Source organism: Melozone crissalis, unplaced genomic scaffold (genome assembly GCF_028551555.1).
Source record: "Melozone crissalis strain CALT ecotype California unplaced genomic scaffold, PUWL_Pcris_2 ptg000063l_1, whole genome shotgun sequence".
In the NCBI taxonomy this organism is placed as follows: Eukaryota; Metazoa; Chordata; class Aves; order Passeriformes; family Passerellidae; genus Melozone; species Melozone crissalis.
This window is the reverse complement of record NW_026535841.1, coordinates 15410570-15482301: the sequence shown is the minus strand read 5'-3', so window position 1 is coordinate 15482301 and position 71732 is coordinate 15410570. Positions and strand designations below refer to the sequence as shown.

At 46.8% G+C, this 71732-nt stretch overlaps 1 protein-coding gene across 3 annotated transcripts; it reads right to left on the bottom strand.

Moving 5' to 3' along the window:
- Positions 1–15169: 15169 nt before the first annotated feature.
- On the bottom strand, positions 15170–66049 carry MMP17 (matrix metallopeptidase 17). 3 transcript variants are annotated; one of them, XM_054288572.1, is made up of 11 exons: positions 65689–66049; positions 39005–39112; positions 36130–36262; positions 34390–34516; positions 28430–28713; positions 25424–25600; positions 25192–25291; positions 23536–23618; positions 19877–20029; positions 17464–17721; positions 15171–16260 (listed from the first exon to the last, which is right to left on the bottom strand). In XM_054288572.1, the coding sequence occupies exons 1-11, from the start codon at positions 65815–65817 to the stop codon at positions 15932–15934; spliced, it is 1881 nt and encodes a 626-aa protein (XP_054144547.1). In that variant the 5' UTR covers positions 65818–66049; the 3' UTR covers positions 15171–15931. The 3 variants fall into 3 exon arrangements, with proteins under 3 accessions (XP_054144549.1, XP_054144547.1, XP_054144548.1); XM_054288574.1 differs by lacking the exon at positions 25424–25600 and having other exon boundaries at positions 15170–16260; XM_054288573.1 differs by lacking the exon at positions 39005–39112.
- Positions 66050–71732: the final 5683 nt, after the last annotated feature.

Genomic DNA, 71732 nt, shown 5'->3' with positions numbered 1-71732 from the left:
GCTTCGGCCGAACTCGGAGCCGCTCTCCGTGCGCTCGGCGCGGCTCGGCTTTATTCGGCCGAACTCGGAGCCGCTCTCCGTGCGCTCGGCGCGGCTCGGCTCGCTTCGGCCGAACTCGGAGCCGCTCTGTGCGCTCGGCGCGGCTCGGCTCGCTTCGGCCGAACTCGGAGCCGTTGTGTGCGCTCGGCGCGGCTCGGCTTTATTCGGCCGAACTCGGAGCCGCTCTCCGTGCGCTCGGCGCGGCTCGGCTCGCTTCGGCCGAACTCGGAGCCGCTCCGTGCGCTCGGCGCGGCTCGGCTCGCTTCGGCCGAACTCGGAGCCGCTCAGTGCGCTCGGCGCGGCTCGGATTTATTCGGCCGAACTCGGAGCCGCTCCGTGCGCTCGGCGCGGCTCGGCTTCATTCGGCCGAACTCGGAGCCTCTCTGTGAGCTCGGCGCGGCTCGGCTCGCTTCGGCCGAACTCGGAGCCGCTCCGTGCGCTCGGCGCGGCTCGGCTTCATTCGGCCGAACTCGGAGCCGCTCTCCGTGCGCTCGGCGCGGCTCGGCTTTATTCGGCCGAACTCGGAGCCGCTCTGTGCGCTCGGCGCGGCTCGGCTCGCTTCGGCCGAACTCGGAGCCGCTCTCCGTGCGCTCGGCGCGGCTCGGCTTTATTCGGCCGAACTCGGAGCCGCTCCGTGCGCTCGGCGCGGCTCGGCTCGCTTCGGCCGAACTCGGAGCCGCTCTCCGTGCGCTCGGCGCGGCTCGGCTTCATTCGGCCGAACTCGGAGCCGCTCCGTGCGCTCGGCGCGGCTCGGCTCGCTTCGGCCGAACTCGGAGCCGCTCTCCGTGCGCTCGGCGCGGCTCGGCTTCATTCGGCCGAACTCGGAGCCGCTCCGTGCGCTCGGCGCGGCTCGGCTCGCTTCGGCCGAACTCGGAGCCTCTCCGTGCGCTCGGCGCGGCTCGGCTCGCTTCGGCCGAACTCGGAGCCGCTCTCCGTGCGCTCGGCGCGGCTCGGCTTTATTCGGCCGAACTCGGAGCCGCTCAGTGCGCTTGTGAGCCTTAAACACAATGCACAGAGCTCCAGTATTAAGCCTAGAACTTCCTAATATCTTGTTAGATAAACTTTCTGTAGCTTAGGGAGTTATTCTAGGCAAGTGTTAATACACAGACCATTGTTGTATCTGTCCTTGCTTTTCCGCAGTTTAAATAGTTTTTCTGCTGACCAATCTCATGGCTGCTGCTCAGCTCTGATCACAGTTCTGCTGTCTCTGAGGCCTGCCTTTTGCAGCTTTCCCAAACCCCTCTGATTTTACACATTCCCACAGTACTCAGTGCTGGATGAACCCTAGTGCAGAAACAGAGGAAGCAGGATTTAGAGTGAGTCTACTCACACAAAGTACTGGGAAAGAAACTCCCTATCAGATGAGTTCTGCAGATCACAGACAGGAGGAAATGCAGTTACAATGGGTTACGCCTGGGAACTGTGCTCACATGCAGTTTCCCTGGGGGTTTTTGGCCCTGCTAGCAAACGTCACCCTTGGAAGCACATGACCAGAAACAGATGGGTCCCCCAGCGAGCACCTTGCTAAGATAACCCTCACAAAAAAACCATTCCATCCCCTGTGGTAAATTATAACTGCTGAACTGCCAGCTGATGGCATTGCTGCCCCAGGGCTCTGTGTTTGTAACTCTGCACACGTTGGGAGCGAGAGCAGCTGAGCTGACACCTTTCTATGGGGAAGAGCCTTCAGTTTGCACATCCTTTTCAACCATTTCAAGCAAAGACACCGGCCCAGGGTTACAAGGAATAACAGCTGTGGAACTTCTCCTGGAAAATGCTACAGCTGAAATAAAGCTGCCAAGGTGTGCTGATATGGGCCATTCTTGTTTCTCACACAGAACCTGTCACAAAACTAAATGCTGCAACAGGAGCAGACAGCATGCCAAGCAGGCACTGCTGATCTGAAATGCATCCAAAATAACTAAACCTCCTGAGCCTGGAAATCCTGGCTTGAAATTCCATTACAATAAACTTTCCAGCACTGGCACTCTGGGATTTGGAAAGTAGAGTCTGTTCTCTTGGTCTTGTTAATTCCTTGATTTATCCTCACTTTTGTGTTCAGCCCCAAATAAGTCAGATTCTACTCAATTACAGTCTGAACTGGACAATATTTCCCTACTCAGCTGAGTGGTGTTCCATCACAGTGAAATAAAAAAAAAGGCTACAAAGATGCAGCACAGGTGTCTTCTTTCCTTAGCTTGCTATGCCTACTTTTTTATTACTACTCCATTTTCCTAGAAACCTACTTAGACTGGGAGAATACTACCAGTTACCTGCCTATCTGTGAAAGTTATCACAAAAACCAGAAGAAATAATCCAGATTAGGACCAAAAACAGCCCCCTCAAAAATTGCCACATCTGCAGAAGAGAATTCCACCAATAAGCCTGTTCTGGTGCAGATATCGCAGGCAGAATTTTTTTTTCCAAGCAAAATACAGCTGGACCTTGACTAATCCTTCACATTGAAATGAAGTTGTATTTTTGTACCTGGGAAAACTCTAATAAGTATAGTCAAAGAAACTATTCTGATAGAGAAGGGAAATACCTCCTGTATTCACATGTTAAAAAGTCTTGGATTGGTTCCTCAACATTTTGGAATTCACTTCCAGTTTTCTTGCCCAGCACAGCAATCACTGCCAGTCTCAGTCACAGGTGCATTGACAGAATCCTAAAAGATGCTGAGGACCAGTCCTAAATTCATTTATGAGTTCAGTTCTGTTATCAGAAGGATAGCATCAGTTTTCTTTGTCCCTATCTAGTTTTCTTCCTCAATTTTCAATTTCCCAGAAGGGAAGCCCCAGACTCCCACATTTGTCCTTTCCTTACTGGAAGCCTCCTCAGGGAAGATGAGGCATTATCAGATGTCATTTCTTCCCTTGTCCTGGGGACCCTCAAACACCACCACAGTCTGATTACTTGTTTAGAGACAAAACCATTTCAGTTAGTGCTAGGAACCTTGTCCCACCTCTATTGGATCTCTATTTCCGCTTCTCTTGTATTTTTATTTCACCAGACTGCAACTTGTTCAGATTTGTTTGTCAGCAAACCTGGCATGTCAAAAAATTGTTCAACTGAGAAGCTCCATCGCAAAGTGCTTAGGCTATCAGATAACCCAGGCAATGTTTTACTCACACCCTGATAGTTAAAATTATTAAACTTGCATCCCACCTAGCATGTTGACACAGCATTACCAGGAAACAAAGTTCATTTTGTCTACACATGCAAAAATCATGAGGTGAAAGACGTGGCAGAGCATTTTGACTGATACAGCAAAGTTCTTACGACATAAAGTAGTGTGTGTGGTTTTCCTGGTTGGGTTTTTTTTTTTGGTTGCTGTGTCTTTATTTTTTTTAATAATACACAAAGTTCAGTCATTTGAGAAAATCATCAAAGAGTAATTGCCACACCAGCGCTATTTAGCATGCTCCTTTCTCCTTTTTTCCCTGACTGAAACCCACATCAAGTAATTACATGCAATTAAACATATTTTTTCCAATGCTTTTGCCTTGTTTTCTTTTTTCATTTCACTACAATTACTGTGAATTCTCTTTTACTCATCAACTTGCACTTTTCAAGCAAATTTTCATGCATTTTATGCATCAAAAGGGCCAATACCTCAAAGAGGAGGATCTTTGTAGCCTGCCCTGATGGAGGGCCATTTCATCCAAATCTCATCATTTTCATCCAAATCTGTTCTGCGTCTCATCAAGGCTCTGATAATGGGCTCTACACAGCAGAAATAGTCAAATTGCAGTTTGAACCAGAGAAATTTTTTTTATTTGCTGCAAAGTAGCAATTACAATCTTCAGCTACAAAAGGGAACCTCTCAAACAACAGTGCTGTAAATCAAGCAGTTTGTTCACTTGAGATAGGAACCTAATAAGAGAAAAATATTCTCCAAAAGAATTCATCCCATCATTGAATTTTTAGGCTGTTTGAGATACAGACTGTGTCTCAAAGGGGATGCCTAAGGGGGTCTTAAGAGCTACACAGGCAGTGGTATGGTGCAAATAACAAACACATGTGAGTCAGCACTGACAGACAGGGCAGGATCCCTGTCCTTTATCAAATCACTATGGATAGGATCTTCCTTGTCTCAAATATTTTAGGAGCACAAACACTCTTCAGCCTCCATTAAATAACATGGTATTGACTCCTCTCTATGCCAAGGATTGAAGAAACATGCTACAGCCTCACCTAGAGGAGTTATAACAACTCCCAGTCCTATGCACAGGTGACCTGTCCAATTACTAACTAAAACAGATTAATAACAGAAATATAGTCAGAGACCAACAGAACTAATAAACCTTCTTCTACAGAACATCATACTTGTTTCTCATCCTCTCCATGAACCAGTCGCCACCAAAAACATATTGGGAAACCAGAGAGCCTGAAGGAAACCATTCCTCCATGCACTCCATGTTCTTAGCACTCAAAGCTCCAGGGAATTTTCCTTGAGCAGGTAAGGATATGGTGACAATGCACTTTGAGACTATTACTGCATGATGCTCCCAGGCAATCCATTCAAACAGACTGGTTCACCTCAGCCCAGCTGAGCACACCACAGGAGCAGAATAACTCTGCTAGAGCTGGTTTCTGTATGGAACAGGCTGATGAGCTCCAGCCACTGTGCTGTGCCCAGTGATTCCAGCTCAGCTCTCTGAATTTCTGCTGAAATGGGAGGGCAGATTGCCAACACAGGCTGGGATTAGACAGAAGGCAGCACTGGAATCAGCTGGGGGCTCAGGACTCGGGAGCTCCCCACCTGAGAGCTCACATGTGTTTTGTTCTGCTGAAAATCCAATTTTGTCACTGGTCTGGAAAGAGGAGTGTTCTTGAATCATTTTCATCTGAGAAGCAGTTGAAAATATGTATAGAAATATATAGTATACATAGAAATATATGTTATATAGAATATATACTTTATATATAATACTGTCTCTATTATTATATATAATTATATATTTTATATATTATAGATTATTAATATATATTATATCTAATTCGCTATATCTAGAGCTATATCTAGAGCTATGTGTTAAACCCTCCATTTTTGCCTGAACATCAGTTCCCTGTCTGAAGTTAAAATCATGAACAGTGAACATGTTATGGACAGTGGAAGCTGAAAGCCAAACTAATTTACAGATGGATCCTGAAAACTCAGCAGAGTTAGACTACTGAAGTCAAAAGGCTCCAATATTTTATTTTCTATTTTAACCTAAAAAGGATAGTCTGGTGACATTTCAGGTTCAAATTGAGGTTGGGATAACAATTAAAATTGTAGAAGTAAAATGCCACAAGTTCTGTACATGACTGGAATCAACTTAGTCCACACAGCTAAGAAGGGGGTGATACCAGCAGTAATCAATTCCTAATGTTGTTTCCTGTGAGTACAATGAATTGTATAAACATAAATGCTCAAGAGTTAAGTTTATGTTTGGATTCTTCAAAACACAAACTTTTAGGGAATATAAAAACGCCTGGCTTTTCCTTCTTCCTCAGAGAATTCTCACGTGGTATTTTGCTTTGACAATTTATGCTTCTATTCTGAATCTGAAAATAATCATCAGTAACTCAAACGGGCATAGGAAAATACATTATTTTTTCCCAGTCAACCCATGATACCACTGCACAGTTTTGTGAGGGAAAGTTTCATTTGCCTTCCAGCCATCAGGCACTGGCCAGCATTCAAGCAAGCACATCCATTCAGATGAAGGACCGGCTTGCTGCATGACTGAGCAGCCAAATTCAATTCATCCTTGGAGTGAAACCAATTAATATTTGCAAATAGAATAAATACTTTATATATAGTATTACATATATTATATAGAACAATATATTGTATGTATTATATATTATGAATATATATTATACATATTCTATATAACATAGAACCATACCTAGAACCGTATCCAGAACCATACTAAAAACGTATCGGGAACATATACAGAACGTACCTAGACCTATATCTGGAACTTATCTAGAACATTCTGACACGTACTTTAGAACTGTATCAAGAACATACCTAGAACCCGATTTAGAACATATCTAGAACCTGATCTAGTACGCACCTAGAACCAAAGGTAGAACATATCTAGATCAAATCTAGAATGTACCTAGAACCCTATCTAGACGAGATCTAGAACGTACCTAGAACCTGATCTAGAACGTACCTGGAGCCTGATCTAGAACGCCCCTAGGACCTGATCTAGAACGTACCTAGGACCTGATCTAGAACGGGACTAGAACACGATCTAGAACGGGACTAGAGCATGATCGAGAACCTTTTATGACAGTCGCGCTTTACGGCCGGTTTTACGACAGTCGCGCTTTACGGCACCTTTTACGACAGTCGCGCTTTACGGCCGGCTTTACGACAGTCGCGCTTTACGGCACGTTTTACGACAGTCGCGCTTTACGGCACGTTTTACGACAGTCGCGCTTTACGGCACCTTTTACGACAGTCGCGATTTATGACACCTTTTACGACAATCGCGCTTTACGACACCTTTTACGACAGTCGCGCTTTACGGCACCTTTTACGACAGTCGCGCTTTACGGCACGGTTTACGACAGTCGCGCTTTACGGCACCTTTTACGACAGTCGCGCTTTACGGCACGTTTTACGACAGTCGCGCTTTACGGCACCTTTTACGACAGTCGCGATTTAAGACACCTTTTACGACAGTCGCGCTTTACGACACCTTTTACGACAGTCGCGCTTTACGGCCGGTTTTACGACAGTCGCGATTTACGGCCGGTTTTACGACAGTCGCGATTTACGGCCGGTTTTACGACAGTCGCGCTTTACGACACCTTTTACGACAGTCGCGCTTTACGGCCGGTTTTACGACAGTCGCGCTTTACGGCACCTTTTACGACAGTCGCGCTTTACGGCCGGCTTTACGACAGTCGCGCTTTACGGCCGGTTTTACGACAGTCGCGCTTTACGGCCGGTTTTACGACAGTCGCGCTTTACGGCACCTTTTACGACAGTCGCGCTTTACGGCCGGATTTACGACAGTCGCGCTTTACGGCCGGTTTTACGACAGTCGCGCTTTACGACACCTTTTACGACAGTCGCGCTTTACGACACCTTTTACGACAGTCGCTCTTTACGGCACCTTTTACGACAGTCGCGCTTTACGACACCTTTTACGACAGTCGCGCTTTACGACACCTTTTACGACAGTCGCGCTTTACGACACCTTTTACGACAGTCGAGCTTTACGGCCGGTTTTACGACAGTCGCGCTTTACGGCACCTTTTACGACAGTCGCGCTTTACGGCCGGCTTTACGACAGTCGCGCTTTACGGCCGGATTTACGACAGTCGCGCTTTACGGCACCTTTTACGACAGTCGCGCTTTACGACACCTTTTACGACAGTCGCGCTTTACGGCACCTTTTACGACAGTCGCGCTTTACGACACCTTTTACGACAGTCGCGCTTTACGACACCTTTTACGACAGCCGCGCTTTACGGCACGTTTTACGACAGTCGCGATTTACGGCACCTTTTACGACAGTCGCGCTTTACGGCCGGTTTTACGACAGTCGCGATTTACGGCCGGTTTTACGACAGTCGCGCTTTACGGCACCTTTTACGACAGTCGCGCTTTACGACACCTTTTACGACAGTCGCGCTTTACGACACCTTTTACGACAGTCGCGCTTTACGGCCGGTTTTACGACAGTCGCGCTTTACGGCCGGTTTTACGACAGTCGCGATTTACGGCACCTTTTACGACAGTCGCGCTTTACGGCCGGTTTTATGACATGTTTTTCTTGCCCGTCTTGAGGGTTTTTTTCCTGGATTTTTTTCTGGGTGTTTTTTCTTGCCCATCTTGGTTTTTTCTTTTTCATGGGTTTTCTTGCCCATATTGGGGTTTTTTTCTTTGTTTTGTTTGGGTTTTTCTTGCCCATCTTGGGGTTTTTTAGCTATTTTTCCTGGGTTTGCTCTAGCTCCTCTTGAGGTTTTTTTTCCCTGGAATTGTTCTGGGTTCTTCCTTGATTTTTTCTTGCCCATCTTGAAGTTTTTTTCCTGGGTTTTTGTGGGGTTTTTTTGTTGCCCATCTTGGGGTTTTTCCTGCATTTTTTCTGGGTTTTTCTTGCTCATCTTGGGGTTTTTTACTGGGTTTTTTTGGGTCTTTTCTAGCTTATCTTGGGGTATTTTTCTGGGTTTTTACTAGGCCGGGACCAAAAAAAAAAAAAAAAACAAAACAGCCAGGGGGAATGCGGCTGGGGATTTTTTATTCTCAATTTAACAATGAGTTGCAAAACCTGAAAAGCAAAAGTCATATACACAAGGTTAAATCCAGTCAGCCTGCACTCACACACACAGAGATGAGCAGACAGACACAGCCACGTGCTCTCACACACACTCACACACTCTTTCCACTTACATGCTCGCTGTGGCCCTTACCTGAGATGCTGAAGAAGGTGCTTTGACACATCTTCTGGCTGCCGCTCCTTGAGGTAAATGGCAGATCCTGGGGAAATCAGCAGCCTCGGGGACCTGTGAGACGACAGGAAGGGTCAACAAGTAGCTATCTGAAAGCTAGGACTTGTCCCCACTCTGGACTGATAAATTTTCTACCCAAAATCCCACAAAACACAGATGAACAGTAAAGTTGTTATAACTGTTCTACCTAACTGTGACTACAGGCCAGGGCAGGGCAGCTCCGATCATAAGTGGTACAGTGTAAGTACACACAATATAAGCTGATGCATCCAGTGCAAGTGTACATAGAGTGTAAGTACACACAATATAAGGCGACATGCTTACATACACGTAAGTACAGACAATATAAGGCAATGTACTTACATACAGTATAAGCCAGCATAGGTACATGCAATGTAAGTACATACAGTATAAGCCAACATAGGAACATACAATATAAACCACAACTTAAGATAACTCTCTGGAAGATTACTTATTGAGCCCTATACCCTTGGAGAAGATGGAACCTATAGAACTACTGCAGTCACATGAGGAGGGTGTAAGATGCTCCCTCTAGAAGTCCAAGAAAATGGAAAAAAAGGCACTACCAAAGCTGGTAGTGAGAAGGAAAATGGATGAGAACATCTTGTCCCTGTGAGACATTCCGGTCTCCACGAGCAAAAATGTAAAGATGCTGGAATAAGGGATATCTGGAAAGGAATGTGAGTAGAACACGGCCTATATGGCACAGAAGAGTGCCGATAAAGCATCGAGATGTAACAAAGGCCTGTGACGTGGAAGACAATGGACACAGACTACGTAACACAGACACCATAACATAGACACAGATGACATAACACAGAGACAAGTTGCAACTGCTTGGCACTTTCCCCTTAGGGACCCGAGAGTCCTAGTGCAAGACAAGCCAGAGGCCAATGAGGCCAAGGGAAAGGAAGCCCTATGATGACAGCACGTGATGATGAAATGTAACTCATTAAAGGAAGTTAGGGCCAAAGCAGTTAAGAGGATGCCCTAGAGGCTCGGCAAGCCTAGAGAAGGAAGCGGACTGCCGGGTGACTGCGGCTATAGCTCTGGACCTGAAGGCAAGCGCCTCGGGGGAAAGAGCCGTGACGATGCCGAGTCGAGGAAGGCTGACGACGCAAAGTTCATGACACTGTGGAGATGGGTCGGAACTGCCCTGCCCAGCAAAGGCTCTGGTGAGGCTGAGGAGAAACCCTCTTCCTTTACTTCCAGGGAGCCCGTCCCACTACAGACCTCTCTGCTAAGCTGACATCAGATTGCCTCCTGTGACAGTAAAGGCTTTGCCCCTTCTCCCAACCACTGGCCCCGACACTTAGCTTTTGGAAGACGAGCGGACAAAAGCCATCGTCGGTCAGACAGGGACGTTGAGATGTTCTCCATGTGTGTGCTTCGGTGCTGCCGCTTCCAAGCTGTGGCTACAAGCCTCCCCAGGGTACCTAAGGCAAAACAGAAAACGTGATTATTGCCCTCAAAAACAGTAATCCCCGGGACTCCTCCGCACCCCTCCCCCAGCTCACCTCAAGTCTTGATTTGACTCTGGAGGCTGCCCAGAGGGTACCTGCAAAAAGAAAACGGACACGCTCAGCATGCTGCTGCATAACGCTCGCCTATGAGTCAGCCTGCCTAAACCCCGACTCACCTGCCCTCCTCTGTTCCTTGGCATGCCTAGGGCAGCGACAGCACCTGCAAAGAAACAAAGCAGAAAAGCATGCTGAGATACTGGGAAAACACAACCTCCCAACCCTGACAAGTATGCCACACCAATACCTTAAGCTTGCACCCACCTGGCATGGGCATGCTGGGCTAGGATAGCTGGCAAGCAGAAAATCTAAAATAAAAAGAAGAAGAATACATACTTAGAGCAGCACCAAAAACTGAGACCTCAGAAATAACAACAGCTTCGGTACCCTACTCAATGCTCACCTTGCCCACTCAGCCTTGACAGCTGCTCTCTGCCTTGACTTCCTAAAAATAAAGACAAAGAGCAGAGCTGAAACAGCCACCATTTATGCTTCCTCTGCAGAGACAGTGACTGACCTGCACGGGGGAACCCCCTCACCCGGGATGGGTGGCTCTGCCCTGGATTTTATCCTTCTGCAACTAAAAGAAAGTTAGGATGAAAGTCAAAGGGCTGCAGGATACCTTATGGGCTCCAGATATCCTGTGTCCATCTACAAATCCCATCTAGAGTCCACCTGCACCCCACATTACAAATTTCAACTCCCCAGGCCTGTCCCATTGCAGCAGGCCATGCGGCAGGGCAGAACGGCTCCGGCACAAACGTGTGCAGACACCCGTGACACAGAACGTGACAAACAGGGGGACATGAAACACGACACATTATGCTTGTGGTGAGGGCCTCGAGGGAAGAAGGCAAAAGGGACCCCAAAGACACACTAGGTAACACGGCACACTGGACAACACGACACAGACCCGAGCTGTTCTGCACTGCCCGCCTGAAAGCTGCCATCAAAAGTAGAGCCTCTCCCTTTAGCCATCCTAAGAGGCCCTTGAAGAAGATTGCTTTTCCCTCTGCTAATCTTTAAATCTGCCCCAAGAACTCCCAATCCACTACTCTCCCATCATCTCATCTCCAGGCCGTGGCCCCCGACTTATCTTTTGGATGATCAGTGATGTGAATCCACGTTGCACCTGAAATGAGTCTGCCTCGGAGGGCCTCGTGATCGCCTGTGAGCCTCTTGGTCAGCTACAATGAAGGAAACCAAAACCTATGTGTGAGTCCAGAGTTATGTGGGCCAAATCCCAGCAAGGCAGCTACTTGCCCTCTCCTGAGTGTGCCTGGCTCCTTCAGGCTCCAGCTTCATCCTGACTCCAAGGCTTTTTTATTAGGAGTGGCACCTGGGTTAGAGACAGGCAAAGTTAAATGGCATTCCAGTGAGTGCAGTGGATGACCTTGTGTGCTGTAAGATATGGAAATGGCTCTGCTATGCTTCTGAGAAGCCTTGTATCTCAAATAGACATGATTTCTCTGCCTCAAATAGACACGATTCGCTGCCCTCACCGCCCCTCCCCAATAACTCCTAACTGGATACCTGCTCACCCTCCCCTCCTAGTCACAATCCTCAATTCATCTGAATCCTCAATCTCAAGCATCATCCTTGACACTGGGTAGATCCCCTTTGTGACATGACAAATCTGCTGAAAGTAGTGTTATGCTTGACACAAGCTGGAATTTTAGGGAGTTGCACTCCTCAAAAAAACAACAAAAACAACCCCCCCCCCCAAACAAACCCAAAAAAAAAAAAACCCAAAACAAACCCCCCTCAAAACAACCGCCCGCCAAAACAAACCTAAAAAAATCCCCACCAAAAAAACCCAAAAAAACAACCAAAAAACAAACCAAAGAAACAGATCACCCCAAAAAAAGCAAGGAAAAAAAACCCCAAGAACAACACCAGAAATTGCAAATGAGCTTTACCACCCCTAAACACAACACCCAAAACCATGAACTCAAATACTCCCTGTATTCCATGCTGTTTTCTTCACAGTATCCTCAAAGCCTCTGTTGCTTTAGATGCCCAGAAACACCTGCTGGAAACAAGCTCAGAAAAGCTGAAAGAGCCTCTTCACTGAAATGAGAGGAGAGCTCTTACCCCAGCACATCCCAGAGAGGGAATGAAGGCCCTCAGCCAAGGCTGGGGTTAATATACCCCTGATGGTGCCCCGCCTCTCGTTCCCATGATGCCCGGGAAAAGGGAGGGGGGGAGGCAAATCCCACCGGGTATAAAAGCCCTCAGAGCAGCTGCAGCTGTTTAGCTTCTCTGACTCAAATTCAAGGGGAGTAAAGGGCTTGTTGCAGGGGAAAAATATTCAGGGAAATAACAGCACTTTTTTTTCTGCTACAACTTCTTGGAGCAAAAGGGCAAAAAACTGCTAAAAAATAAAAGTTTCTGTTTAGGCAGCATAACTAGATAAATTGGGTAATTTGATGCTAACTTAGATAATTGTTCCTTAGTGGCTACTGAGTAGTACTTCATGTGTGACTAAGCCGAGTGGAGAAGAATACTAATGATATGAATAGTCTAAGTCTCCTTGGGACCTCTAATTTAGGCTATCTCCATGACAAGTAAAAATAAGGGAAATAAAAGCCTCCCAGGCAGTGTAAGGGCTAGGTGCATGCCAGGTTCACCCTTCTCTGAGATATTTGGTCCTACGGTACAGAAAGAAGTGCCCTGAAATGTAGTTTTAAACCCTTAAAATGCTGAAAAAGGCAGTGAACCCCTTAAAAAGAGGAAATGGGGCAGTTACCTCTACTGAAACTCATACAATGGCAAATAAATAGCTTCTACCCTTTAATTTACTCTCCTTAAGTATTGGGAAAAGAGGGGTTTTCCTCACTTTAAATGTCTCCAGTGATGAAAAAAGAGGGATTTTTCCTTCAGTTCAAGTCCTTAGGACGGAAGGATAGCTGGCCTTCTCCCTCAATTTAGGCTTCAGGTCAACAAAAAGGGGGTGGCTACCCTTAATTCAAACCCATAAGAAACACTGTCAAGGTTTTTCCCTTCTATTTAAACTGGAAAATAATAGAAAATGGGATCTCTCCATCAATTAACACCCCTAACAGCATAGAAAAGGCAGGGATTCTTTCAATTGAGACCATTAAAATTCCAGGGGAAGCAGAGTCCCTCCCAGTTTGAACACAAAAAGTAATGGAAAATGAAGCTTTTTCCCTTTTTTCTAAACCCTTTTTCTCCTAATAATCCCTCTCCTTTCTGGGAGTGCTCTGGAGGGTCTGGGGGCTTTGGAGAGGGACTGACACAGGTTGCTGTCTGGTCTCGCTGTTAGGGTTGCTGTGCTGTGCTGCTGTTGGGGGAAAAGGCTGTTTTTAGGGGGGCTGGTCAGGCTGAGGTTAGGGCTGGGGTGAGGGGTGGTACAGCTGTACCCTGTACCCCTGATCTCCACTGGACTGTCCAGCCCTCAAGCCCTCTCCCTTTACCCCTCAACCCATCCCTCTGCCCCCCAGCCCTCAGCTCCTGTGTGTCACCCTTAACCCCCCTGAGAGTTGGTTTGGTACCTTGAAATTGGGTTTCCTATTATTTTGAAACTAGGTTGTTCTGGTATTTTGAAATGCAGTTTTTTATAGGCTGGTTTGTTTGGTATTTTTGTAGGCCAAGTTTTTAGTATTTTTTTTTGGCTGGGAGTTTGGTATTTTTGTAGGCTGGGCTTTTAACATTGTTGTAAACTGTGGGTTTGTTATTTGAAAACCTGTGATTGGCAGGGGTTTGGTGCACCCAAGTTCAGTCTCCTGGTTTCATTTAGCTTCTTCCACTACAAGTAACCTAGCAGGGGATCTATTAAATTGCAGGATATACTATGTGACGCTTCCTGAAATAGATTCAAATTCCAGCTGCAGCAAAGCCCACCACCACATTTAGAAACCCTTCAGCAAAATCGTTGGAAAAGCAAAGCTGATGTCTAGTGACCTGGAGCTCCAGAGGATTGAGGGAAGCATGGGGAATGAGCAGACAGTGAACAGTTTCCACTGCTTTTCCTTCCAACTGCTACTGCAAGTGTAGCTTCCCTGCAATTTCATGTCCAGCATGTCTCTTCCAAGCTCAACAGATGAACAATCGAGTACTGCAGGACTGGAGAGAGGGTGTCATCTGCTACTTGGCTACAGCTCCAGGAGGAATCTGTAACATACTGATGTTTAGAGTAAAGGCCTAAAATCTGTGTCTTCATGACTGAAGAGAAAGAAATGCAATGGGAATCAATCAAACGAACTTCACATCTCCCACAGCCCCAGCAACCTCTGCTTCGCTTGACTGGCAGAGGTGGGATGGGGAGCTGCTCTGAACAATAGAGGCAGCTTCACTCAGCAGAGGGAGCTGTATGCCTGAGATTTTTTGCTTGTATGTTTTTAAAGGCTATTTAGTGGTTTACTGGGATGTTTCATTGAGTCATGACCCATAAAATCATGTTATAGCACACCTGTGAGTGCTTGGGACTATTCAAAAATGCAAATAGCAGAGGGAAACTCAAGATGATCCCCTCTTTCTGTCAGGATGCAATTGTGCACTGTTCCTGCCTTTCCTGCTGTGCCACAGAGGGCTTTGAGTTACACCTAGCACCAGGGCCACTGGAGCAGCTTTGGGTCCTGCAGCGACACTGTCTGCTCCATGTCTCCTTGAGAAACTGGCCTCGGCAGGGCAGCAAAAGACATTTGTGCGGGAGCTTTGCAGAAGCAGGGCAGAGAAGACTGTGTCCTAGTGGTCTCCACCCATGACAACAGCACTTTGACAACAGCAGACTTGAGGACCCTGGCTTCTTTGACATCTCAACCAAGTTTTCACTCACTATTTTCAAGGACTCTCAAATGCCCAGATCATACCACAGAAAATTGATAAACAGTGAGGAATAAATACAAACAGGTGCATCCTAAGGCAGCACTTGACCCTGGCTTCTGCCATTCCAAACTCCTGTCAGGGGCATCAAAAGGAATTTGAGCTGACCGCACAGCATCTTCCCTGCTCCGGCCCATCGTGTGCAGCACGGCCAGGTATGGCAGAGTCACAAACAAATGCAATCTTGATTCCTCCCAAAACATAAGGCCAACCCGACACAGGATTTATGTGAGACCAGGAATTTGTGTGCACAGATTAGTCTGGGGCAGTGGTTGTAACTGCATCTCATTTGGCTGCACTGCCCTCATCCAGAGGGAAGGCTGCTATGAGCCTCAGCCGACAGTACCTTGCTGCAGGTATCAGGCTTGATCTGGCACAGGACTGGGAGATCTCCATGTAGGCGGCCAAGGTTTATTAGAGAAATTGTTAAATTACAATGACTTGTATACAAAGATAAGCTGCAGCACCTTCTGAAAGGCAAAGGTGTTTCTGACGCATAGAAACTGATACAGGTTACCCAGACACCAGTGACTACAGCAGGCTTGACAGTAAATAATGATCACCTTGCAGTTAATCTTAGTGGAGTCACGGTTTCTTCTAGTGTACATCCAATGGGATGTGTACATCGTCTCAGCACACAACTACTACCTCCTGCCAGCTGCCTTTCTGTCGCCATCTATCTCAGCAGCATCTCTTCTGTCCCCACTCCATCCCGGGAGCTCTCCCCTCCCTTATTTGCTGTGTTTAAACATCCAGAGCAACACATCTCTAAGAAGCATTTCTAAATTCAATATAAGGCTGCTCTTATCTTTAACTGGATGGGGGAATAAGAAGATGCAGAACTCAACTCTGTTATTAGACCTTTAAACTCAAATTAAGAAGAAAGAAAATCCCAAAACAAAATCACTGTTCATTTCTCATGGAGAATTCAAACCCTTCACTAGCATGTTCTTAGGAATGTTTTTTTTCTGCTTGCAACAGTTATCAATCACGGAGCTGTATCCCGGAGCACCATGGTGTTGTCCTGCTGGTGAGATGAGCCATCAGAGGGCCACACAGACCAGTGCTGCTGTCCACACAGCCAGCACGAAGCTGGCAGTCAGTCTCTCAGGTATGGGGTGAGGGCGCAGGGATGGGGTGCCTGAGGTGCAGGAGCAGACCTCGTAACGGTTCTTCGAGCGGCTCTCGTCGTGCTGTCCCGGCCTGGAGCGTGCCCCAGTCCTGCTGCTCCCGGCTGCCTCGGGGGCGTCAGCCTGCATGTCACTGCACACCAGCCAGTCCCTGGCGATGGACTGTGGGTACCCGGGTTGCACCTCCAGATCACTGTCCAGCACCTTCCAGTACTCCTTGCCCTTGAAGAAGTAACTTGCACCTGCAAAGAGACCAAAACCCAAACACGAGGTGAGTGGCGGTGGATGGCGTCCCAGAGAAAGGTCAAAGGAGCACTTGGAGCAGCAGAGGAGCGTTCCCACCCCAGCTGAGGCCCGGGGAGCAGAGGCGCATGAGATATCACTGCTTGTTGTCAATATCCCCTCTCGCTGCAGGAGGGATGCTCCAGAAGGGAAGGTAACTCTGTGCCTGCGCAGGATCTCTCACCTCAGCCAGGAGCCACCAGCAGTTGGAGGTGGATGGTGAGCTGTTGCCTCTTCTGCGGTGAGTCCTGGAGCAGCTATGCCTCCCAGTACTAGTGGGTGTGTAGGTCGAGGCCCTGTGAACCCACAGCTGGACACATCATGCACTACTCTCCTTCTCGTAATCGGGCATGGTAAAGCTGGAGACCCCACTATTCATTAATGACTTGAGGTGTGTGCTGCTGACCCTGGGCTCAGAAAAATAACCGGAGCTTGACAGAGCCCTGGGAACCTTCTGCTTTCAGGTGCACGTTTTCCACTCTGAACTGGGAGGCTGTGAATTCTCTAAGCAGGCCCCATGCTCAGGAGGACTCCTACCTATGGGAATGTCACTCTCAATAGCTTTGGAAATTCAGCTTGAAAAGTCTCTGGAAGTAGCCTTCCTCTCTGCCTGCTTTAATGATTGCTACTACACTGTTAGGTCACCAGTAAATAAACCCTGGAAGTACCACCTTGTTGTGAGCCAATAGCTGATTGTGACAAAATTTTTGTGGTCTTTTCAGGGGAAAGAAACCATTGAGAAATCTCATCAGAAAATAAGTTGTAACTCTGGGAAAACATCTCTAAAAGTATTTTCTGTCTGCATCCTCATATATGCACCTAAAAATCCAATGACAACAAGACCAGCAAGGACCAAATCAGCCCATAATAGGATAAAAATCACCACAAAACAGTGACATCACATATCAACTGTGTTCTTTTAACGAAGTGCAATAAATATCCCCCCACCTTATTTTTGGTGCCTGTTTAAAATTACAAAGTCCTTTGGTGAGCAGTATGGGGAGCTCTGGCTGGAATCACACCTCTCTCTTCAGCTTCCAGTCACCAGGAATATCCCATCAGGGGCTCAGCGTTTGTGTTGGCAAGCAGGGTAGAAGGGAGTACAGCTCAATAGAGCACTGATTTTCTTTGCTGTGCTTTTTTAAACTGCCATATGGACTCACCATCTGACCACCTCATGGCATCATCTAAAGGGTTGGGTATTCCCTTCCACGGGACGGCCTCTGAAGGATAGCCGGGATCCATCCTCCGCTCATGGTCATCGTAGCACCAGTAGAGATTGTCCTTAAAGAAATAAGTCTTGTCATTGTGAGCCCAGGAGAAAGCAGCGTCGATTCCTCCCGGGGGCAGGCCAAAGTCCGAAATGGGGCGTGGGTACCCTTCTTCCACATTGTTATCTTTGAAGACCCAGTATCTGTCTCCTGTGGAAAGGAAACAAGCACAGAATAAAATCACATTCATTGCACAGCCTAAACCAGTATTTCCCCACAGATGAGCTGAGCTAATGTTCTGTTATCTACTGTGCTGACAAAGTCTCGGGGCTGAGCTCTGGGCATTTAAGGATGGGAATAGGAAGGGGTCAGCCCATGGGGGAACGTCTGGCTTTGAACAGCTGCTTCTTTGTGTCAGGCTGTCCATGCACATAGCCCCTCTTTGCTGCTGAAAGCATGACTGTCCCAGGATATGAACACACTGACAGCATCAATAGAGCTGTCACTTTTATGTATTTGATGGAGGCATTTGGTTTTCTGCCCCTTGGATTTCTGCCTGATATCCAAAGAAACAAAGCAGCTTTTGTGGGCAAACTGGGCATTTTCTGCAGACTATTTGGCTCCTGAGAAGCCAAGTGTGGTCCACTTTGGAGGAGAAATCACCACTTTCTAAGGCCAGATGGGCCAAGAGACCTGTGCATTATGAGGATGCACAGGGACTGGATACATCCCATACAAGCAGCTCAGTGCTCTTCAAAGGTCTTACACAGCTGCCCCCTTGGCCTGACCTTGGGAAGGATGGAACAAGCAAATTAACCCAAATGTCTCAATTTCTTCATAGCTCTCTAACCACTGGAATAGTCTTCTTTTACAACACCTATTTAGGAACCTGCAGTGCCCTTTTGGGTATTGCACAGCCTATTTTAAGGATCAGAGTTTTTCCTCCCTTGGTTTTCTAGAATATCTGAAGGGGCCCTTAAATGCATGCCCATGTATCAGCAGCAGGACCTTAGAGGTCAAGGTAATTTCTGTTCTTTGATTTCAGTCCAGGGATCAATGAAATAGAGCTGGAGGGAGAGAATGAGTCGTATTTTATAGCTGGAAAGAAAATTCTGAGTTTGTGTTGGGAACTAGGCAGGACTAACACACAGAGAGAATGCATGTCTTGGAACAAGTTGCCAGCCGTGGCACATCTGGAATTTCAGCCTCCTTGGGAGCTGAGAGGAGCCCCTGGACCTGTGCTCTTGGTTGGTTGTCTGTTCATCCCCAGCAGAGAGAGAAGGAAGTGACTGAGGACCGCTGTGGTCTGCAGACCTGACTGGGAGGGTCTAGAGCCAGGCATAAGGGGTGGCACACCCCTTAAGCTGGCCCCATTTCCTCTGGGAAAGCAGAGCAGAGCAGGCTGCCTGAGGCAGCTGGACACACATGGCAGAGCCTTCCATATGCTGTTCCATTAAGAGATGTGGGGCTCAGCATGGCTCTGCTCTCAGCTGCAGCAGTCCAGGAGGGTGTCAGCTGCACTTGGAAAGGCCTTCTGCAAGCCTAGGGGCTTGTGTGGGACATGAGCCATCTCTCTGGCCTAGCTGGGGGAACTGAAAGCAAATTATTGCTTCCAGAAGTGCTTGGTTCAGCACTTCTCAAACCGATAATTGCGCCATGTTTCAAGCAGAACGGTCGGGAGACAAAAAGTAGTTTCCAAACAGGAAGAATGGAGGGCTGGGATGTGTTTAGCACTTCAAGTGCACAACCTTGGTGAAACAAGAGTCTTGCCAGGGTCTTGGGTGCCATTGAGTGCATGGGTGGTGTCTAACCAGCACAAGTAGATGGTCTGTGGGGGACTCAGACATTTGTATAGAAACCAAGAGGTAAACTGTTCCTCCAGCTCTTCTGAAATAAAAGCTTGCAAGTTTTTTTAAATTAAAAGAGAGAATTATACTACTAATTTTAAGAAAAAAACACAGTAACAGAAATATAATTATTAAAACCAAAGGTCTTCAGTTTCATTTTTATTTCCTCTCTGACTATTTCTTTTCTCAGCAACACATACTGAAAAGAGAAAAGGTCAAAGGAGGAACACACCACCTTTGAGCATGTGTAGGGGTGGTTTTTGCTTGTGTTTCATTCTTGAAAAGCTCTTGAAAAGATTTCTGCTACATTTGGCTGAACTTTATCTAATATGACATTTCCCTCAGTTTCTGGGGAACGTGACCATTAACTTTTGCTTGCCCTCCCTGCCAGCTCATTTCTTCTGGCCTTGCTCATGGACAACAGGATTCAGACTGGCAGTTGAGATGCTTAACATGTGGCACTGGTGTCTCCTGCCTAGCAACACATTCTATACCTCCAGTACCATGTTTGCTCTCACCTTTGAAGAAGACAATCTTGTGGTCGTTGGTTCTCTCGTAGACTGCATCTAGGCTCTCCAGGTTGAGCGGCAAGCCCCGCCAGAAACGGTGAATCTGAGCCGGCTGGAGGGAGACCAAGTGCTTATTGCGAGTCAGTCTCCAGAAGTACTTGCCTGGAGGGACAGACTGGACATTACTGAACCACACTCAACCCCACCTTCCCTGGGGGGTGAGTGTCAGGTGGGTAGCAGCAGCAGGAAGCAAAGCGTGTGAGATGGGAGCCATGATTTAGAGCCATCCTGCTTTCCAGCAGCAGCTGTGACTGCTTTCTTTTTCTAGCAGTCATTAGAAGAAATCCCTTTCTTTTTTGGATGAAAATAATCCTCTGGACATTGTGCTGGAGCTGTTATACTCCTGGCCACAGCGTGGCCGCTGAGCTGGGGCAGGAGAGAGGAGTCTTCCGTCTCCTCCCTCCCTCTCTGCTCAGGACCTCCTGCAAGCTGGTGGGACCAGGCACCGACAGCCTTAAGCAAGAACTTCCAAAAAAACATCCCTATTCCTCCTCTCCTGAAGCAGCCACAACTTCCTGCACACAGTCCAGCTGCTTTTATGTTTGGAAATGTCTGGTATGTTACAGTGAAACAAAGAAATACCAGATGGGTTGTTTTGTAATGAAGAAAAGGATTGAGAAAATAAAGGAGGAGAACAACATCTGAATAGATCTGGAAGGCTTGTGGTGGGGAAGGAGGCAGTTAAGGACTTTGATACCATCTAGAGCTGCAGGATACTAAGCAGAGACTGCAGTCCTGCGGAGCTTCCAGGATGAATGTACTCGTGGTACCAGCAAACGCACTTCAACACCTGCAGCAGCACTGCCCCAGCTAGGAAAGAGTATTTCAGGGATTTCTGAAATATTTTGGATGGTGTAAAAGAAAACAGATTTATCCTATCCTTTGTGGGAAGGATGACAAACTTTTTCCTGCTGAAAGAGCCTTATATGGGATTTCCCGAGGAATCTTAATGGTTTTCAGGGGCAACTCCAAACCCAACTCTGTGTTGGCTCTGGGATTCTCAGCCTTTTTCCAGCACATTTCATGCTGTGTTTTCTCCAAAGAGCTCCATGGAGTGATGTGAGCCACAGCAAGATGTTTAGGAGGCAACTCTCAACTTTGTCTTTTATTTGTTATTGCCCGTTAGAAATTATTGCACATTATTTGCATCTGGTCTTGCATTAATTTCTTGCATGAAAGCAATAGAAAACAAAGACGCATCTTCAGATTTCTATGCCCCACACACTCAAGATTTTTCTCCAGAGCTGGCAGATTGTGACACCAGCTTTTAAAATTTTATGGAAATCAGGTCTTAGGGTAATAATGCAGGACACAGGATTCTAACACTTTAACATTCCCAGGGAGGGAATTTTATTCTAATTATAAGGATTTATATAACATTCTTGTTCTTCTGCTCCAGTTTGCGTATTTGCTCTATCTTACTGAAACATAAATTAATAATAAATTCCAATATGGTGGGAATTGCCATAATTACAGATCCTTTAAAGAATATAAAAAATCCCAAGGATTCAAATTTGGTGGCTATTTTACATCAATGGAAACATTTGTAATTAAATAAAGATGATCTCTGCATCTGTAAATAGCAAGGCACTAGACAAGGTCAGATTTCCACCTTTTTTAGTAAGAAATAAAGAAATAATTCATTCTTTAGCAGATCAACATCTGAACTTCCCAGTTTCCTGGGCTCATTGGAGACACAAAAGGAAGCCTTAGTACTGCTGACATTTTGTCCCTTTGGAAGTGATGGGCTCAGCAGGTGAGCTGCTGCAGGAGGAAAACCTTAAATCTACCCCAAAAGTCAGGAATAAATAGCCTGAGCTGTTGGTGACTTTGGTTGGGTTTTTATAAGCTATCAGGAAGAAGAAAGAAAATAAAGCACTTAAGTAGCAAGGAATGCTGAACGAGACAGCCCCAGTCTGCCTGGGCTTATGATCTGCCATAGCCCAGCCTGCTCACCAAAAGTGCTGGTGTTGCATGGATGATCATCAGCCGAAGCCAGATCCATGGGAGAACTGCTGCCACTAGCATGCAGGAATAATCTAAAAACCAAAATCCTAACCCCATATTTGTTAAAAAGCTCAATTTAAACCTTCCTCTGAGCTGAAAAACTGAACACAATAAAAACCAAGTGTGAGGTCCTGCTGCACCAAGATATGCATGATAGGTTGAGGCAATTGCTTTCTTTAATTTCAGTTAATTTTGATCCCAGCCGTGTTCCACGCTATCCAGACTTTGAGTGCCTTTGGCAAGACTGCTGCACACACCATGCAGATGCACACACAGGCCAAAGGTGTCAAAAACTTCGGGAGTCTGTGGTGAGGCACCTACATCAAAGCAAGCGGTGATTCCAAAGAGCAACAAACCCACTGTTGCCTTCAAAACAACAAGCCTATGAGGTCTGGGGAGCCCCAGTCCTGGGACCTTTGCAGTGGCTTCTTTCCATCTAGGAAACCAGCAGGACCAGAATAAAATGCCTATCAAGGGACAAAGCTCAGCACCGGAGATTATTTACTCTGCCCCAGAGGTGACATCCCCTCTCCTTGGGGCACAGGACAGTTCGGGGGGCAACAACGGAGGCTGCAAGTAAAGTGCTGGAGGCAGACATGCAGCTGGTATCCACTGACCCTGCACTCTTTACATCTGCTTTTTGGCCTGCAATAAATATATCCAAAAATAGACACAGAGATGGATTTCTCTTTACTTCATCAGTTTTTCCCCTCCGAGGGACAGCCAGCCATTTATCCTGACACCAGTTCATATCTTTGAGTTTCCCTTCTTAGCTGTGGCTTTTTGGAGCTGGCATCTGAACAAATAATGTTGTGGAACAGTCCCCATATTGTGCTTCCCTCAGGGCACAGGCAACACCAAATTCTCCGAAGCCCTTTTGCTGTTCTTGCTTGCGACCCAAGGCTCACGCTGTGATACCCAGATGCCAGGACGCTGCTGCTAATCCCTGGAGAAAATGCTTCTGCTTACCTGGTGGATGGCTTTGGGGTGGCCAAATGGTGGCTAGGGATGCAAAGAAACACCCACAGGCATTTTTACATCTTGGAAATGTGAGAAAGCAAGCCCAGAGAGTCCAGCCTACAGAGGCTCTGCTCAGCTGAGAAGGTACCGATGGGATCCTCATCAACAGCTGGGCATCCTGGGAACACAGTGCCAGCAAGCGTTCGCTGCCACAAAACCAGATGGTCCTCATTTATGTACATACTGTCTTTGAGAGATGTACGGCAAGCAAAATTAGGGAAGGTGAAGCATGGGAGGAAAGGAAGGCTGGAGCTATCCAGGAGGAAAGCAGTGGAGTGTTGTTGCTGCTCTGCTTATCCTTGGTTCGAGCTCGATTTTGACTTTTTGGGAGCACAATGATCAGATTTTAGTCCTTCAGCGGGCAGTCCAGTGTGATGGATCAGAGTAAAAACTGCTGTGCTGGATTGTCACCAGTCCGGCCCTACATTCAGGTATGAGATGCCTCCCTGGGTATGTGGGAGCAACCCACAAACCCCAGCCAGCTCATCGTCACCACCCACTCCAGCCTATTCCACACTGTCCTGCCTCTGCTGCTGCCACATCAAAGCCACCGCAGGGTGGCACAGACCCCTGGTGCTCACCTTTGAAGAAGAAAGCCTCTCCTCGGATCTGGGCCACTGCATCGAAGTGCGTGTTACACCTGTTGGGCATGTCCCGCCTGAGCCTGTGGAGAGATTCCCAGGTAGGCAGTGAGGGGCTGTGTCCCCTCCGATGCCTGCTACCCCACAGACTGAATCACCCCTGCTCCTGGAGAAGACTACAGGCTGTGCCCATCTGTCACACCTCATGTTCAAGCCCAGTCACGTGCACAAGGATTTCCAAGGCGAGCTTGGGCAAACCTCAGCCTGAAGACAGCTTGGGCTGACAACCCTGAGCCACCGGAAGCCATTGCTGGGAGTTGAGCGAGGACATGCTCTACATTCACCAGCTCATGCAGTTGGTGAGAGCTGGCTTCCTGCTCCCAGTGGCACGGTGTGGGTCGGCCAGCTACCCCAGGGCAGCAGGACATGGAAATCAGCCAAGCAGCCTCTCACTCCAGCAGCTCAGGATGCCACTGCTCCAGGGCTAAGCTCCCAAGTGCCAGTGAGAGGTGACTGAGCTGCAAAGCAGAAAGCAGCTGAGCTTAAACAGAGGGACCTGGAGGAGCTACGTGACGTCCAGTGAAATCTACCTGGTGAAAGCCACCTGGCAAGTGGCAGCAGAGATATTGAGCTGCTTTAACAAGGTGGGTGGGGAAGGCACAGAGTATGAAGAACTGAGAGAGCCGCAAAGCCCACATAAGAAATAATGACTGATGGAGGAACAAGGAGAGGATGCAGTGAACACGCACGGAAAAGCTCCTGTGGATGACAAGGAAGCGTGAATCTATTCTGCGGATAGAAAAATTGTGCTGGGCTGCCAGCACCAGCTTCTTTGCTCTTTGACCACAAAATGACAGATGTGGAGGCAAACCCCATCCAGTCTCCCAGAACAGAAGGCAGGAACAAGGGGATGACGTGAGCAAGTTTCCTGCTGCTCCTGCTGCTGGTATGAGATGCTGGCCTCTTACAACAGCAGGGAGAAAGGCTCTCTTATATCTAGGTCTAAACATGGCCATAAGGAGCCTGGTGGACAAGCGCCTTTAGAAGCTACATGCGGAGAAATGTAACTAATGGCATTCAGCATGTTCAAACAAAAGGCGCACAAGGTGAAGGTGACCTGCTCCATCTCTGCTGCTCTCAACTGGGGGGCTTTTAGTGTCTGGCAAAAACATGTGACCATCACCTCCTGCCTTTTTGTTCAGTGTCCCTTCTTCTCTTAACTGTCCTGCTGTCTTGGTCAACATTTATTAATGAGCTATGTCTTGCACTTCCCTTAACGAGGCCATGCTGGTTGCTTGATGACACATGTAAGCAGCCCTTTGCCAATGTTAACCTGCATTGGAGTCAGACTATCAGTCCACTTGTTCCAATATTCACTCCCTCAGGTACATCAGGCAGTTGCTCACTGTGGAACGATTTAGGTAAGTTATACTTCTGCAATTCAGGATACTGCAGAGGAAGTTTGTTTAAAATTCCAGCAAGGATGAATTTACCTAAGGGTGACGGTGACAACTTTCCACTAACATGAATAAAAAATATGAGTTTTAGCAAAATATCCAGAGAGAAATACCAAAGACAAAGTGAGCAGGAAAGATATGGATGAAGCAGAGCTTCAGTACTACACATCCTTTGCAGGAAAGGAAGAATTTGACTTACGGGACAGTGGAGCGGTTCTCTGGCAGCTCTGGTAGGATTGGATGATCACCTGTTTTGCTTACTTCAGGCTTGGCTGTGGGGGACACAGATTCCCTGACTCCTGTGTAGAAAAAAAGGAGTAATAGGGAACACCATCCTTCCTACCAGCACCACTCATCCCAGAGAACAGCTATTCCAATGTGTCCTACCATGGCAGGAACAGGGTGTAGCCAGTTGAGGGACACAAACTTACCATAGAGTTGCCAGATTCGGACTTTGTCCTCGTAAGGCAGGTCGTACTTCAGAGGGTCTCCCACTGGACCTTGGTAGTAGGGTCTCATGATAGACTCTATGGCAGAGATGTGGGTCAAGCCAATGGCATGGCCAAACTCATGGACAGCTACAGCAAATAGGTCCATCCCATGAGTGTCTGGAGATAAGGATAAAATTGAAATAATGGTCACTAAGTGCTGAGAGTAATTGGAGGATTTGGGTGGGCTACAGGGGCAGTAAGAGAAAGTGTAGGTTTATCTTGAATAAACTGGCAAGAAGAGCTTTGGAATAGGTAAAGTTAAAAAAAAATTTTTTTTTCCAGTTAGGGAATGGGGTGGATCATATGAATATGGAAAGCAAGACTTCAGCCTACACCAGTCTGGGTATCACCCCTCTTATTTCCAAATCACTGTCGGCACCTGAGAAAAAAAAGGGCTGAGACAGCAACCACATCAGAACCATTTGCTGAGTGGCACTAGAGAAGCTGAGCCAGAGCAGTCACTCCCTGCATCTCATGCCTGCTGCAGCTGCTGACACAGCCTTTGCATTGCCCAAAATACCAGATTTCTGCAGCCACCAGCCAGGAGCTCGTCACATCCTGTGACAATGAGCCAAGACATGAGTCGAGGAGCTGGGGAGTGCCGGCAGTGCCTGCCTGCCCGCAGGGCTTTCCCTGCCTGGCCTTGCACGATGCTGCCCCGGCCAAATCCACCCCTCAGCCATCCTTTATGCACACAAGTGCAGGAATGTTCATCTGCTTACCGACCACCAACCTGCTCATCTCACTGGTGCCCTGACACAAGTAGGTGACTGTGTCCAGCTTCTCCTGTTACACATCCTGTGCTGCAGCTCTTGCGTCTGCTGCCTTTGGCAAACACTTCGATCCTCACATGCCACAATGGGCGTTAGGGAGACACTGTTGAACATCAATACCTCAAGGCTTTGAGGACTTTTTTCCTTCAGTCTGGGCTATCACTACTATATTCTCTTTCCCCAAATTTCCTTACTTGCAATCCGACCCCCAGTGCCTCACACCACACCCACATACAGACTAATCCTATCTCCAGAGCCTGAGACACTCATGTAAATGGTTAATGCTCATTTCCAAACATACGCCACTGCTACCAAAGCAAAGGAGGAGCTGCTCCCAGCTGTATGGGACTGAGACTGCTTGGTGCATTCCCATAACCCAGCTCTAGACACGCTGGACCGCATGTCCATGTAATTTCTGCCCCTCTCTGCACAGCAATGTCCTGCAGAGAGATACCAGAGGACAGCAATGATTTTAAGTGTGGTTCTTATAAAGATCATGATGTCAAGTATTGTGATAAAGAAGCAGTGAGTTGGAAAGATTCCTATGGAGCTCAGGGGAGCGTCACATTCCCTGAGAATGACTGGAGACAAAAGAGATGGCTTCTTTGCCATCTGAGATGGCTACTTTTTTGCACAAAAGTAGCTGATCCTGCCTAGTCCTTAGTGCTCCTCACCAGGCTCAGGGTGGCAGAGCAGGGAGGAGATAGTTTTTGCGGAATTTTGCCTTTTCCTTCATGACTATTATTTACAGGGTCTGTAACCAGGCGAGATTTTTATAACCTGTGCTGTTTTCCCTGGCACTAAGAGAGAACAAGACATATGCTCTCTGACATTTTAATGCCAGACTGACAACCTTGGGGATATTTTTATATCACTTACCAAGTTGTTGTTTTTGAATCAGTAGAGAGAACAAAATAAATAAAAGATGAAGCTCAGATAGCTCCAAGATCTTCAAAATAGAGGGCAGATTTTCGCTGGCAGGCTCATCTCTTGGTGGAGCTCAGAGGGGCACCGCTGTGGGAGCGCTAGCTCTGAGCTCGCTCCTTCATTGGAGTTTGTTTCACAATGAGCACTCCCAACCACTAGCTGCAACACTGACTCCATCACTAACACATTCCCTCTGGCAAGCTACTGACCACAGTGCTTGTCTCTGCCCTGTATGTCTGCAGATCAAAACTGCTGCTTTTTTTTTCCTTCCTGATAAGAGCCATCAGTTGGGGCTAGAAACATGAAACAAGGAGCATGAAACAAGAAGCAGGTATAATTCTCAAGGATCAGCCTGTCCAGACCTTTAACCTTCATATCAAGACCTCTTCCAGCACTCTTGGTGAACCCTTCTGCCCATGAACACTCAGGGGGACGGATGACAGGTCAGCTGGTGGGCTTGTATTAGCTTGTTTCAGAGAAGACAGGTTTAAACAAAGTCATTAAGCTGAGGCAGCAGGATCCCACTAGGAGGCTGGTGGAGGAGGTGGAATGAGAAATAAATTAGCAGCTGGTGGCTGCAGAGAAGACAATCTGTCAAAACACGCCTGACACAAAGGCTTGGGACCTGATCCCCACAGATGGTTTTGCAACTGAGGAACACTTGCCTCTGATATTCCCTCTGCTACTTAAAATTCTGCTTTGGCCAGATGGATGAAGATAAAAAAGAAAAGAACTGCAACTAGTAACCATCCTGATGCTAGGTAATAGACAGGAGATGGCAGGAAAAAACTAGGCCTTTTTCCCAGCACAACACAGAGCCCTTTATATGTAGGTCAACTAACAGTATACTTTAAAAATAGGGAACTGGGACATGTGGCAGTGAAGGCCCCCAAAAGGTGTCAAAGTCAGAGAATGCAGTCCCAATCCAAGAGCTCCAGCAGCCGCATACCCAATCTGCAACCTTCCAGGTCTCAGAAGAGATGGGGACTGTGGTTGGGCAATGGGGAGCTCTGCAATTTCTGGCAGGATAAGGAGAAATATGGAGATGCCATTGAGGCATCCAGGAACATAAGAGTGTCCTCAACACTGCCTGGGTTGATTTTGCTAGCAAGAGGAATCAGATGACTTCAGGGATCCTGAAGCCTAGGGTGAAGGTGTGGCAGAGGCTAAACCATTCCAGCCACCCGAGCAGAAGAGAAAATTGTGAGCCCTCATGCTTGGTTGCTGCTCTCCCACCCTGACCTACCTGATGATCGGAAGGTCCAATATTCATCATCGTCAAAATGAGTGTCCCCTGCTGTGTGATGGCCTCCGGGGAAGAAAGCATGTGCCACCGTCCCACCAGGCCCGTCAAAGGGATAGCCATCATTGTGATCTGCTTTGGAGAAGTCTATCTGGATGTCAGCATTGTTTCCGGCCACTTCATGGAAATTCAGCGGAGTGATGTCACTCCAGACCTTCAGGGCATAGTACATCAGGGCTCGGACAGTGTCGTGGCCCAAGTGGGACTCTTTTGGGAAGGTGCGAACTCTGAAACAAAGAGGGCAAAAAAGAGGATGGGTCAGTAGCATGAAAGATCTCCAAGAACAATCAGAACTGGCTCTGCACGTGCCTGGTGCCTCAGAGCCACAGTGAGGACTTCAGAGCTTTTTGCAGTTTTGGGCTGAGCTGGAATGGAATAAAAGTCAATGTTTCCCATTGAAAAGTCAATGTATAACCCAACTTTGAAAAAGAATTCCTAATATTGTTGATTTAATAGAAGAGATGAAAAGACAAAGATGCTACAAGGCACCTTGGCTTCTAAAGGAGTATATTTAGATAATCTTTGATTGGCGATTTTGACAAAAATATACACGCTTTCCAAGCAAATGTACTGTTGATTGAGTAATTATTGACAAAAGCCTGTTTGGATGCCTTCTGGCCAGCTCTACCCCTGTAATAACAGACACTTTCTTCTTTGTGCACCAGCACACCAGCCGAAGTGTTTTCATGGTTTGACAGATTTTTAAAGGCTGAAGCAACAATTATGACCACATCACTTACCCTGCTACATAACAGGGCTGTGACAGCATCACTCGGTACCACACCACTTCCCATCACCAACGGGCAGTGATGACCTGACTACACTTCACGAGATAATTACAAGCATCAGAAGGGGAAGTCACACCACTCAAGCTCTTCCTGAATAGTGATCTGAGTGCTGGGAGAAAGCATGGGTGTGAAAAGTAGGGAGCAACTTGCTTGCTGAGGTTGTGAACACATCCCACACCCTCAAGAGACAGGCAGCCCAAAGCAGGCACCACCTTTGGGCCAGGGCAAAACTAGTCAGGGTTGAATCTCTGATTGAGGAAAAATGGGTTTATGAAAATAAGCAGAAATCTCACTAGCAGTTCCTCTGAAGCACTTGGGATACTCATCCTTGAGACAGTGGGAATGAGTGGATGAATCAGGAAAAACACATCATAGCCAAATGAGAAAAAATCATTCATACCTTTTCCTTTGCTATCCCTTGACTCTTTGGGCAAAGAAAAGCCTTATTGACTAATCTAAATGAGTTACATGCATGTAACACCAGATGATTGTAGGACTTCAAAGAAAACACATTTGTAAAGGAGACAGCACAGAGGTACAAACAGTATTAGCATGTGATTAGAAAATACAGTTTTCAAGGCAATTTTTAATTTATAGAAGAGATTATGCCCAGATGTAATCCTCTATAGTACAGAGATAAAGGCCACCTGGATTCCAGATAGTCATTAACTAACTGTCTTCATCTTTCATAACACTCCTCAGGACTTAGGTAAACCCTTCGCTGCTTTAATTTCTACTAAGTCATTATACGTGTAACACACACCATGTTTAGCCTAGGAATTATGACCTTTCTCCAGGATCATAGTGCCTAAGGCACAGAGTCACATTTAGGGACATTATCTGCTCTTTCCTTCCCAAGTCCTGCTCACCATGTGAGCTATTTTCCTTTCCTTTTCTTTCCAGCTGTAGAATGAGGATAATAAATCATTTCTCCCTTTAAAAGGATGGTGGATAAAAAGCCCTGTCTAAAGAAACAAATATTATTAATATTCATCCCAAGATCTGACTCCAGAAGCATAAGATTAAGGCAGAAACAGAATCAATACCTATTTTACTTCTTCCAAAAAGTCCTACACCTCTGAGATGATCCACATTTTATTCATATGCTGCAGGTGTAAGTGGAAAGTCCCTTATCCTTGATTCATTATCACTGTCATGTTTTAAGAGAATCCCATCAGGGTTTTTTAATTCAGCATCTGATTTGATTGCTGGAACTCTGCTAATTGTTTTCAATGAGATTAGGAAAAGACTATTATGATGATAGGATGTTTGTTGGCCTTGCATCACCCAATTCCAATGAAAAGGAAGCACATTTCTAAAAGCATGCAGATAAAAAATCTTCCTCCTACCTTAAATTATTATTACTAGTAATAGTAGTAGTAGTAAATGGTGTTTAGGTTTCCAGTGAAGAGAAGCACTCCTTCTTCTTGGATGTAAATCCCTTCTGAGATTCCTCTTACAGAACTCAGATCTTTGGCAAAAGCCTAATGTGAATAATTGGAGAGAAAGCTCTCTGTTCCAGACAGCCTCTGCCAGCCAGAGGGAGGGTGATGACAACTGGACTGCTCAGTTCCTTCAGCCACCCCACCAACACTGCTCTAAGCTGTAGGCTCAGTAACATCCTGCTGCAAATCACACTCTGGGACGTCCTGAGGAGTGTCTATCCCTGTGGCAGATGGGGCTGCAGGAGGGAACATCAACCACAACACTGGAACTGGCAGCTGCCGAGCAGGATGTGGTGTTGAGGGACACAACTGGGATACCAAGGAGAAAAATCTCCCCTCTGCATTTAGTGCTCAGCCAGGCAGCAGCATTGCCATGCAGACAAATGAATGCTGACTCTCCCACAGTGCTGCCGGTCCTTCATGTGTCCCCTGAGTCACCTCCTTTGCTTGACCCATCCCAAACAGACTTTGTATGCATAATGGTTAATAAGTAGAGACTAGAGAGAACTGATCTGCCTCTGTTTGCCATTGAGGGGCACCCACACCTATTTTGATTTCTGATTTCCTTATTAGTTTTGTCCTCCAAAAGACAAAAGCGGGAGAGTATCAGTGATGGATGAGAAATCAATAGCTTGTTAATTAAAGCACTCTCTCACTTTCCCAGCCCTGAAACTATGGCCAAATAAAATAAATGCAGAGAACTACCAAACACAGCAAGCTAAAGAGTGCTTGATAAACCCATTCTGATTTTTCTTGGAAGGGGAAGGAAGAGGGGATAGTTGAAAGGGTAGATGCCTTGGCAAAGATGCTTTTCCAGCTGCCCAGAACCATCCATGGCGCAGCAGCCCTGATCCAGTGCTACCCTGGCAGTGCTGCAACACTGCCATTGTCTGCAGGAGGAAAACAGCAGGTGTTGGAACCCTCCATCAACCCTCTCCCAGCAGTTAGACTATCAACCAAAAGTGTTCAGTTTGGATGGGAGGTTCCCCATGGCAGGATGCCACTGATTAAAAGGAAGAAAGCAGAAGGATCAGGACCGTTGTGGGGATTGGAGTGCAGAACTGAGAGTTATGCCACCTTCCTCTAGACTGCCACCCCTCCACGCCTGAGTAAATCCACATCTGGGCTCAGGCCATGGCACTCACAGCACAGCCAGTGGTGGGCACTGACTGACTGGTGTCACTGCTTCTCTGCCAGTGGGCTCTGCTCCCACTCCGGCAGTCCATGGCCTGAGCACCAGTGTCAAAGACCGCAGCTCTGATGAGATGGCACAAGGGAGTAGTCCTTAACTACAGACAGATGAAAGCCAGCTCAGTTCAGCACTGAAAGGAAAGAAGTGGGCAATTTTAAAAGCTGAGCTTCCATGGCTCCTCTTTCCCCAGGGAGCTCAAAGCATGTGGAGACAGGGCATGGCCCTGCTGCTGCACTTCCCAGGACTGTGGGGAAACAGCAAGGACTGGGAAGAAATGGAGATGTGCCAGCTATGAACTTCCCTTCTGTGGGGTGTAACCAGAAGTAATAAAGCAAAATCAACAAGTGAAAAACAAGGCTGCAAGCATGAGGGGAAATGGCTGTGGGCAGCTCTGGCGCTGATGCTGGCAGCATACCACTCTCTCAGCAGCTGCCTTGGCACCTGGGGAAAGTGCAGGGAAAATAAAATAATAACAAAAACAATCCTGTGAAAAGAAAATTTATATGCTGTAATATCCTGCAAACTCTACATAGAGATGAGGCACAGAAAACTATCTATTTCTGATGCAGTAATTGGATGCTACAAGACTGTACTGTGAGCTGTGCAGGATGCAACCTGTATAGTTTTGCTCCTTGGGCCCTCCAGTCCCATAGGTTGGTTGTACTCAAAGGTAAAAAGAAGAAATATGAATGACCTGTATACCTATACCATTTTGTTTGCCCAAAACTGCCTTCTCAATAAGTGCATGTGCCTGTTTTGATGCCCTCCTTTCCTACAGCTCTGCTTACCTGCTTATTACAGCCTTGCAATTGTTCAGGTTTTTCTTCAACTTTTAAATCCATGTCTGAGTAGCATTTAGTTATGGTTTCCCCTTTTAAAATCTTCAAACAATGTGTAAAAGGTAAGCGAGTAAAACTTTTATGTCTCTATTGGCTGACTTTCAGGCAGTTTCCAAAAAGCCAGTTTAGTCTCAAGTGGTGGATATAAATACTACATTGGAGTTTCTGTAATGCTGCAGTGTTCTGCTGGCTACAACCTACCATTGTAAAATACAGCCCTTTCTTGGACAAAAGACAAGATTTTTGAAAGGATCAAAGAATAAAAAGCAGAAATTACATTGTCAGGAGATGGATTTTTTTATGCCTTACACATAATATTGTCTCAGACCTCAACCCCTTTTTATGCCAATCCTTGCTGCAGCATCAGTTTCCAAGGGGGTAGGAGGCAGGGAATATCCCAGGGCTGCATCCACCAGAACAGCCAGACCACATTTCACCTCCACATTTCTGTCCAGCCTAGAACTGGGGATACTGTGTCAGCACATCCAAAGTCCTGATGGCACCTGCAGTGCCAATTCCCTGACCCTGCTGCCCAGCCATGGGATGTCATTCAGGTTTGTCAGGAGCTGCTGGGGTCAGGCTGTGCGCAAGCTGTGCCCTTGCACAGGTTCTGGCAGCCCCACAACACCAGGACAGGTTTTCTTTTTACCCGCAAAGGATTTTCTCCTTTCTGAAATGCGAAGTTCTTCCTCTTTCCCCATAAAGTCAGGCCTGGGCAACAGCGAGACAGGTTGAGTTTTTGTAATATGGGTCACTTCACGACATGAAGCCATCTATGAACCAAAGATGTTTCTTACTGAAGCTGAATTATGTTTATCTTTTCTCAAAATTAAGTCTCACAGGAATCTGCTGGAACAGAGACCAAATCTCTGCTAAGTTTCAACAGGTTGAACAAGTTGAGATTTGCTACTGCAGTGGGAAGAGGACTCTCTCTAGGGGCTATGCCAGGATCAAAGAAAAACTTAATATTAATATGGAGAACTTTTCATAAGATCCACATGTGTTTTCAGGATGGTACAAGCATCTCATGCTGCACACTGTTCTTAGAGGAAAAATCACTGCAGCACACAGTATTTGAGGGAGGAAAAATGAGTCCCAAAAAGCACAAATCTTAATGGGACAGGGATCAGTTCGCTTGCCATCCCTGACCTGCAGCATATTTCTGAAAGCTGGACCTGAACAACTGTGTGTCACGGGTGCAGAGGGATCCTGGCACTGAGGGAAAAATACTTGCCTGTGGCAAGGATTAGGAGAAAAAAGAGTGACTTTATTACCCCGAAAATTGTCCTGCCCTTGGACTTGGGCGGGGCAAGAGAAGAAGCTCCAGGCTTGGCAGCTGCCTGAGACAGCACAGAACTAATGAACTCAAGAAAAAAGATGCTCTAACAACAATTGCAACCCAGCAAAAGGCTCGCAGCCAAATCTGTATCATTCTCAGGCACTGCCAAGTGGGTCCAAGAAGTCACTGCTGTGACTGTCAGGAGAAGAATTAAAGTAAGTAGTCTATGGGATCTTGGGAGGCCATAGGGACATGTTTTAACCATCACCCTAAAACTCATCTCAAAGCCATATTTAACAAAGGTGACGGTGAAATTGGTCTTTTGCTGCAAGATTTCAGCAGGGATAGATGAATTCCTACCTCCAGGACAAGTTCCTTTTGCTCCACTTGGTGACAGCCTGGGCAAATCGCTTCCTCCTGGTCGCTTCAATGGTGAGGTCAGGCAGAGAACAGCGAGGGGTCTTCATTAGCTCCAGGGTGGCTTCATCTAGGGTTAGAGAAAAAACAAGAAATCATGGGAATGGTGGGTTAAGAAATCCCAGGGAGACAAAGAGATAGGAAATGAAGCGCTAAGAATGAACCAGAAGAGCAAAAGTGGATACTCAGGAGCCCACTGGGACATGGCACCAGCCCCAGCATGCTGTGGTGACACCCACAGAACACTGAGCCCCCTATGTCTCACTGCTGCTCCCACCACTGGACAGCAATTCCTGCTGGAAGCCCACCTGTGGCCAGCTTTGATTATGCTTTTAAGTATTTTTTTTCAAATATTCTGGCTTGCTCTATCTTGATGAATTTCCAAGGAGAGACATTCACATATAAATAAACTCCATCTCTGTTCAGCTACGAGCTTATTTGAAGAATGTCCAGGTTCTTTCTAATTAATTTTTTATGAATGAAAGCTTGAAGTGTCTATTCTCACCAGCTGAAATGCAAAAAAGTTGTTTCGTTCACTCATTTCCCTGCTGATTTTACCTCTTAAACTCTGTTTTCATGAACAAACCACAACTATGACCTGTGCAGGGCAGCCATCCCTCCCACCCCCAGACTGTTTCAAACACCACCTCTGAAAATGCAATTTGAATGGCCACTTCTGTTCCGGGGTCTCCTGCAGCTTGTGATGCAGCGGAAGAGAAATTATTGCACATGCTCAATTAAGACCAGAGAAAGGAAGTCCTCATGTTGGGGTGCAGCTGTGCCTTCAGGAGACCAGCAGAGGGATACTGGGATGTTGGGATGGATAGAGAGTCGCCTGCTAATTAGCTGCCATTCCTTAATGCTGGCCCCATGGCAGGAGGGTCACAGAGGGGAGGAGAGCAGAGAGGTGCCCTTCTGCAGGCCGGGATAATGCTGGCTTTCTCCGTCCCTCAATGAAGGGTTTGAGAGGAATGACCCCAGCCACGCTGGTGAACTTGTGCTGCTTCAGCCTCCCCTTGAACTTCTCCCTCCCAGGCAGATGTGCCTGCCACACAGATGCCACTGCCTGCCTCTGCTGGCCAACGGAGCTGCTGGAGCAGGTGATGGGCTCCGAGCTGGCTGGGCATGACTGAGAAGTACCTGGAGCTGCTGTGGCTCAGTGAGATCCCAGGAGAGCCCGAAAAAGCCTCCTGCAAACAAAGTTGGGGTGATGCAACATCATCCTTCTCCCTTCCCTGTCTGTGCCCCAGCAGCAAGGAACTCAAAAGATCTTCGCATACAAATTGGGAGGCTTAATCAGGATTTTTGTTCAATTCAATTTGATGCTGCAAGTAAAGCTTTGAACAGGACAACTTTCTCCCTTTTTTTCCCTTTGTCTTTTTAAATTTTTTTTTTGAACACACCAAAAGCTATTTTAATCACACTGAGAACCCCAAGGGTCTGTGGGTGTGTTGAAATAATTGCTTGCCTCAGGTTCTTGAAAACACAAGGCAACAGAACACCTGAGCCATGTAATTACTCTTACAGCTCCAAACTGGGCCATATGCTCCACCCACGGTGGAGCTTTTCCTGCTGCAGCTCCAGAACACAGGAGAGGGAGAGTCCCTTCTCCCTCACCGACCTGCAAGAACCCATCCCTGTCTCGCTCTGCACCAAGGAGAGGAGGGGTCATGAGCCACTGACCTAGGACTCCTGTGGCCTCAAGCCCCCCGAACCTCTGCATGGCAGTGATGGCCTTGGTGAGCTCCTCCTGCGTCTGCAGCTGCCCCGTGACAGGGTCCGGAGGAGGCAGATACCCAAATTTTGTCAGCCAGTCCTGTGAAACAAGGCGAAGGGGAAATGAGAAAAGGAAAGGAAGGAAATACAGGAAATGATGCTCTGAAGGTCCTCTCCCTCCACTGCACCCTGATAGTTTGAGGGCCTTAGCTTAATGATTGGATTGATGATCTCAAGGGTTTTTTCCAACTTAAATGATTCTGTGGGGGTGGCTTGTTTTACCTTGCTTGGCTCATCCCCCTGGGCAGAGCATCTCACAATGCTCTTTACATTATGAGTCTTTAGAAGACTCATAATTTTATCAGTCATGCAGTGAGACTCAATGATCCTTAAGTGGAAGAGATAAAGAAAACTGCCCCACCTGCTTTTAACAGGCAGCCTAATTAAGAGAAGATAAGTGCCCTACCTCTTAACAGATAAGGACAGAATACACACCCCCAGCCACATTTTGCATTTGCAACAGAAGACACTTGACTTCCACACCAGGATTTTGTTTGGAAATAAGCTTAGCCATGAAATCTCCAAGCCCACTTTGTGCCACACAGTTATCAAAGACCTGAGGCAGATGACCTCAGCATTGACACAAAACAGCCCTTCTCTCCAGCATTTCCACACTCCCTGGTTTAATCATCTTCCTGCCAGCTGACCGAAAGTATTTACAGCCAGGTGTGGGTCTCTCAACCACCAGAAAGCAGCAGGGACCTCTGGAACTCCTGGACGTCCCTCTTTCCCAAAGCCTAGGCAAGCACAGCCTTGTGCCAGTGATCCCCTTGCCACAGGCATCTCATTAAACCCAAACCCACTGTTCAGTCAAAATTTGTCTCTCAAAGGACAATATATCTTTATGAAGATTTTTCTCTTTCTCTCTTCAGGCTAAAATTGATTAGAAAAAATGCTATAAATCTCCTTCTTACAACTGCTTTTCAAGTGAATTACCTTTCTAAATCCTTTCTTACCTTCTTTCTCTCTCCTTCCCTTCCCTTGGCAGAAGAATGAGCAAGGAATCGTAAAACTGCACGCAGGGGATGCCATAAACACCTGCTCTCTATTTTCTTTATCTGTATCAAACATTGATCTGTTGAGCGTCTTGTAGACTGATATTGATCCAGACTTCCACTGCAGCCAATACACCACAAATTGATGGTAGCCAGATTAGGGCCAGAAGCCAGTAGCTACTTATCACTACATTCTGAACGTCTCATAGTTTGGTGTCACCTGCAGCTGCCGCCCTAAATGCCACAGAACCCCCAGCCCCTCTCTGCAAAGTCCAGTTAAACAGATTCACGCTTACTGAGCTTTATGAGTGATCTCCTCAGGCTTGGTGTGACTCTCCATTGGGGAGCATGGCCTGCTGTGCTGGTTTTCCCACTAGCATTTAACTTCCCTCCCAATCCTCCTTCACAGTTGCCTTATTTCAGTGGGATACTGTGGCCAGCTTATCTGGCCACTTCTTGTTGATTAATGCAACTCCATTAGCCACCACCTTGCTGGGACTGCGTAAGCATCATCACAGCCCCTCCCTGCCAGCGGGCTGATGGCCAGGCACAGTGCCGTCCCCTCTACTCCCCTGCTACTATTTTTCCCTTTGCATAGCCAAGCCATTTGTGACAGAAAGTAGAGATACAATTAATCTTTGATTCTTTGTGAGAAATTGGCTGTGACATGGAGGTCGGCAGCTGGCCCATCAATTGCTGAGGACAGTGGAGTTTAATTTGGTTTGTTCCCTGGCCATGGAGACAGTGTCATTTATCCTCTAATGACAGGGGAGACACTGCCACACCAGAGACAGGCACAACTCGACTGTCCTTGGGGGCTCCTGGGGATGGAGGTGGCAGCAAAAGGCTAGGGAAAGCAACAGCAGAGGGATATCCAACAAAAGTTGTGCAGGTCTTCTTTCCTTCCTAACCCCAAGGGATAGAGAAAGCACAAACACAAACGGACACCCCAAAGCAAATTGGGGGCTTTCTACACAAAAGATGGAATGAGTGGTCAGAGATCACAAATCCTTCACCTGATCTACCTCAGAAGCACTGATTTCCCCTCATGTGATTTTTCATCTAGACCATCAAGTTTATCCTGCTTTATTCAGATCCTCCTTAGTTTTATAGACCTCTGTGATCTTGCTGTTATTCAGCTCTTTTCCATGTAGGGGTTTTGACTGGTTTCCTCTCTCCTTGTAAGCAAAGCCGATTCATAACATTGAACTTTAACACTTAACATTCTACTTCTGCTGTGGCAGAACATTTCATGAGGGAGACTGAAGCTGGCTTGGAGATGAGAAAGAACAGCAGAAATTATCTGCCTAATTATCTGTGTGCCCCATGAAAGCTTCTCAGATATTTTCTTGTCCTTAATAATGACAATGGCTAAATTGACATACATCCATAAATAAGAAAATGAAAACATTTTCCATTGAGATAACTTCAACACATCCCTTTCTTATTTCCTCCTTAATAAAAAAGCACTTTTTTTGCCAACTCTCATTAGCCTAAAATGTTTAAATGAAATAGTGATTTCAACTGAAAGCTAAAATTCTTTTAACATATTTCTTGCCTGAGCCGGCACTACAAAAATTTTTCCTTAAAAGTGTGCTGTGCTAAATGAATTGACCTACTCCCACGAGAAGATTCAGCTTCAATAACTATTTCAAAAGTAAAAAAAAATTGCTTCATCAAAAAAATGAGGAGCTTAACCCAATGTCTAACAATCTTCTGGCTCTGAGAGGAGCTGGGAACAAGTGGGGCTGAGCTACATGACTCATGCCATGCCCCAGGGTAGGTACCTTGGTCTGAGGCTCACATGATCCCAGCTCAATTTTTGTAGAAATCACCACCAGCAAAGATGGTCTGGGAGCCAAGTCCAGAATGAATCTTCCGATCCAGCTCCACCACTGAGCAATACAGAATTAAAGGCTCCTGTTCAGGAAAAAAATAAAATACCCGAAAAAAAAAAAAACCCAAAAAAACCCCCCAAAAAACAAAAAACACCACACCAGGAAGAACTGCATGCCGAGCAGAAAGGTCCAAAACCACCCACCCATCTGCCCCTCCTCTCTGCCAGCTAAACACAGCTGTCAGCAAGAGCCCTGGTGCTACACAGCGCATAGCAAGAGCAGCACGTTGCCTACGAACCACAGCTGGGATGTTTATGGACAAAACAATGTCCCTTCTGGGGGCTGGAGGACCCCCTTGCCCCATTCCAGACTGTGGGACTTGCACCATGTCCTCAGCAGTGGGAAAAGCCACTGCAACTGTCTCAGGACAGTGGTACTAGGAAAAGTGAAAAAAAAGGAAAAAAAAATAAATTTCCATTACCCCCTGGTTTCATTTTACCATCCTACCATGGGCGGTATGGAATAAAAGATTTACACAGTCTTAAACCAACTGCTCCAGACCAGAGTCTGCCTTTGCAAAGGGACCCTGTTAGCAATGCTACAGTGTCATTCCTTCATGGATCAGTTCCACATGTGTGTTTGGAGACAGATTATTCACTCAGCTGGCTAAAAATAAACCATATTTTTTTTCTCATCTGGGTTCCCATCTGTAATGGGGAAAAGCCTGCTTCTTGCCTTAAAAAAATGTTTAACAGAATTCAAAACTACAAATGTTTTTAACTTTTATTTTTCCCATTTGGAGAAGCACAAAGTTAAGAAAAAATGGTAATGCAGTCCTCCCATCTGCAAACAAGCTCTGCTTCAATTTTGGACTTTTTTTTGCTCCTAAAGGCACTTGAATGGAATACCAGGTAGCAGTCAGGGAGGGGAGCTTTCCAGGGTCAAGTGATCACCTAGAGCAAAGCGTTAGCTCCCGCAGTAGTGAGGCCTCTGGTATTACTTATGCAGAGACAATTTTCAGATTAAAATGCCAATTTCATTTCTTTCATCTCTCCACTTCCTTTGTATCAATATCCTTTTGTTCTAGAACCTACTTACCTGCTTCATTTTAAAACAGACGTAGATATTGCCCCTCTTTTATGGAAGATTTATGAGCTCTGTAGGTCTGCTTTTACAAATATTAATATTATATAAGATGATCTGCCACAGGCAAAGGAAAGACTCGGTCAGCAAGTTTTCTTCCTGATGATTTCTTTTTAAGGGTGGTAGGTTGGCATTTACAAGAAGACAAACCAGTTCAGGATAACAAGGAGAGGATAAACAGGATAAACAGCAAAACAGAAATCAGGATAAGCAGGAAAATTATACTCAAGCTGGCTCCACAATTCTGCCTGCTCTTGTAGTATTAAAATGACCATCTATCTAAAGCTTAGCCCCAAACAATGAGGACATTTTTTTCTTTTGGAAAAAAACAGCCTTAATCCCGTAGAGGTCGTAACATTTCCTTTGATCAGGGATGGAGATTGTTATCCTCAGTGTACCCAGCCTGTTGCCAAGCCCAGAGAAGAGCAGAGCTTTACCCCTCACTCCTTGGCAGATTCGTGAACCGCACCCTGAGCTTTGCACCACTATCCCAGACTGTCTCCATACCCATCCCATCAAAGCTGAACGAAGAAACTGGGGTAACTGTGGTTAAATTGAGAACACTGCTGGCAGGGGTACAAGCAGCGCCCTCAGTGCTCTGCCTGAAGGTGCTGGTGGCAATACCCACGGGCTCTTCTCCCTGGTCTGTGTCATAGCCACCAACATTTCTCCAGGCACCTCTTTGCAGCCAGTGACTAACACACCCCCAGGGACCATCTGGATGTGCAACATGCACTGAGAAGATCCCAGTATGTCACAATTTCCAAATCTTTGGGGCAGTCTAAGGCTTGAGCAGAAGCAAGTTGTCTTCCATTGAAAAGATCTCTTTTATTAATAGTCTTTGAAAAGCCTTACCAAACTGCACCTTTTTTCATTAATCAAGTGACAAGTTGGTTTTATTCATTTAAAAAGGGTGTTGTTATGGCTGGGAGGTGAAACCCTTACCCTGACCTGAACCTGGTCCTTGGCTTTCTGGCAGGGGCACCCCGCTCCCTACCGACCGTGCCCCATGCCCTGCACTGCAGCAAGAGCACAAACCACCCCACCACTCTTCTCCACAGCTCATCTCCTGCCTTCCATGCTGGATAACCACAGAGAAACAGGCCTTGTTTCGGTGGAGTTGCCCAGAGACAAGAGGATTTTTCCTGCCAGAAGTCCCGTTGTACCCCGCAACCATGCTTCACACATGCAAGGGAAGAAAATCCAAACATACTAGTCAACAAAATTAATGACCCAGATTAGTAAAACAAAGCTACAACTCAAACATCTGGAACTAATTTTCAAATTACACTTTGCTTTATCTCTGCAGCTACCATTAAATAGGGTGGAAGCTTTTAAATAATAATAATTTTAAAAAATTCCCAACACCACAAGCTAGATTAAAGGAAATTGCTTTGAGCTGTTTGAGGTTTTATTCCAATTTATCGAAGGTTTACAGTATTACAATTTTTACAGCCATTTTCCTGAGATCAAAAGACCCCAGGAACAACACCCGTTAATTAGAGGAACACATATGGTCCTGCAATACTCAAAGGAGCATGTTCCTGCAATGGAACGGCCTCCGGGCCCCACAGAGCCAGCACTTCCCTTCCAAAGGTTGCCACACACCTCTCTAATCGCACGCACACAATCAGCTGATTAATTCATTAGGAGAAAAAAACTGCGGTTTGGATTACAACCAGGATTTTGGCTGATGCCACTGCTGAACTGCGGGACTAGTTTCATTAGCTGCCATCAGAGGAGTTGCTTGAATCCAAACAGCTCTCTTTAATTTGAGCAACTGTTGTGTACAGAATCCAAGGTGGAAGTTAATGCAGCTGCTAATAACTTCCTCTACCTAACCCTTGCTTTAAATGTTCCATTAGTGGAACAGCCAGCAACTGGATGCTAACGTGGCTGCCTGTGGGTCCTGTCGGATGTGGCCAGGTCTAGAATGTAACTTCATGCTCATTAGAACAGTTCTGCTCATGTTACCACTCTCCTGGGTGTTGGGGGGAGGATGCCCTTCGCCTGGAAAGGTGGGGACAGAAGAGGGCTGTGGTGACTTGGAGACAAGCCTCATCCACCATGCAAGAGCTGTTACACAAGGTGCAAGCATCTCTTTGGTTGGATGGATACCCAGAGCCTTCCCAGAAACACAGACTTAATCAGGAGGAGTTGCAGAAGCAGAAGGAAATTCTCTGCAGACCACAGAAACAGCCCTATCAAACCTTTTGAACTGAAGATCAAAGAACCAATTCCAACACATAGAAGGGGGACAGAGCAGTGCAGCACAACACAGTATTTACTACATATGGCTTAGATTTCTTTTCAGAGTACCAAAGAGTGACAGAACATATAAACAAGATACAGTTTATTCTGCATTTTCAACATAAATGTGTATTTTTCTTGGTGGATATTTAATACACTAGGGCTTTAGGAAGTCCTTCAATCACTGGATGCTTTCCAGCACATCCTAAAAATTTCCACTTGAAGTCAATAAACAATGCAAAAAAACTCGAAAAAATCAAAAACTGCGTGTAACTGAAATCCCACATGAACATCAAAAAGCGGTTCCAACAGTAATAGTCTTCTGTTTCTACATCAGTCCTAGTTTTGCACTATGCTGCTTGCTGTGGTCAACATGTCAACACTGAGTTATCCAGAAGGGAAAAGAAGAAATGCCTGGTGTATAATGGTCTCTTGAACTGTGATGGGAAGTTAGGTAAGTGACCAAATTTACATCCTTTTATCTTGCCACAGAAATAGCTCTGTATAATAAATCACATAACTCATGGCTGGTTTATGAAAATAGCCTGGCTATGAAAATGGCTGGCTATGAAAATAGCCCTGCTACATTGAGCAGGTGTGGTTGGAGGCTGCTGGTGGCAGGCACAGGAGGCTCTCACCTGGCAATGCCATGTCTTGGTGACAGATGCCTATGGTCAGATCTAGTGCTGAACAGCAACCTTGGGACCTTGGCTTTCCCCGAGTACCCTCAGCACTACTCACTACAAAGGAAAATGTAGTGGAAAGTAAAACCACAAGGAGTTCTAGTCCTCTGGTGGGCACAGAGGCCAGTAACATCACTGGAGGGGAGCTAAACAACCCCTGTGCTCTATTCTATTGAGAAGCACAATAAATAACTACCATTGCAACATATGGCTCATAAATACTGGCATCAGTTTGGATGTACTTTCAAACTCACTTTAGACTATGCGTGTGACTGGCACCCAGGTTGTGTCCGGCTTTGCATCCTTCAATGTGGTAGCTGTTGGATTAATTCACAGGCTTGCTCCACCTCCATTTACACAGGATGAACCATGAGTATGGTCTTGATTGACAAATCCAGTGGCTAAGCAGAGTAGAGGAAAACTCAACTCCAGTGTTAAGAGATGGAGCACAGGAATCCACAAGACTCGTTAGTGACCACTCTTGAAGCAGCTGCAGATGATGATCTGTGATGTTCACAGCTCACACAAACCCCAGGACAGGCAGTTCTGGATGCTAAGCCCAGCCCCTTCTGTGCTGGAGACCAGCAGCCAGCATGTGCCCAGATCTGGGAAATCTTTTTCCCTGGCAACTCCCCTTCTTTACCAGCATCACCCACTGTTGTGCTCTGAGCAGGTATGACTAACCTCAGATCTGCTGTGACAGGGCTATATTAAATATTACCAGATCCAGTTCTGACAGCATTGTGTAAGCCCAGAATTCCTCTCCGCATGTGCCCAGCTGCAATTCACAAGCAGCCAGGGAAGAGGCTTCCCTGCCTGACACCGCACAATAAATCACAGCGAGTGATTGCCTCATCCATGAAATCACATCCTCTCTGTATTACAAAAAGGGAAAGCCAAAACTTTGTAAATTCGGGGTTTTCTGGGCACAGGACAGGACTAACCATGGTTTCCTGGAGAATTTTGTGCAAGGGCCATCAGAGCCCAAAGCTGCCTGGGAGCTGCTGTGAGCAGAGCCAGCTGGACAGTGCTCCTCAGGAAACATCTGCTGAAGAGGGGCTGAGAGAACAGAACGTGCCTTGACCTTCCTCTCCCCATGCTTCTCCACCCTGTCTCATCCATACACCAGGGAGAGCAGCTGCTGTGACCCACGTCCAAGGGAATCCCAGAATCAGGAGGCTCCCTGAATCCTCTCCATCACTGGAGTGGGGACACCTGCCCTGCACACAGTGGGGAGGCTCTGTCAGCACACCGATGTTTGGATTTTTACTTAAAATTTCAAAGCCTCCCAAGTATCTGACACAGGGCTGTTGACATCACCCAAAAAGACTGTGCAGAGAAGTTCTGAACACTCCTATCTTCCTGTTGGATTGAGACCAAGATGAACAAGAGAATGATGCATTCTTTTTAAAGAAGTACAAATTGCGCTTTACCAAAATGAGAATACACATGGAGGTTCTCTTAAGGGATGACGTGAGAGATTCTGATTTTGCTTAATGAGCCTGGCCATTTCACCAGACCTGAACAGCACATGGCTCATGATATGTAGGGAAAGTGAGTGTCACACAGAGAGCACAATGGAGTTAATCTATACTCTCTCCCAGTCTCACAGAGATGAGCTCCTACTCCTTCAGTTTCAGTCATTAAACAAAGCATATCTGGCAGCAAACTGAACAGACTGCTATACATCAAAACAAATCCTTGCTAACTCCATTTACCAGATCCTTTGTTAGGACAGTGTCTTCTCCAGGAGAGACTCCAGACCTGTCTTCCTGCAGTATGACCAGGAACACCAGAGTTTGCATTGGCCTGTTCATGTCCTTGTTCGGAGCTCTCAGTCTCCATCCCAGCCTTTAGAGCTGCACCTCCAGAATGACTTAGCTTACTCCCCATTTACAGCAGCCAACAACATTTTACTTCAACAAATCAGCTCAGCCACACATTTTTCTTCCTGCCATTAGTTCATATATCAGTGCCTTCCTGCCTTCCTTTCTTGCCCTCATAGCATCACACTTCTCTTCAGCCAGCTAAGCTTGGTAGCCTAGCCCAAGGTAACTTCAGGACACAGTTTAAATTTGCTTGCAGAATGGCTCCCTTTCAGGAGGTTGTAGAAATTCTCCAGTCCTCTGCAAACTGGGAATTCAAATGCTGTTATCTATCACCACACTTGGTGTTAGGACTGGTCCAAGGACTGGTAACAGCAAGTGCTGACCCTGTATTTACATCAGGCTTTTAAATCAGGACTTAACAATGAAAATATTGTTATGTTAAGAAATCCATAAATCAGGAGCTGTGCTGGGGTGTGAAATAGAACATCCATTTGGGAGTGAATTAAGCTCTACTTATGTCTCCTGTCCCCAGATCTATGTGACTACAGGAACAACACATTTACTTTCTGGTCGGATTTGTTGCTTTCCCCAGTCTCTTTAAAGCAGTGGTATTACAATGAGCTTTTCTTGGTGAAAGGTTCTTTCTATTAGCTGCACAAGTGTCTCAAACAATTACTGATGCTGTGGGCAACTCGTGACCAGAACAAAAAGGATCCTTCTGGCTTCACAAACCAAGCTATTTAAACAGAGGAAGCAATAATATCAAAATTCTCAAGTGAAAGTACCAGGAACTCTGCAGAAAGTACTTCAGGAACACCCCACAGGTTGCATGAGCTGGAAGAAATTATCCACAGATAGAAAAAGGAGCCCTGCATCACTACAATGTGTTGGACAATTTTCAAAATGTGACCAAAAAAAAAAAAAAGAATAATTATTAAAACAAACTAACTGAAATTAATAGACCAGTCCAGAGCATTTTTCTAGCATCTGGCTATCAGATAATTCTGCTTTCAGTGAGAACTGGTGTTGATCCATAACCCAGGACCAAAACTCAGGTTGTTTGCAGACAACAACTAGAACAGAGCAGAGACCAAACAAATCCTAACATTACACTTTTACCCAGAGGATTAAAATTATACAGTGCCTGACTTTGGCATATGAACTGAAGTACAGACCTTGCTTTTACTGGTACTTACCTCACCCCAAATGCTAATTTAAGGAATAATAAATCTGCCCATCTGTAAACAGTGTTATTTCATTAGGTATTAAAAGTCATGCTGAACTATGTAGCACCAGTCGTGTATGTACCAGACCATCATAGCTCAGCAAACAGCAACAGCCACTTCCACAAGAGAGCTAGAGCCAAGGACACAGGTCCCAGCCCCTCTCCTCACCAAAGACCTGGGAATCCCTCCAGTCATGGGAGTCTGTGTTTTGAGAGCCAGGTAAAAGGATCCCATCTGACTGCCCCAGCACTGCTGGCCTCCCAAACCTTTCCCTGGCTTGGTTTGACTTTTGCATCATAACCCCTACAGCATAAACAGTAAAGGAAGATGAATGTTTTTATCTTGCTGAATCCTTGCTAAAAGTACATTTCCCCTCTGTAAGGGCTATATGTGTTGGTGGTGATGGCAGGATGAGGCAGATGGCTGTAGTTATGGCCAGTCACTACTCTGTGCTTCGAAGATTTACGCAAAAATTCAACTTCTGGTCCCTTCCCAAGATCCATTCCAGCAAGAACAATTTTAGCCTATCTTTTGATACTAATCAAACTTATTAAATGGAGAGAACTCACATTCCTACATAAACAGAATATGAAATGCAGAGAAACTCCTGGAAGAGAGCATCCTGCACAGCAGAGCAAAAATCCATCTGGTAAATTGGATACGCTTAACCACATCAGGTCTGTCTTGCCCTTTTTCTTTCTTTAAAGGACCATATATTTTTACTTCTACAGCTTCATGACACAAGGTTTGTCAACATATTTGATTGAAAATGTCAAAGTGGCTATCTGTATCATGTCACAAGCAGACTCCTTCTCCTTGCGACACCAGGACAGCCCTTCATCAGGAGCAGAGACATGCCCTGGCATGTTGAGTGGGCCAATGCTCTCTTTGGCTATATCTATCAAGTACCATTTATTAACTATATGGGAGCCAGCTGCCCAGACCGGCTGTCTCCTTTCCTAAATACCACAAGAACAATCTCATCTCCTACTAAACTTTGTTCAGAAATGCAGTCAGCATCACCCTGCCACTGCAGTCTACAGGAACTTCCAGTTGGACTACACAAACTGCCCACAATTTGCTGACATACCTATTCCAAAACTGAGAAAGACACAGCAGTGAGAACCCGTGTGTGGCCACAGCTGCTGCACCCTGGGGCTCAAGGACTTGGAATGGTGATACTACAACAGTAAGACCAGCAAAATCTGCCAGAAAGGTTGAGGACAGCAGAATGTGCATGTCCTTGGAGGCATCAAGGCAAAGCACCAGGTTCTGCTGACTGCACAGCATAGGGTTTTACCTTGACCACCAATGACCTCATTCAGAAATGTGGGTAAGAGAAGGCAAGTGTCAGCCAAGAACAAAGAGACCCCAATACAGATCTGGCTGAATAGAAAACTGCAGCAGTGACCTGCATTCCAGGGATTACTAAAGCCAAGACAGGTCCAAGAAGGAACTGGTTCTGGGATAAGCCTCATCCCCATGGATCCTCCCAAGGCTGTGTAAGCCCACCACCTCCTGCTGTCCTCCAGCACCACAGACCTTCAGCAGGCAGGGGCAGGCATATTGCAAGAGCCTAGGGTCTTCCCATGGTGTGCTGTGCCATCCAGGATGTTTTTCTTGCACAAGCTACTCAGCTGCAGCTGAACTGGTGCAGTTATTCCCCCACCAGCAACAGCCCATGCACAGCATTCACATCCCACTTGGCTAGCCAAGCGCTCCAGGGCGATGCTGCCCACAAAACCACAACAATTCCCCCTGAGGATCAGATACTGTCACATAGGCATGTGGCTTCTTGCTCCTTTGCCTTTGTACACACCACACCCATCCTCTCACCTGTGCCCAGAACACTAGAGATGACCCCTGCCAACTTGAGCATCTCAAGAAAAGCATTTCCAACAATAAATCCTCCACTATAGCCAACTGAAACTACTAGGGGAAAACAAACAAAGTCTTCCGACAAGAAAAGTTCAAACAACTTTAGGCAGGGTAAATTCAAGACATATGTGATCTGAACAGCAAGAAAAATAATTTAAGTGTGTGGCTTCAGCCTCCTTTTGCTGCTGGAGCATCCACTCACTCCCTGCACACAGCCCCAGCAAACAGGACTGAGCACCCTCCTGGCCAATGCAGGCAGGATCTGGGCACGCATCAGCCATCACAACACCAGGGACCTGAGGATAGCAGAGGTAAAGCCAAAAATTCCTCACTACTTGGGCAGGGTGAACCTGCAGGGAATGAGGCAGTGCGTAAACGAGGAGCATCCAGGGACAGGAGCCCTCCTGAGAGCCCCAGTGAGCAAGTGCATTTTAATGTTACGTAGGGGTGAACTTCACAGCAAGGCTCCCTCAGACACACATCTTGTAAGGGAAGGTTAAAGCTTAAATTATTCTCTGTGAACATGAAGGTTCACAAGTCTTTCATGTATCTTGAAGTACTGGAAGCTGGATGCACAGCCCTGCATGGGGTCTGGCACCGGCAGGACTTTGGGCTTCGAGAGAAAATAGAAAGCTTGCAGGAAATTATATTTCTTTGTATTTGCACACTTACCACAGTGCTGGCTCCAGCTGGGACCAACTAGAGAAGTGGTGAAACCACATTTTTTTAATTAAAAAGCTGGCTGACTATGCTGTTTTTCAAGCTCATTTGTGGCTTTTCTGGCCATGAGTCTCCAAGGCACCCAGGGCAAATCAACGCAGCATTCTCAGGCACTGCTCCTCCCTGTCCCCCTGGTTTGTTAGGAGGGACAGCAGGTCCAGCGTGGCCAGATGCTCCCCAAGGCTCTTTACACCTGTGGGGCCATGATCCCTCCCTCACCACTCACAGAAAACCTGCTCCACAGGAGCAGGAAATTGCTTTTTCCATTACAGGTACAGGATGCTGCAGGGCAGTGTTTAGGGAGGTTTTTGTTCCAGCCTCTTCCAACAGCCACTGCCCATCAACTACCCACACCTGCAGGGAGAGCACCCTATCCTAAGAAAATTACTCGCAGTCTAGCCTCCTGCAGTTCAGTGTCTGAGCTTTACATCATGTCAAGAAATAGACAAGGAGAAAAGATTTACTGCTTCTCATAAGGGGCTGTCTGAACTGCTCAGTGCAGCCTCAGAAGGCTGTGAGCATCTTGACACCTGAAACAGGAACACACTAGCAAAGTGAAATGACAAAAACAGCTTCTTGACCAAACTGAAGACTCTTTCTGCCTTGCCATATGATGTCCCACTCTCCAAGCCCAGAAACTGGGGAAAAGGGGCAAGATGGGATGGGACCACTGTACCCAAGGGACCAGCCAGGGCCCTGCTCAGGGCAGCTCTGCAGCATCCTTAGCAACAGCAGGAGCCAAACTCAGAGAGGGGGAAGATTCGGGGGCTGATTACTCAGCCTAATAAGTTAGCTGAGTTGCTGAAGCAGCTACATAAAGAAGATGTAGTTAGGTATAATTGTAATTATGCATATAATGGTTTTATCTTTTTGTTACCTTATTTCATTATTGACAACCTTTTCTCACATATACATTTTTATTCTCAAATCCAGTCACCAACAGAAAAAAATATAAATAATTTAATGCACAACAAGGCATCAATTCTTATAAAAGCAGTAGTCCTGGAATGAGGCCACTCAAAACTCTCAGCATCTGACACTTTATTGTCATACCACCAGTATTGCACCCAGAGGGTAGCAATACACAGCTCCTCCAAGCTATACAGGCTCATTTAGAAGCTGCAGCTGAGGAGCTTGTGCAAGAAAAACATCTCTTGGTGATCATCAAAATAAAAGAGAAGTCTTTGGCATGCACCAAGGCAAGGAGAGCCTACTACTGAGTTTGTAACACCAGCTTGTGAGTTTCACAGAGAGAAAGGAAAGAAACCTCCATCTGCAGACTCCTCTCTGCCCTGTAGACCCATAACCAGCTACAAAGATTGGGCTGGGCAGGAACATTCCCCTATCAAAGCCCTTTGGCACCACAACACCATATTTAGGATGGAGCAATTGTTACAGCACATCAAACGACACCAACAAAAGAAGTTCTCGAGCACTGAGAGCAGCTGCTTAGTACCAGCATCCCTGCAAAATAAGCCTAGGAGAGCTGAAGCAAGAACCTCACCTCCAGCTGTTCTTGGAGGAAACACTGTTAGTCATCCTCACCCACAATCAGTGTTTGCTTAACAGACTAATTTTTCTAATTATGTTTGTCAGCTTTGCTAATTACACAAGATATGAAGCACAACACCTTAATTTTTAATGTATCTGCCTCCTTGTTTTTCCTTCCAATAGAATAAAATTAAAACAAATTTCATCCATACAGTCTCTACCCCAGTAGAAGTCAGATTTTCACCACAGGTATCCACACAGCTGGGCTTTTACATTTTTCTTTCTCATTGCATTTATTCCTCCCAGTGAAGCCATATTAAAAATGTATCAGTTAAAACAAGACATACCTGGAGATGGAAGTCTGCGCGGTGTTTTCTTGGGTTCTTTTTCTCTCTCTTGGTCCTGCTACAGTGAGCATTTTTGTCTAAAGCCCAGTGAGGCCAATGGGAATAAGCAGGTGCTTAAGTTTTATGCATGTGTCTAAATTAGCTGTTATCAAAGACAGTGCATATTTTACTGATTGCTGAATCAAGCTACCAAATTGGATCAGCCCAATTACCATCACAAAGAACCTTTTTGCTTCTCCATCACTGAGGCAGGACTCCCTTGAACTGATAATTTTTGCATTACGCAGTGAAGGGGACAGATGTGGAGAGCTTCCCTGAGCCCCTGCTTCCACAAACCCTTCCCCTAGACCCCAGTGCTCTATCTTGGGCTCAGGTAAGGGGCAGATGTAAAAGGAGCTGCGGAGACAGCTCTGTAGCACTGCAAATGGGAGGTAAGTGCATCCACCTGCTGTGGGTAGGATCACTCTGGATTTGTTGCTTTTCCATGTGTGTGGTGCAAGGAGCATGGGCAAGCCTTCTGCTCTAAAATAAGATCGGAAATTAGGACACATTCCAAAGTACCATTGGGTTTTGCCAGGAATGCTAACGAAACCACAGCTGGCATTAAAAAGAGCGCAGAAAACAGTCTAAAGTGGTACTGCAACGTGGTGACAAAACATTTGCTGCTAGTGGTGTCAAATGAGCTGCAGGCAAAACTTCATCTGAATGACCACCTGGATGATGAGTTTCCTTCAAATCCCTCCCACAGACAAACCCAGAGCATTTGCTAATGTCGGCAAGGGGGAATGCTCTGGATCACCCTGGCACTGCCTGTGCCAGCCTGCTCCATGATGACCCAATTCTACATCCTGCAGACAGGATCCTGCTCTAGGTGCTGCGGGCAGGCTCTGCCCTTACCTGCTGAAAACTTTCTGCCCCCAAAAGACAAAGGGCTGGCTGGTTTTGCCAAGGATATCCCAAATCACAGCCCCCCATCTTTCCAGCCCCATTTATACACAACTAGGAGGCATCTCTGCAGGGTAAATTCCTGGTTTTGGAATCCCCAGGGCTTTCAGACAAAAGGTCCCATGGCTGTGGCAAGCATTGTCCTCTGCTCCTCTCCCTGCTTTTATCTGGTGTGGGAGAAACAGGAACAAACAGCCTCTGCAAAGGGACTTTGTCTTTGCTGGCAGGAAACCGTGAAGGTTAGAAGGCAGCAAGGGAAATCTGTGCTGTCAAAATCAAAGCCGCAGTAATTAAACAGACATTTCTTCTGTCCTGGGGAGGTGGTTGGCAGAGCCGTAGTTGTGAGCAGGGACTCTAGGGACTACTTGCATATAAAAGGAAATCTCAACCCACTACACAGCATACTGTCTCACCCCCAGGGCTGTGGCTGGTGCCAGAAGCAGGGTCACCAGGCTGCTGAGCCTGTCCCACTTCTACATACCAGTGCAGTCTAAGGACCCTCACCCTGCTGCTCAAAGTTCATCTTCACCCTGCAACTCAAAACTCACCCTTTTTTTCTTCAAACCTAAGAAAATCTCCCAGAAAGAAGTGGGGGAAGAAAAGGAGCAGCTTGTAGAGCATTTCTCAGTCTGATGTGCAAAAGGCAATTACCCAAAACAGAGGTGAATCAATGGAAAAGGCCCTTGGGTGTGAGGGAAGGCAGCAGCTGGCCTTTTCCACAGCCTGGATCAATGCTGCTGTGCACTAGCATCTGCTCATCAGATTTCTATTTGTTCCAGTGATGGGTTGCCAAGGTGTTAAAGTCAAATCATTCAAATTGCTCACAGAGTGAAAGATACTCAAGATTCAAAATTACACCTTGACCCAGTTGGGTCATTTTGCAGCAATTATCACCAACTTCTATGGTGGAAGATTGGAAGAGGAGGAGAATAAAAAAGTCTTGTCCTTTCTTCACCTTGCATACAAATGAAAAACAAAAGTGATCTTCTTGCTCTTGACATAACCATGCTTTAAAGAGCTTCACAATCATCCATTTCCTCATTTGAACTCACACAGGAGACATATTATCTCGTTTAAATAAAATTTCTCCTTGGCAGCACACACCCTGTTCTCTATCTGTAGCACTTTAAGAAGCCAACAAGTGGTTATTTGCAAAACTGATGATAGGAGATGGATATAATCTATTATAAACCTCAGCAAAATGGACCAATTTCATGAGGTTTGAATATACGGCCAAATTAATCAAGTCACACAGATTATGAAATGTGAAATAGAGCCCCCTGAGCTCTCCACCACATGGGAATGATTTGGAAAATGCCCAAACATATCAAGGAATAGCGAGGAGAAAAAAAAAAAAAAAAAAAAAAAAACACCAATAACAACAACAACATTTCCAACACAATGGTTTCTCAAGGGTCTTTTTGGAGCAGACAGGCACAAAAATGGCACAGATATCTGAATCTGTCAAAAAGGGTAGAGTGAGAAATGAAGGAGGCTAATCCAAACCTAGGTGTCACCAAGGGATGCTGAGACAAAAAATGAACTCGTGCATCGGGCCACCCCACAAAGATGAGCTTTAAATTTAGCATGACTAAATCAAGATGCATTCAAGATAAGATAATCTTCTGCATTATTTCTTAATCGTGAGGATGAGGTGGTACACCCAGGAAGGGCAGCCATGGTGGAGGTGAACTAGAGGTGTGCAGCAGCAGCATCAGGCCACTGCTGCATCGCCTCCTTCAGTGGGATCACCAGGAGACCCTGCATGAGTGAGAAGCGTCCTCCAGCCCTCACTCCACAAACTGCGGCTGTTTTTGGTCCTTCCCTCTGCTCAGAGCTGTCCCTGCAGACAAGAGGACAGGGGCAGGGAAGCCCTCCAAGAGCCTCTCAGCCACAGCATGTCTGTGCATGCCATGCTGGGCACCCTCCTTCCCCTACCCCATCGCAGGGCTGGCATATTACCAGGGAAATTAAGCAGGCAATTTCTAAAGCTGAGAGAAAAGCAGCAGCCACCTGGGCCCTAGTAGCCAGGTCACTTAATGATCAAAAGGAATTTTCTAGAGAAGCCAGAGAAATGCAACAGTGAATAAAAGAAACACTAACTGCTCTGATGCATTCAGAGATTGCCATAAGAGAGAAGCTTTCAGGGAGCTCTGGATACTGGGTAATGCCCAGTCCTGTCTAATTAAAAGATGAAGCAGGAGATAGCTGGAGCAGTGGGAAGCAGGAAAGAGCAGGGTGGGCTGGGGCTGAAGTTCAAGGTTTTCTGTGTCACAAAGAGCCAGGACAGCTGCCCATGAATGGCAGGAGCATTCCCCTGCAGCCCCTCTGCCCACGCACTTACTGGTGGCATTTACACCACCAACTCTCCCAGGAGACTTTATGTCATAATTCACGGCATATTCCCCTACACAAAATGATCAATACTCATATGACAAAGTAAAAGCACAGGTGACTTCCCCAGGTCAGAGCTCCAAAGTTCAGGATACAAACTTGGCACCCTTGCCCTCACCCTTTCACATCCACCATCAGCAACAGACACCACCTCTCCTTTCTGCTCTTACTCACAGGAAAACCATCATCACTCATCATTCAATTTGCAAGTATTTTCGCACTGTACAGCTTCATGCTCTACCACACATCCTAACTTCCATTGCACACTTGCAGGCAGCACTCCCCCTTCTCCTAGGGCTGGCAAGCTGGTTTCTCCTGAAGCTCTTCCAGCTTATTGAACTACTTTGTTAATGCGCCTTGTTTCCCATCAGTTAAGGGCAGAGTACCGGGGACATAATTTATTTTCCATGTTTAATTATGTCAGGAGAGTCCTTAAAGGATTTGTTTGCTGTTGCCTCAGTTGCTGCTCATGCTGAGGTTACTGCCTGCCCTGCTGCATTACCAGCAAGTCAGGCCTGGGGAGACTGGAGTCCACCAGCTTCCCTCTGCTGTTCTGACATTATGGAAACAACTAATTTCCCTTAGACTTCTTAAATTAGGAGCAGAATCACCCTTTCCACTGGCCAATAGGCTCTTATGCCACATGAAAAAAAGGTAAGCTGAGAACCAGCAGTGGCTCCTCAGCTTAGGAGCTGTTTCTGCACAGTCGCCAAAGATGGGTCAGTTCTGGTCATCTCCTTTTAGGATGGTTTGAGCATGTCCTGTCTGGACTGTGATAATACAATGACAGCAGAAAGTGCTGTTGCTCCCACAATGGAGTGCCCCAGGAATGAGTTCCTTCTCCAGAACATGTGGATGGAGACCTGAGGCCCTTGAAAAATTCAGGTATTGGGATTTTCTCAACAGACCAATTCCCCCTGCCCTCATCCTCATAGGGGAACCAGCTGGGACATATTTTACTCCAGCTGCCACTGTCTTTATTATTAAAATTTCTCATGGCTCAGTCATAGCTGCAGCAGTCACTTTTTTTTTTTTTTTTTTTTTCTATAAACAGTCTGTGGCAAATTTGCAAACTGAGATGTCCTCCTCTGCACCAGCCCATACTCAGGGCCCCCCACCAGCCCAGCTTCATCACCCACAGATGGCAGTGAGACCCTGCACCCTTCCCCAGCTTGTCCAAGCCAACACGTCACCCCACTCCCAGCTGCTATCCAGCAACTTCCAGTTCTTTGGAGCATCCCAAGGTGATGTGCTGGGGACCTGGCTGCCAATTAGTTTGCTCTTTAGGGTTCTAGACTACCCTGGGGAAGGAGAGTATGCCATATTGATTTTCTCTGGTTGCTATTCTTGCAACCATCCAGGTAAAGAAACAAAGAAACATTTGTATTATGTCTGTAACAGACCCCTATGGTAGCCGTTCAAGCATCCTACCTGCTGCAGAGCAGAACTGGCAATTTTGCCAGAAATTCTGTTTTGAAGGGGTTTGCAATGTTAATTAAATATTTGCAGTTGTATCTCTTGGCTCTGAATAAGATCAGAGCCTCTCTGAGAAGGTGAGCTCAGCTCCTTGGCCCCATTCAAGCCTGGCTCTGAACAAGTCTGGCTCTCAACACTGAATTCCCTCAACACAACATCAGAAATATATTATTGTTCCTCCACAAAAGGAAATTAATTCAGGACTGTCAGGGTTCAGACACAGTATTGGTCTAGATAACCTACAGGCTGAGAGATGATCGCAGAGCTACAAAACAACAGCAGATGTCCTTGCCCAAAGAACTGATTCCTCTAAACACACAAGCAAATGGAGTATCTGTGATCACACAGACAGGCACAATGCAGGAGGGACAGCAAGTCTCCGCAAGGACTCTGCATGAATTCCACACAAAGTTCCCAGAACTCTGGATTCCTTTCACTTCTGATGATGTAAAGCCCGTTCCTGGGCTGGTACTGGTGACCTACCCAGCACAGATGGGCTTTTATAGACTCTGCTTTCCAGGAAAACATGGAAGGGAGAGGAGCTGCCAAGTTTGGAAAATGCAAGAGACAAGTTGGCTTTAACGGTTCAAATTCTTTAGACATTTAAAAGAGGCAGATTTTTAAGGATATTGATAAATTAAATAGAAGAGAAACACGGAGAAGATAAGGAGAACTTGAAGTCAGGGGAGCTGTGGGACTGGGGCTCTGGGGCAGCAGAGCCAGATCTACTGCCAGGGCTGTTCTGCAGCAGCAGTGGGAGACCAGCACGTGGCTCACCAGTGCCCCACAGGGCTGGAAAACCAGAACAGAGGATGGAAATCACTGACGGTGCTGGGCTGGCGTTTCCTACCCAGCACAGTACCATTTTTGCCAGCTCTTACAAAGAGGCTTGGGAGCAAGGTGGGTGGCAGAGTCAGAAGCCACTTGGCACCTGCAGGTTTGCTCCAGAGCCACTATTCATAACCACCCTTTGCAGCCAGAGCTGCTGCGTATGACTTGGGGCTGGGGTTTGTGAAGGCAAGAGCCAGCACGTCAGCCCTGTGGTCTCCTGGGCACATTCAGCCACTGAATGTTTTCCGAAGATGACCAAAGCAGCGTGATGTTTTCTCAAGAAAACAGCAGAGCTGCTGCAGTTGGCAGGCTCAAGAAGAAAGTTTGTACTGCTGTTAATAAAGGTGTTTGCTATGAGGGACATGGGAATTACTGCAGAACAACAGCAAGGAGGTGCAGAGGCATTTGGGGAACTTCACCCATTTAAAGCACAGACAGCTGCCACCGTACAGGAATTCTGCCACCAAAGGTGTACGCAGGATTTGAGACCTGGGAGCCCCTATCCCCAGGCTCAGTTAATAGCATCTCTCACAGTGTCAATACCACTGACATCATTGACAAAGGCTCTCGGGCTGCAGCTCCAGGGGACCAACCACCCAGCACTTCTCCCTGCTCCCACGGATGGGCTTCCAACCACCGCTCCCAGCCCAGCACCAGCATATTTTCTCGGCTATTTTCCTAGTTTCCACAAGAGGGCATCGGCACGACACCGACGAGACGCTCCCAGGTCCGCTCCGAGCGGCGCCGCCGCTCCGGTCCCCGTGGCGGCGGGAGACGGGGCCGGGGTCTCGCCCAGGGTTCCGTCTGCAGAACGAAAGCGGCTGATGCACATCTCCCAGGAGATCTCGACTCTGGTGCCGTGACTCATCACGACGTTTGCTATTTCAGAAATAAACTCCTTTTCCTCAAAAACGCGTGTTTCTTGAATAGCTCTGCCAATACCAAGGGGCTGCAGGGAAGTGAACAGGCGTTCCTCGGGGGCTGCCGAGGGGCTCCCACTGGCACCTCTTTTCTCCAACCTCCACATTCCCGTGCACAGACCAGGCAGGGAGCATGAACCCTCGGGAGCTGTTCCTCTGGGGAAAGAGCTTTGTCTGAAGGGTATGCTGGGCTCCTGGCAAACCCTGATGCATGGAAAGACTTTGCTGGCAAGAGATAAACCAGCGAAAGTAATCACCTGTTCCCTCCCTCAGTAATAAAAATCTGAATGAGAAACACACAAAAGCCCCTCAACCCCAGTCTGGAGTGGATACCCTTCACAAAGGAAGCTTTTGGCTTGGAGACCTGGAGCTCAGAGCTCAGGTTACCTTTCAGGGAGTGATGAGATCACTTGGTCAGGAACCATATCTCATGCCACAGAAGCTGGCAGATCAGGCACTTGATGCTGTGGACTTTCAGCAGAGAAAGAAAATTTCAGTATCTTCTTGGATGAGTTTTTAACCCAAGTGAGCCAGTAGAAGACTGCTCAAATCAGTGATGGCCTCTTCACTGCCCATCCAGGACTCTGTGGCATGACAGTTGATTTCCTCAAGATTATCTTGATCTTTCTGGACACTGAGTGTGTACCAAAGCACAAGGTGTATCAGAAATGCCAAAACAGCAACAGATTGTCTGACAGGCCTGTCATTCTGTCATGAAATGTGACATGCATCCTGCCTGAGAGGAAGGACTGGATTGCTGTACACTTGAGAGCCAGCTGAGGCCTGGCAAGACTCCTCATTTCGGAGTCTCATTGATCAGACCCGGAGGATACATTGCTGCAGCATAAAATAAATGTGGCAAGAGTCCCAAACTACCTATCTCTCTTTAACTGTGCCTTCATATAAAACATGTTGCCATTTCACAGGCATGTCTGTGAGGAATTTCCCATTTGTGAATCCAATATCCTCTCACTTTTGAACAAAAATGCATCTCTGACGTGAAGGATGCAAAGGTAGAGAAAGCATGGCTCAGTACAGAGCAATGGGGAATTTGCCAAGCAGCATCAAGATTGAGAACAAACAAGAAAAATAAAAGTCAGCTTAATGCAGAGAGCTTATCAAAGGAGAAAAATACTTTTTGTGCATCATCACTGATTATCCTGCTGCAACAGATGCACCAGAGGGACACTGTGAACATGACAGCAGGACAGAAAGGACAAAGTAAACACAAATAACAAGGCGGGAACAAGGCTAAGAGTGGGTGGGAGCTCCCATGCTCCCCACCACAAGCCTTGTCAAAGACACAACCCTAACCAAGCACCAGCCAAGACATGATTAATGTGGAATAGATGTGCTATCTCCAGAGGAGATAGCATGTGGTGGACTCAGGAAAAACATGAGAGACTGCTGGCTTTTTCTTGCTCGGTGATAAATGAGACCTAACACCCTTTCCCAGAGACCAAATACATCAACTCCAGCGCTGCAGGTAATTAGGTCTGGAGTCAGACCTAATTGAAATTGTCTCTAGCAGTCATGGTATCATTTTGCTTCTTGTGCTTCTGTTGGGGTCCCATCACTAAACTTCTCAGTAGCTACAGAAAGACTAAAGGAGCATTTTCTTGTGTTACACCTAAAGGTGTAACAGTCATCCCAGCAGTCATCCAAGTTTTTGGTAATTATAGTTGTGGAGGAGCCCAGCAGAGTCACCCAGCAGCTCAGTGAAGTCACAGCTTCCATTTTGAGGAAAGCAGGAAAATCTGTCTCCTGAGATGTACTTCAACCACACTATCAGCAGTAGCACTTTTGCATGACAGCACCTCACTGAGAAAAACAAATCTTCATGAAGGGTTAACTGATATATAGACAGTCAAGAACAAGCACTATAGCCTAGAACTTGCAGTATTTTGTAAAGTCTACAGCTGCCAGTCAAGTGGATGCTTCCTCAGAAGAGTGTTTCCAGGTTTTCCTCTCAAAAGAGATCCCGTGGGAACCCTTTCCTCACACACTGATCTTTTTCATCTTTTTATCCTACCTGGGACCCCTGCAGGGTTCAGCTGCTCCCTTGGTCCCAACCCCATCCTCAGATCTGCTTCTCAGCCTTTGGACAGTCAAGTCTCCCCAAGTCTGCAAGCAGCCCCTGAAGTTTCTTTTTGATCTCTTGGTAGTCTGCCATCTCCAGACAGAGGCATTTGGTGAAAAGTGAAAATGTCTAGAGCCAGGTGGTTTTGGATGCAAGCCCTGGGGAAGCTGCATGGAGGTTAAGTGCCCCCACCACGGTGCAGGACAGGCAACCTCTGCAAACGAAGACAAACCTGTGGGTAGAGCAGTCCACTTATCTCCCACTTCTGTTTTGGATGAGGAAGACTTCTGTCCTGTACTCTTAAAGAAGGATGTGTATAGCGGACCGTGTAGAACACTCTTGGATTTCAGAGCAAACCCAGGATGTAACAGCAGCACCGACACTGTTGGATGATCTTCGGCAGCTGGGAGTTGAAGCACAGAGACGCCAGCTGAGGTTTGTTATATGTCAAAATAATCTAAACATGTCCATCACCTTGGAGCAAGGGCCCCATGACACAGGTAAAATTGCTTTTGTTCACTCAAAAGATCAATATTGTCAGGATGAAATAGAATGTGAGCTGGTGTGAAGAACTCTGCCTGACCACTGACTGTCAGAAACAGGCAGAAACTCCCTCTTGTAAAAACAATATGAAAAAAAATCCTGAATATACTGCCACTTCCCAAGTCACTGTATTTGGACTGTTGTCACCAGGAGCCATAGATCATCTCTAAATTTCTTGGAAGAACAATTTTCTGTGCACATGGTGTCTTCTGATGCAGGAAGTTCCTCAGATTTAACTGGGCTCCTTTCTATTAAATCATCATGGCTAATTAAAAAGCCAGAATTCCATCTGAAGACCACGCTCCTCGGTGAATGTCGGCAATTATCCATGTCAGGTCTTCCCTCAGAACAAACCTCTTGTCAAATGCAGTTTCTTATTCTGATCTAAAATTGTCTGGTCCTTCAGCAGCTCCTTCCCTTCGCCCCTTTGTCTGCTTTGTTTTGCATTGGATTTAACTTTGCATATGTGGTTTGGTGCGTGTTTTTTTAATATAACATCAAATCTCTTAATTCTCTGACCCAGAAAACAGAGACAATCCTCATAAAAATCTGGGACAAAGAAGATGCAGCTGGCACGTGTGCAGCAGCAGGAGATTCCAAAACTCCCAAATATACCCATTTAAAGTGATTTTGATAAAAGAAAGAATTTTGAGAACTGCTGCTGTCAGATCACAGGTTATTTTGAAAGCAAATCCTAGGCTTTTAAGTGGTGCTCTAGTCTGAGCAAGACCCTTTGAAAAGTGACAATGTGGTGGCCCGTGTTCATCATCAGCCAAGATGTGATGGCTTTTCCCTCCAAGTTGTCACCTCCACAGGGCCAGCCAGGACACGAGACCCACACAGGGTATACAGCTGCTCCCACAGGGTCTAGAAATTCCGGAAATAAAGGTTCCCTCAACCACAGCATGACCTTTCCCGGAGCCACAGAGCCCCATTCCTGCAGCACTTTTGACAATGAGTAAATAATGAGAAATTAGCGCACAGCCCTGATGATGAGTCACAGTGAGCCGTCACTGGCAGTTATGAACCTGCCAGGACAAACAGAGTGTCACAGACCGCCCTGTCCTCCAGTCTCATGGATCCATCACCCATGTCACCCCTTGTCCTCCACAGAGCCAACACACACTGGTCCCACTGGTGAGTCACACCCAACACCAAAACAGGAGAGCCCTGGCCAATGCTGGTCAGGGATGAGGACGCATTGCATTTGGTGTTGCCTCTTTGCATGTTTAATTTAATGAGGAAGAATAACTAAATATCCAGGCTGAGTCACACAGGCAGTGATCTCCCTTCGCCACAGGAGATTTTAGGGGCAAAAGGAGAAGATGGAGGTACAGCCATGCTGTCCCCAGGAAAGGGGGTGCCTGCTAGCCAGGAATTTCTACCCCCAACACAGCACCAAGGGTGAAGAGTGAGGCCAGTGCAAGAGCTCACTGCTCCATCCCCAGCACCAACTATAGGGAAGTCCCTGGTGACAGCAGGGTTTCATCCACTGGCTCTGAACACTTCCCGAATTTCATTAAAGTGGGTAATTTAGCCTGACTACCCTGGCTAGTTCCCACGGCTGGGACCACAATAGCAGCCAAGCCCAGGAGGAAATTGCATTACTGTACATGGAGGTCTCAAATCTGAAAGGGAAAGAACAGCTCACACCAACAAGGGCTTTAATACCAGATTAAATGCTTTCACAGCAGCCCAGCTGTTCGAAAGCTTCCAGACAGTCTTCTGTCAATTTAGTTTGCATTGTATTTTGGCTTCAAGAGGTACTTTAAAATGTAACCAACTTTTTTTTTTTTTAATACGGTACCTTAGCTTTCTTGAAGGGAATTCATGGACCTAGGACGGGCGCTGCTCCATATGGGAAGGCGTGAAGTGCTTTAATGGCAGAGGGACCAAGCAAAGCTCCTCTCTCCAAGACTGTTTAGGGACTCTATTAAGTATTCTGTCCTTAAAGACTCGCCATTTTAGAAGGCTGAATGAAGCTCCAACTGAAATTATCAATTTTTAATTTCCCCATTAGCAGAAACAGAAGAAGTACAGTACTTTCTCCTGATACAGGGAACAGCCTACATTTGTACAAGGGTTTTACTTTGAGAGGCTGATTACCCAAGCCTTGAACCAGGAGCTAAGCCATGTCTCAGGGACATGCCCCACTGGGTACTTAAATGCAGGAGTTTAGGGGAGATCTTGGCTAACTCTGGGCAGATGGGAGCACGAGGGCAGCTGGACTAGGATGCAGCATGGGCAGTGGGATGGTCCTACCCTACTCAGGGCTGGGAAAGCACCCCAGAAACAGCAAGGATGAGTCTTGGGCTGGCTTCTACTCTGAAATTTGGCACTTGGGAGATGCAGGGCACACACTCATAGGAAACTGCTGTTCCTCCTGTCCCGCCGTCCCTGACATGGGGACACAGAGGAACCTCTGTCTCTCCCCTGGCCCACCACAGCCAGCGGGAGGAAGGGGGCGGGGGAAAGGGGGGCACAGCCTCGAAGGGCTCCGTGCCACCACGTTCTGCCCACAAATGCATCCTTGTCATTCAAATGAGAAGCGGCCATAAAAGGAGGGCCCTGCCCTAAACAAAGAGCCACTTAGGATAACGGCAGAGAGGGACCGCGGGTCGTGGTCTCCACCGAGGAATGCAAATGCCTCCAAACCCTGGAAGCAACTTCTCTGGGAACAACACAGACAGGGCTTTGTGAGCAGGAGGCTGTGCATACGAAAGCCCCCAGGAATGCCCAGCAATCCCCAGCTGGAGAAACGCCTCAGGGGCATGCATAGACCTTCCCTCTCACCCCTGGCCACAAAGTCAAGAAAAAGCAGCTCACAGTCTTTTTTTTTTTTCACCCACGCTCTAGTAACCAAACTAAAACTTTCCTGGCACTCCTGCATCCTTTAGCCACTGATACCAGAGCCCTTGCCCACACAGGATGATCTCAGTGAAGCCACCACCACCACCCTGTCAACTCCTCTCTGGCAACCTCTATGCCAGGCAAAGCAACTCCCTAAGGCAAAACATCTCCCTTGGGGACAAGCTAGCCAAACCACAGGTTTTGCCTTGCAAAGCCATGTCCCCACAACAGCAGCAATGCAGCCCAGTGGGCAGGAGCTGCGGCTTCCTTACAAACCAGCCAATCTCCAATCTCAGCACCTTCAGCGTTCAGGTTCCACATGCCAGCTATTCTGAAAAGCGCAGCTTGAAGGTAGACCTCCTGCCAGACCTGGTACAAAGCCCAGTGAAATGAGAGCTCTCATTACTAAGTTACTACTAGTGTATAGGAAGTTTTTGCTGCTTGCACTCCTGAGACATCTGAACTCAACAGCCATAAAAAGATGCAATTTGTGAATGTTGTGGTGGGGAGGGGTCGGGGGTTTACTGTAAAGGCAGCAGTAAAAATGCAAAGTCATGAATCTCAAAAGCAGTGTACTAAAATTCAGTGGAATCACTCAAGTCAAGTTCTGTTCCATTAGCTATTTTATGTTCTCTTTGTCAGGGCAGCTAATGGAGAAAAATAAAAACATTAATAATCAAGTTAGATTTATAAACTGGGCAGAATATTCCACTAGTAATGAAATCTGGAGAATCACTCCATGTTATATTGCTTTGGGCAGCATGCTGACAAGAATTGCCTTTGAATTTTAGCCCTCTTTCATTCTGCTGAACTTTAATTTGGCCCGCCACCATTGTTTCATTTAAAACAAACTCCAAGCAGGAGCGGAGCAGAAGACAGAGATCAGAGGCACAGTCCAGCTCAGCACTGAAAACCTCCAGGTTACAAGGGGTGAGCATTTGGGCTATAAAAGCTCTGTTGACATTGTGCTCTGTTTACTGCAGAGAACTGCCGGGTATAATTTTCTAAGGTTAGCAGAGCTTTCTATTGGCATGGTGTCATGTTTCCTAGATTTCAAATATTTGATTGAAAAGCCCCATAGATCTTTAATTTCATAGTTGCTTCATAAAGTAGATGTCAAATCATTCTTGAGGCTCTCACTTCCCTGAGAGTGGTAGTTTTCTAACAAAGCCTCCGAAAATATCTGGCTTCTGTGCTCCCTACTGCTCAGTAGAGGGCATAAGCTTAAACCTGATTTACATTCAACTCCTTTGATTTACACTCAACCCCCTCACCAATGCTGTCTCAAGCTGGAGAGATTCTTTGCCCCAGTAAGGACATCAACAGGAGGGAGACAACACCCTGACATCAATCATACATCCTAAATATCAGATTCCCAGCCTAAACAAGTCTCGGTCTAATGTAATCTCCTTCTCCCGAAGTTAATTTCTGCTCAAGTACCACCATCCCCACCACCTTCTGCTTTGCCAGGCAGCCCCAGCTCTTCAGCAGGGTTTGGAGAGAGCGCTCAAATCTACTCCAGGGCTAAAAAATTTACATTAATGCCTGAAAATTGTCATCAGTAACTAATAAGCCCCTCGAGTATTAACATTTACCCTGTAAAAGCTGAGTGCAGCTTATTCGGTAGCGAGGGTAAAAGCAGGTCAAAGACAAAGTTTGAGTTAAATTGACTGGGGCAGAATACATCAATCTGTGCGCTGTTCGCATGAAATATTAATTCCAGCTTTAACATCTGGTTACAGAGGAAAGTGAATGCACCATAATGATGCAGGTATACTTTATATTCACCACATTTTCTATTCTCTTAGGAACAGATGGGGAACGATAGGCTTTGTCTTCCCTGGCAGGTGTCTGAGCCGGAGCCTGTGAGCCAACGCACACGCTTGGAGCCGGAGCCTGGGCGGCGGAGGCAGCGTCCTGGCGCACTGCTCTGAGCGAGCCCTGCTCATTAGATAACCCTACCGCGCCGCAAACCCTTCCTCCCTCCCGCCTTCACAGGAGTGCACTCGCAGCATTTCGAAATGTACTAAATTTCAGGGAATTTCTCCAAACTGGCGGGTCCAGCCCCAGCACTTCCCGCCCACACCCAGTCACAGAGGGCTTTCTGAAACGCAGGTTTGATATAGTCGCGGGGCGTCTCTGTGCTACAACTGGTATAAGCTGCAAGAAACTTCTCCTCCTTCAGGAGAATACCCTTAATTTCTTCACTCTCAGAGAGGTGAAGCTGTATAGACCTGCTGGCACCGTGACCTGGCAGAGACGTGACCTAAGCTCTCCATGCCTGCTGAAACCTGTTTTATCCTTGCGGACTAAGCAGGCACCTGTGAGGGGAGAAGCAGAACCACAAAGATGCCCGCGCTGTGCAGCCAACCCTCCACCTGCTGCCGGCACCGAGCAGCCCCTTAACACATCCCCGAGGCATGTCTCAGTCCTGGGGGATCGCTCTGACTCAAAACGTGCCGTTTTACCCTGCTTGCTGCTGGAGTTTGTGTGGCTCCACGGCGGGCAGGGAGCCCTCGAGACAGACCAGCCCTTTCCCAGCGCCTGAGAAATCACCATCCGTGTGTGAAAGCCGGTGAGGCCGTCGCCCCACGACGCTCGGCTGGGGGAAAGTTGGGTCACCAGGCTGGGTGAGGAGGCGGCAGGAGAGGCACCATGCACTGGGTGCTAGGGAGGGGGACTGGCTTCCAGAGGGCTCGGTGTAGTGGGTATGGGGTGGGGGGCGCTGGGTGCGGGGGGGTGGAAACAGACCCTTCCGCCCGCGCGGGTGGGGGACCAGCTGCAACGAGCGGCACCACGTAGATAATGCTGGAGGGGACACCGGGTGTAAAAGGGCCCGATCAGCGGGAGCAGGAGACGGAGGGCAGCGGCGCAAAGGGGGTACTGGGCAGCGGGGTGCGCTAGGGAGCATTTCCAGCCACCGAAGCTCGCCCAGCGCCGCGTGGGCCCGCGATGCCCGAAGGTGGGGGAGTACCCGACGAGTCGGGTGGCGGGGGCGGAGGGAGCGGAGGGCCGCGGGTAACTCACAACTCCCCGGGTGATGTCCTCCGCCGCGGGGGTCGGCGCCGCGGGCGCTTCTTGCCACGCCAGCCACAGAGCGAGCACGAGGAGCATCTCCCGGAGGCGGGCGCGGTGCCGGGCGGCGGGGCTCAGCATTCCCCCGCTCTTGGCGGCGCCCGGCCCCGGCCCCGCGATGGGCTCCGCCGGGCTCCGCGCCGCATCCGCGCTCGCGCCCCGGGCTGCGGCTGCCGCCGGGGAGGGAAGGAGGCAGGGAAGGAGGAAGAGAGGCGGGGAGCTCCACTCTGTTCCGCGCTGCTCCGCCGAGGATGGAGGAGGGGGGCTCCGCTCCGCCCCACCGGGAACAGAGGCTGGGGGGACTCCGCTCCGCGCTGCCTCGCGTTGCCGGGTGCGCCGCCGTTACATCGCCCCGCTTCCGCAGCCTTCGGAGCGGCAAAGTTGCTGCGGCCGCTGGCACGGAGCTGAGCGCGGCTCAGCAGCTGCAGCTGCCGGGAGTCGCCGCGGCTCCGGCGCCGCTGCCAGGCACCCCAGTGCGGCCGGCCGGCGGAGGAGGCGGAGGAGGAAGGGATGCTAATGAGGGAGGCGGTGTCAGGGCTCCGCCCGTGTTGGGGGTGCTCGCAAGCGCGGTCTGGCCGCGGCGCAGCGCCGAGCCCCGGTAGCGATCCCTGCCCGCTCCCTCTGCGTCGCTCGGGCAGGAGCGGGCTCAGTCCCCTCCCGTTTTAATATCTGCGCCTGGCTGAAATCCCTCAGGATTCCGACACGGTTTTTTTCTAAACATCAACATTTCTGTAAGTACCAGCTTCATCTCCGAGTTTTGAAGGGGCTATGGCAAAGACCGCGTGGTTTTAGCATCACCCACTGACATACTGTCTCAGCGAGACAAATGTCTGGCTTGTCCCCATAAACAGCATAATGGGATCCTATGGCCTCTGCAGCGTGTCCTCCCTCGAGAGCTGTGAATCTGACACATGCTCCGACAGGCCAGATGGCAGGGGACACCCTGACAGCTCTAGCTCCTGCTAGTTCAGGATGAACATGTACTTCCTACTCAGCATCTGCCTTCCCTGGTTGCTACTGGCATGTTAATGCATTCAACAGCTTTGTAAATGATTTTTAAATTTGGGTGCTTTTAAAATAAAATTAGAGTTTCTGTTATAAGATAAGTAAGTGGAGATAATGAAGAATGGACAGAGATGAAAAATTGCTTCTAGGTGCTGCTCAGGCAAAATTGTAATGGTCATTGATATGACATCTTCTGCACAAATAGATTAATCCAGCAATGAACTGTAGCTGCTCCTGGAGATATTTAATATCAGACAGCACTGGAGAAAACCAGTGAGTAAGGGAAGAAGAAATCTTTGTCCAAAAGAAACTGGTTAAAGAGAACTGGCAGGGAAACCTCACTTCCTGGGGGTGAGTTTGCACTACCCTGTGTCCCTGTAAACTGGACTGAAGTTATACTGCTCCAGCACCAGATATATCAGAGGGAAAACACCTGAATTACAGGGCTCAGAGCCCCACCAACAGCTGCCTGAACTAAAGAGCTGTTATCTCGAGAGCTTTTCCCCATGCTAAAACAAAGAGCATATCCATTTTCAACAGTTGTAGAATGTGCTAAATTCGCATATTGCAAGAGTATTATTTCCACATCTGTTTCGCCCCACAAAAGCCTCAGAGTTTTTAGGGGGCCAAATGTGAATGAATTTCCCAATCTCTGACCTCCGTAGATCTCAATGCCCTGTTTCCCTGTCTGCTCAGGTATTAGTTATTAGCACCTGTGCTGTGTCAGCACCTCAATCTGTTTTGCACCACAAGAACCTGCAATGTGAATGATTAATTAGGGTGGACGAGTAGTTGCTTTGTCCATACCTTGTTGAAAGTAATTCCCAACGTATTTATAAACATTTTTAGCAAGCACTTACAAGAGACAAGATGGCAGATATCTGCCATAAATTACAAGACCAAAAGAGTCCACAGCCATGCCAGGTGCAAAGAGCTGGGAAAGAATCTTGAATAGTTTAATTTTATTGCATGAGTCTTCCTCCTTTAATAAAACACTGCTTGACCATCAAGACCCAAAAAAATATCAGAGAGCCTCTAAACACTGTATTTGAATGTATATGGCATATATACTCAAAGTTAAGCATCAAATTTAAGATCTGAAGTAATCATGCTAACTTCACTTTACCATAGTGAATCTAATAGAAGAGCAGCTCTCCCTGGAAAGTGGAAGTTGTGCCCAAAATGATGAGACACATTATGTGGATGCCATCAGCTCCTTACAGCTACAGAGAGCAGAGCTGGGCAATAAAAAGGACCTGGTTATAACAAACTGAACTGTGAACGGTTTTCCTCTCTTTCCTTTTCAGTAAACAAAAAAACCCCACTTCAATGGCACAGGTTTAAATCTGCATTTATATCATAAGAACTATATGAGGGTAGATGGAGTTTTCATGCCATTCGTTACCCAGGTGAGTTGCTGAATAGAATTTATTTAAGGAAGGAACAGTGTGATGATTTTAATTCTGTTAAGCATAGTTTCCAAAAAGCATTCTTTATATTTCATTTATTGCAAACTAATGACTCAGTTAAAACAGCATTTCAACACACTTGAGCCAAAATATTTGCTTTGCATAAGAATACAATAGAGATAACTGCAAGCAGCTTGTAAGTAAGAGCAAGCAAATAGGCACCCAGAGCACAGAGCTATTTGTGGTGATGCCTATGGTCTGTTTTAGCCCAAAACTTCCATGCTGAACAAGAAATGCTAGTAAAGCTGATTTGCACGTTCACATTTCCCTGATCTGCCCATTATTGTCAGTGTTCAGAAAAACCTGTAAACAAGTACACAATTTGTTTTCCTTCCACATACATTCCAGCCAAATGCACATACTTATAATATTTTCACCTTTGTGCACCAAGATGACAAGCATGAATCTAAAATGTCATTATCTTCTAGCTATACATGCCACGTGGAAGATGAAGATTTTTCCTCAGTGTCTAGCATAATTAGCATGTATGACAACATCCAGACAATTTAATTTCCTAATTACACAGTTATACGGAAAATATTCTTTGCATTAAATATGCAGGAGTTCTTATCAGTACTTACTATAAAACTTTTTCTGCCCTGTTACATCACTGCAGATGCTTGTATTTTAGCAGGTTCAGAAATGAGAATTTTCTGCCCTATCAACCAGAAACTGCTGTGTGGAGTGGGGGCCAGGCTGCTGCCATTGTCCCTCTCTGTGCAGCTGCTCCAACAGCACACACGGAATTCCCAAGGGGCAGGAAGGACTTCCTCCCAAGTCCAAGCAGTGAATCTCAGACCCTGCAAAGTCTGAGAATGAGGATATTTCTGATATTATCTTGCTGTTCTCTAGAAGATTTGGTAGCCATAGGATAAAACAGTTGCTGGAGTATAGTTTGCTTACTTGCAATTAATATCATCCAGAAACTACTTATTTGCATTCCTACTTTTAAGATTGATGGGTGACCAATGAAATTGGAAAAGCAAGCAATTATTTTTCCAAGTCCAGTGGTAGACACCCAGTTGCACGTATGTTTAAATACCGCTCATGGGAAGTTTAGAGATTTTTCATTTCCCTGAGTAAAGCCAAAGTAGATCAAGTCATTTACAGATGACTTAGAAGTATGCACCTTTTTTACTTCCTTGTCCTCCAATTGAAAAATCAACCTGACATTTTTTCATAGCTTATACTAAAGGAGAGGAACCAAAGTTGGAAGGGGCATGGAAACCAGTATTTTCCTGCAGGGCAGGGCTCTGGAGCGATGCTGCGGAGATGCTCACAGTGCCCTCGGCCACAGGACTTTTGTTCTCTAATAATCACACACTGGCACAAAGATCCTCCAGCGTCTCACAGATGTCCATCTGCCAGCTTCGGCTTCACGGGCTGAGACAGCGCTGACCATAATTCTACCAGCGCCCACTATCGGCACAGTTTAGTCCTCTCTGACTCACTCTAATGTCTAAATCTCACAGATTTCTCTCACGTAACACCTGAAAAGTGCAGCCTTCCTGGCTTCCCCTGAAGCTGCAGCTCTTCCCAGCCTGCTTCTCCTCTGCTGGAAAACCCTTTTATCCCTCTGCCAGCCATACTCCTGCAGGTACCCATAGCAAATCCTGTTTCAGAGGTCTTTTTCCAAGTCTAACACTTGGAAATCCATCAGCACAGCTCTCAAGCAGTTCTCTGTGGAATTCTTTATATCAGATAAAACAGATAAAAGCTCTTTATTTCAAAGATTTTCACAGACAACCCTGCTTCGTCTTTTGTTGCTCATTTAGCACCAAGAAATCAGCTTCTTTGTCCACCTGGCCATGAAATCCCCTTCTTCCTTCCTTGCTCAAACACCTGCACTCACATTCTTGCATGCTGCCCCTTCTGCATGGGAATATTTCCTTCTCAGCAAGCTGGAGGCAGGCATGCTATCCTCCCTTCGCCTCTTATAAAAACACTGTACACTAGGACACCACCACCCAATCCCAGTATATTTTTTCCAGTACAACTGTACTCCAAGAATTTGAACTGTATTTTTCTGTAATTTCTTCTATCTCCCTTGCTTGCAGACATGTCTTGTATTCCATCTTCTTCTCTTTATTCCAGGTTTGTGATGCACCCAGCACGAGGTCATCTCAGTCTGCTGCTGGACTCCCTTGGCACTACAGAAACATTGGTGGCAACCCAACAACACCCACAGCCTCAGCTCAAGGCCATGTTACTACTGAGCAGACATCAGCACAGACCATCTGGAACAACACTGGCCACTTCTGCCTCCCTGCTGCATCATGTTCTTCTCACAGAACAGTGTTGGAGGCATTAACACCCATGAATTATAAAACAATACCAAAAAATCATGTTCTGCAGGCTTAGCTTGCTGCAGTGTCCCCAATACAGAAAAGCCTCCATTCACGGTCTTGTAATAATGAGCCAGGCAGAAGGATGGGTCAGAGCTGCCATGTTAATGCAAAGCAAAGTGTCATTTTCTCTTCACTAGCAGCATTCCTATCCTCATTCGCATTGCTTTTCAATAACACTCCATGAAAGGATGTTGATGTCTTGTTTAAGCAATGATGAAAAGTTTGGAGGTTAATTAACAAGAAGTAGAACACAGTCACTTTACTGAGGAAAAAGTCCAAGGAAAAAAACAAACAAAAAAATTTTAAAGCTATAAAGTATCATTAGATTGCCTTTTCCAGTGGAAAATAGTACTAATTTTAACACTACTTAGACACTACAGACTGTCCTTTGGCCAGGGAGAACCACAAGTCCTCTGACCTGTATTTTATAATGCTTTAATACATGTTTGTGCTTTCTGTCAGTCAGGAAAACACCAAATTATGTGGCCTACATCAAAAGCCAGCAGTCTGTTATATTCACACATACTCTGTACCCTACAGAGGCAGATACCTACTTTAGCAATGTCAGAACAGCTTGTCAATTAAATCCGGCCATTTATCTTCTTTCGACTTGTGACATGTTGATTGACAACCTATCTGGAGGCCTGGCCCAGACATCTGGGGGATTTTGCCAGCAAGGTCAGGAAAGCTTCTTCTGCAATGCAATTTCCATCACGGAGCCCTGGGGCACATGTTAACAGACCTCACCGGCGCTCTGTGCTGTGGGACTCTCCTGAAAACAGCACATCTCTGGCTTTGGTTTCTTGCTCTGCTCTTCCTGCTTTACCTCCATAATCTTCCTCTGCTCAGACCTTCTTATATATATATATCCTGCCAGTTCTGTGAAGTCCCTCTTAAATGGTTTTTGACCAGACTCTGCTCCCCACTGAGATCAGTTTTTTGGAGGGCAACAACACCCTTTAGGGTGCTGAGAGCCCTGGGTTTGAACTCTGGATAAATTCTGGTGTCCTTCCCCTTCCAGTTCTGTGAATCTCTCTGAGGCAAGGATTACTTAGCATTAACAGAGAGCAACAAAAAGCATTCAGACATTTTATGGGAAAGAGGTTCAGACAGCATTCTTAAGGAAAATGTTACCAGGAAAGGGACAGAAATCATTCATGAAGATGGGAGGCAG

What these genes read in the sequence shown, in the direction of transcription:
- MMP17 (XM_054288572.1), bottom strand. Translation starts at nt 65,817, where the DNA reads ATGCTGAGCCCCGCCGCCCGGCACCGCGCCCGCCTCCGGGAGATGCTC. An exon ending in AAAAGGAACTTGTCCTGGAG is followed by an intron (nt 28,714 to 34,389) that starts GTAGGAATTCAT and finishes TCTTTGTTTCAG; the next exon opens with AGTTCGCACCTTCCCAAAAG. An exon ending in AGAGGCTTTCTTCTTCAAAG is followed by an intron (nt 20,030 to 23,535) that starts GTGAGCACCAGG and finishes CTGTCCCTCCAG; the next exon opens with GCAAGTACTTCTGGAGACTG.